General features: G+C 31.3%; 8 protein-coding genes across 10 annotated transcripts in view; 3 read left to right on the top strand and 5 right to left on the bottom strand.

Annotated features, from left to right (window-relative positions):
- Window positions 1-5934: 5934 nt before the first annotated feature.
- On the bottom strand, window positions 5935-9268 carry LOC105798999 (proteasome subunit alpha type-5). 2 transcript variants are annotated; one of them, XM_012629301.2, is made up of 10 exons: window positions 9155-9268; window positions 9012-9058; window positions 8838-8919; window positions 8578-8658; window positions 7478-7591; window positions 7303-7404; window positions 7033-7091; window positions 6498-6600; window positions 6303-6368; window positions 5935-6217 (listed from the first exon to the last, which is right to left on the bottom strand). In XM_012629301.2, the coding sequence occupies exons 2-10, from the start codon at window positions 9023-9025 to the stop codon at window positions 6125-6127; spliced, it is 714 nt and encodes a 237-aa protein (XP_012484755.1). In that variant the 5' UTR covers window positions 9026-9058; window positions 9155-9268; the 3' UTR covers window positions 5935-6124. The 2 variants fall into 2 exon arrangements, with proteins under 2 accessions (XP_012484755.1, XP_012484757.1); XM_012629303.2 differs by having other exon boundaries at window positions 9012-9221.
- A 9503-nt stretch (window positions 9269-18771) lies between these two features.
- On the top strand, window positions 18772-20219 carry LOC105798998 (uncharacterized). 2 transcript variants are annotated; one of them, XM_052621365.1, is made up of 3 exons: window positions 18772-19015; window positions 19121-19188; window positions 19927-20219. In XM_052621365.1, exons 1-3 carry the CDS (start codon window positions 18866-18868, stop codon window positions 20048-20050), a joined length of 342 nt encoding a protein of 113 aa, XP_052477325.1. In that variant the 5' UTR covers window positions 18772-18865; the 3' UTR covers window positions 20051-20219. The 2 variants fall into 2 exon arrangements, with proteins under 2 accessions (XP_052477325.1, XP_012484754.1); XM_012629300.2 differs by having other exon boundaries at window positions 18780-19015; window positions 19121-19236.
- Window positions 20220-21028: 809 nt separating this feature from the next.
- Window positions 21029-28755, bottom strand: LOC105798997 (1-phosphatidylinositol-3-phosphate 5-kinase FAB1B). The gene is made up of 12 exons (XM_012629299.2): window positions 28608-28755; window positions 27455-28495; window positions 26446-27183; window positions 26106-26259; window positions 25649-25993; window positions 24691-25530; window positions 24270-24601; window positions 23945-24068; window positions 23677-23847; window positions 21965-23485; window positions 21587-21853; window positions 21029-21465 (listed from the first exon to the last, which is right to left on the bottom strand). The coding sequence occupies exons 2-12, from the start codon at window positions 28039-28041 to the stop codon at window positions 21142-21144; spliced, it is 5403 nt and encodes a 1800-aa protein (XP_012484753.1). The 5' UTR covers window positions 28042-28495; window positions 28608-28755; the 3' UTR covers window positions 21029-21141.
- A 5916-nt stretch (window positions 28756-34671) lies between these two features.
- Window positions 34672-35501, top strand: LOC105798996 (dormancy-associated protein homolog 4-like). Its single transcript, XM_052621221.1, has 2 exons — window positions 34672-34960; window positions 35440-35501. Exons 1-2 carry the CDS (start codon window positions 34672-34674, stop codon window positions 35499-35501), a joined length of 351 nt encoding a protein of 116 aa, XP_052477181.1.
- A 2058-nt stretch (window positions 35502-37559) lies between these two features.
- LOC105797901 (3-oxoacyl-[acyl-carrier-protein] synthase II, chloroplastic) lies at window positions 37560-48268 on the bottom strand. The gene is made up of 12 exons (XM_052621408.1): window positions 48066-48268; window positions 47106-47309; window positions 45990-46100; window positions 45245-45340; window positions 43487-43532; window positions 42552-42631; window positions 42035-42103; window positions 41030-41114; window positions 40125-40273; window positions 39743-39823; window positions 38585-38644; window positions 37560-37813 (listed from the first exon to the last, which is right to left on the bottom strand). Exons 1-12 carry the CDS (start codon window positions 48264-48266, stop codon window positions 37691-37693), a joined length of 1305 nt encoding a protein of 434 aa, XP_052477368.1. The 5' UTR covers window positions 48267-48268; the 3' UTR covers window positions 37560-37690.
- Window positions 48269-56124: 7856 nt separating this feature from the next.
- Window positions 56125-58323, top strand: LOC105798995 (pentatricopeptide repeat-containing protein At4g18840). The gene has a single exon (XM_012629298.2). It carries the CDS (start codon window positions 56193-56195, stop codon window positions 57795-57797), a length of 1605 nt encoding a protein of 534 aa, XP_012484752.1. The 5' UTR covers window positions 56125-56192; the 3' UTR covers window positions 57798-58323.
- Window positions 58324-58597: 274 nt separating this feature from the next.
- LOC105798994 (U-box domain-containing protein 17) lies at window positions 58598-61172 on the bottom strand. Its single transcript, XM_012629297.2, has one exon. It carries the CDS (start codon window positions 60863-60865, stop codon window positions 58730-58732), a length of 2136 nt encoding a protein of 711 aa, XP_012484751.1. The 5' UTR covers window positions 60866-61172; the 3' UTR covers window positions 58598-58729.
- Window positions 61173-70318: 9146 nt separating this feature from the next.
- The window catches only part of LOC105798993 (protein STICHEL-like 3), a 6298-nt gene continuing 4527 nt past the window's right edge, over window positions 70319-72089 (bottom strand). Inside the window, exons 5-7 of the mRNA XM_012629296.2 lie at window positions 71780-71843; window positions 71479-71567; window positions 70319-71260 (exon numbers count right to left, since the gene is read on the bottom strand). Of these exons, the coding sequence (XP_012484750.1) occupies window positions 71254-71260; window positions 71479-71567; window positions 71780-71843 (160 nt within the window). The 3' untranslated portion in view covers window positions 70319-71253. The remainder of the gene's footprint in view (window positions 71261-71478; window positions 71568-71779; window positions 71844-72089) is intronic.

Raw genomic sequence — 72089 nt, 5'->3', positions numbered from 1 at the left:
CTACAGAATTCTGAATTAAGATTCGTTTGATGTCTTTGAAACTAGACTCAAATACCTTTCTACCATAAAATTTTCAGAATTTTTGGTTCAGCCAATAAGTACATTAAAATCTTGAAACTTACCCCTGTTCTGCTGTCTGGCAGCTTCATCCATTTTTAGATATTCTTTTTAGATATTCTATTTTAGATATTCTCACTTGATCCCTATTTTAGATATTCTTTTTTGGATATCATCATCATTCTTGATGTAAAAATTATGAGATTAAATTAATTATTTTTAATTCTTTTTTCTGTTTTAATTAAATATATCATTGTTGATATAAAAATTTCCGAATTAAAACAAAGCACGTAATTTCAATTAGTACAGATGGATGAGCAGAAGAGGATCGTAATAAAGTTTGTCCAAGTCGCGAATTCGACTTAGGGCTTTAGACATTCGAAAATAAATTTAGATTTTGATATAACCTAAAACGCAATCGAATCCGAATCAGATAAAATAGTTAACTAAGATAAATAAAATAGAATAATAAATCAAAAATTAGAACAATAAAGAAGCAAATAAGGAAAATAGATGGAAAAAAAATAGAACATGGTATGTAGAAGTCCTAAAAAGCCTTGGAAACAAGAAAAATCTATAACTCCCTTCAAGCGGCTCTAATTTCCCCTCCAAGAAAGAAAACTTGGCAAGAAAAAGTATAAAGATGATCCCCACAATCTGAAAGATTGTTAAAACTCTTCTAAAAGAAAACTCGAGAAAAATTCTTGAAAAAGAAAAACTCAAAAATAATTTATTAACTCAAAAGATTGTTAGATTGTAAAGCATTATATGAGTAATTTGTAAATTAGATATAGGTCATGTTAGTTTCAAAGTGGAGTGAATTTAGGTTGGGTTAATTCGAATTTTAAAATTTTCATATGGTTTCGTGTTTTAAGGTTGAGTTTGGATCATTTGAAGTTTTGGTAGTCTCGATTTTGGACTATTTAGGGTTCAAATCATTTTAGATTTTGTCATTCGAGGTAATGTTATTTCTAATTCAAGTTGTTTTCATATTTAAATTGAACTGAATTTAGATGATTAATCTATTATGATAAATTTGAATATAATTGATTCGGATTATAATTAACAGGTAGAATTTTGAAATTCGGAGCCTCACCCTTTGTCACCACCGTCGCCGTTGTTTCAAGTTCTCAGAGTTTCGAAATCCGGCAAGTTGAATCACAAAAAACAGGCAGATTCGAGTTTCCAAAGAATGCCGCCAAGCACTTTGAATCCTATACAAAATAAGTAAAAATTTCTTGCTGTTTTAAAAGTATGAAATTCTATAGAAGGTCCCTGTACTATGTGTTTTTTTTATTTAGCCCCTCTATTATTATTTGATTTTTTTACTCCTTTTACTTTTCAAAATGTATATTTTCAGTTCTAAGGGGTTTTTTTATTTTCATTAATTTGATGGAGACTTATATTTTCAAAATATGATAGATGTGATATATATATATATATATATATATATATATATATATATATATCTTGACTTTCTTTTTATAGTTGGATAATTTTGCATTTAAAAAAAGGAAAATTATAGGTAAAAGTGTTATAGAGATTCCTATACTAAGGTTTAAATTATGCATGTTAAATCAAAAAGCAAACCGGCTATTTATGTTAAAAAATTCATTCATTTGTATTGTTAGAAACTAATGTGGCTGACGAAATAATCAAACAATAACATGTGGCATGGTACTTCATGCTGATGTATAGAGACCACTTTTTAATAAAGAAATAGATGAGATTTGTAACAGAATGATCAATTTGCTCTTTGATCTAACGTATATAACCTAATTAGTCAACTTTTTTTAAGTAGGAGAGGCAAAATACACTCTAGCTCTTAATAAAGGGGCTTCCGTAATACTTTTGTCAAATTTGTATAATATTTATCTTAATTATATAAAAATATCTATATATATCACATCACAATTCAAAATGTGTTTGAAAAAAATTTAGTCAAATGATCTTATTGAATTAATGGAAAAAATTCACTTAAAAGGACTGAACACCTGTTTCAAAAAGTAAAATCAAAAATCAAAAATCAAAAAATCAAATTATAAAAGAAAAATACAAAGTAGAGGGACCTTCTATACAAATTTACCTTTCAAAATAAAATGAATTGTTTTTATTACTATAATAATATATTTGAAAGTGAGCAAGTCTAATCCTCCATTACAAGGAGAAATGAGTAGAAGACAATAATTACCAAGATCTCTAAAACACTAGTTTTGTCTTTTTGGTTATTATATTTTGTGTAGAGTTATATAGTTTTAATAGCAACACGTATTGTATCAGATTACAGTTTAATTATTTTTTGAAGAAATTAAGCTTGGTTTTTTAATAATCTCACTATAGGTTCTGATCATATCTGCTCTTTTTGACACAATGCCTAGAACTACCCATAGTCCCTCCCTAGCTCATAAATAGGAGGATAATGCGTTTCAGCGCACTCAAATTCACATCCTACTACATTGACAACAATACTCATTCCAGTCGAGCTATAATTCAATCGAAAAAATCGATTCAATTTTGATTCAGGTAATATTTTGATATACATTTGAAGCGTACCACATAATATCTTTCTCTTTGAATGATATCTCAATTCCAGCGATGATTTCATTAGATATTGTTAGAATTACGTAGCCCAAATCCTTATTTAAATAAAATACAGTGGTAAAATAAAATAAAAGTAAAATCCCTATAGAACAACACTTCTTTTATTTTATTTTAGAATAAGGTTTTTTAAACCTTATTAAACTCCATCTTTTTTATATTGATTAGAATAAGGTGTTTCAATCTTACTACACTTCTATTAGAATATGATTTTACAAGCCTATAAATAGACATAGTTTACTCCTCTTCTAATCATTTGAATTCGATATAGTGAATTATCTTCTCGTCTGCCCGTGGTTTTTTCCCGAAAGGGTTTCCAAATAAAATCTGTATGTTCTTTATTTTTCTCTCTTTTTTTCCTTTGCGATAAATTCTCATTACTGATGTTCTAATTTTACAAATTAGTTTCAGAGCTTCCGAGTTGTTCATCTCAATCACCGTAATGGCGTCTTTGAAGTATGAAATTTTGCTATTGGATCGCAACACCAAATTCGCGTTGTGGCAGATAAAGATGCAGGCAGTTCTTGCACAGATGGACTTAGAGGAAGCCCTGCTAGGGGTAGATAAGATGCCTTCAATGTTGATGGATGAAGAGAAGAAGCGCAAGGATCGAAAGGCGTTAACACAGTTAAATCTGCATTTGTCTAACGAAATTTTGCAGGATGTGATGAAGGGGAAGACCGTCGCTGGTATGGAAGAGGTTGGAACAAATATGTATGTGAAAAACTCTAACTAGCAAGCTGCATATGAAGCAGCATCTTTATGCTCATCATTTGGATGAAGGTGCATCTGTGCACGAACACTTAACAGTGTTTAAAGAAATTTTCTCAAACTTGAAGGCCATGGAGGTTCAGTATGATAAGGAAGATCTAGGGTTGATTCTACTTTGTTCGATACCCCGTCTTATTCAACCTTTAAAGATACGATTTTATTAGATATCAATTCCAACGACGGTTCCATTAGATATCTTACAACTAGAATCCCTCTTTTTTCCGATCTAGTTCCTCCACCACCACGAACCCCGATTAGATTCAGGCATGATACACTTTTTAGTTATTGGGAGAACCAAGTACTCTCTTTCGGATCCGAAACACTCTCGAGATCTTTTTCCTTTTGGAAGATACAATAGCGAAACAATCAACCTATTGATATTGGAATACCCAAAAGATTCTTCCAATGTATCATTTCTAGGTCCAATGGAATTGATAGGTATAGGAAGAAGCCCTGTCAAATAGAGAATTTTTCTTTCGACCATATTTTGATTGTTAATACGATATATAAGGACCGACTTCGCTAGCTTATTGAGGCTTGCTTAAAATTGGTAAATTGTTGTGCCACACAAGCCTTCCTAGGGATTTTTTTCTTATAATTTATTATACATATATTTAAAAATAATATGTATTTATATATATATTTTGAACTATTTATAATTATGTCTAAATTGAGACAATATGTAAATGTTGAGAGTTAATTTTAAAAAAATTATGATTAAATTGACATAATGTATAAAAGTTGAGAGTTAAATTTGTTATTTTATCAATTTGTAATCTGATCTCACTCTTCCATTAAACACTTAACGGTACTTAACGGAAATTAACCAAAATAAAATCAACTTTTCAAAATGTATATTTCCAATTTTAATTTGATTCAATTTTCGTGCACAATTAAATTCATTATCTATATAACACCATTTAACATTTGTATATTACATACACAAATAATTATACTTACATAATATACAAACAAACTACATATTGGATCAAACTTTATCTAAAAAACTAGACATGTGGTTATGGGTTGGTTTGAGGTTAAACCTTTGGACTATAAATCCATCATTTGGGGTTTAACAAATAATGTCAATGTCACTTGCAAAGTCAAGTCAATTAATGCTCTATTAAAATAAAATATATTTTTTTATTTTAAAAATTAACAACAATTTAAAATTATTTTTTATAAATTATAAGAAGAGGACAAAGCCCAAATAATAATATAAGTAGTGCGATTCAAATCTAGATCACATTTGAGACATTGAACACTCTAACCATCAGGCCAACACACAAAAGGTTTATAAAACAATACATTAAAAATTACATAATGGTAATTTAAAAACTTACTCTTGTACGTTAAAAATTAGAATGAGGTACATATAAAACAATACATTTATAGAAGACATGATACATAGAACATGCAGCAAGCAAAAGATGAAATTGTTTTTTTTTTATATAATTGGAGAAGAAGAATGAAATTCTTTGGAATTGAAGCCAAAGCATTGACCCAATTTTCTTTTAACCCAAAAAAAAAAAACACAGACCACAGCAAATCCACAAATATAAAATAAGACCCACAGCCTATATTTGACCATCCTTTTTATTTTTCCAATTTCATTTCACTTTTTATCTGCCTTTTTCTAAGTGCTCCCACCAGGGTAGATGCAATTATTATAACCTGCAATCAATGTCTCATTAGATTTTTTTGGTAAAGGTTTTAATAAGGTAATTTGTAATAAAAGGTTGTATACTATTTTTCTCTTTATTATGTTTTTATCTACAGAATTTTTCTTAATAAGGTTTTAATGATGTACATTATCTACTAATAGACATTTAAAGGAGAGTGTTATGAATATCTTATTAAGTGTCGTTTATCATGATCAAAATAAAATTTTGATGTACTTTAAATTTTAATAGTTATTAGAATTAAATCTCAACTTCTTTTATACTTCTTATTCCTATAAATAGAAACTCGATAAAACATTGTAATCTCCTATTTGATCAATAAAGTACATTCTCTATTGTTTTTATATTTTCTTTATCTCTCTTTAATTTATAATTTTGTTTTATTTATTAAATGCATTTTGAATTTCAAAAAACATGAAAAATGAAATTTATTTTTAAAATTGAAAAATAAAAATGTTATCAAAAACCAATGAAAACGGAAATGTAGCTTTATCTCTATTATCAAAGAAATTAAAACACTATAAAAATTTACATAAATCCTTAAGAATTTTTTTCAAACGAACCGAACCGGTTCAAATAAGTTCGATTCCGTTCGCCATTCGGTTCATTTTTATAAAAAACCAAAATGGCGCACATCAATTGCAATTTATCCACTACATTTATCAGTCTTTGTTATCAAACCGATTAAACAGTGATTCGGTTGAACTAATTAAAAAATCAGTTGAACCGAGTTTTTTTTTTTAAATAAATTTTTAATGTTTTTACTCAGACTACTGGTAAAATTCTAAAAACATGGAAGTAAAGGCAAACCAAGACTTGCTAGAAATTGAGAAAGGCAAATACTAAATCCAATTAAAGGTTCTATTTTTGTAATCAAACAATCCAAATGATGAGATGGATGAGTTTGTAGTGCCAAACCAAACATAAGGTTTCACAGCTTGAATCCCCAAAAACAAATACGAGCCTTGATCCCGACTTGAGCATCGTTACAGCAGAAAACATGGTACAATGTGTTCTCATAGACGAGTAATGACAGCTTCGACCTCTGACGGGGTGTATAGATGGTATGTCGGTGCTACTCGAGCGATATCGACATTGTTGGGAGTCACCTGTAATGATAACATTAGTCGATAACAGAGAATTTTGCAGAAAAGAATGTATACATACGGTAAAATCTTGATGGAAAAAGTTCACCTTTTCTTCCATTACTTGCTTTAAAATCGACAGGGCAATTGTTTCAGCTTCTTGAAGAGTTAAGTCCTGCAGGGGGAAAGAATTTATACGAGTGAGTCAAAACAATACAATGGAATTTTATTGTGACATGGCATGCCGACTTCGGTTAAAGACTCACTTCCAAGGATGAAAAACTACAAATGGAAGCGAAGATACCTTGTTGTATTGCTCTTGCAAAGAGCTATCAGCACCTTCGGAACCCGAACCTATAGCTTTTGCATTGCATTGCCAAAATGTGCCAGAGGGATCGGTATAGTATCTGCAAAACCCAAGTTTTGAACAAGTAAACAGAACAGCATATATGCATGCCTATCAGAAACTGGCAGCCCAAATTTTGATCTGCAGTTGCTCAGAGCCGTATTTTAACCTATATTACTTGGACTTGGTAACGATTTGGACATGTTGGGTATGCAGGTCGGACACCGTTCTTCAGATAATGGCAGTTCAATAACTATGCTTCAACCAATTACAGTTGTGATAATCTACGTTTATCCGACTCGTAATTTTTCCGATACCATGGGATTATGATTCACTAAAAATATGCAAAAATTTATAAAAATATTGAGCATATCCGTTCAGCACATCATCTCTAAGTCCGAGTAACATAGGAGATAACATTAGAATTTAGTGATTTGACGAAGAGATTTTCTCCTACAAAAGGCAAGGCAAAGTAAAATCATCGCATACTTACAAGCTAGTCCCATTCTCATCATGACCAGCAATGAGAAGAGATACCCCAAATGGTCGGGACTGCAAAGGAAAATGTTATACATGTGAGTACGCAATTCAAAAGAGATACAGAATCCTACATTAGATGGCAAATGAAATTGAATACACAATGTATATGAATCATATTGGCTATGGCCCTCTCGTTTTTGCTTGCTAAGATGAATGTAAAGCGTCATAGACCAAGAATCTAAAATAACTACAACTATATACAGAAAAAGATATGCAGCAGTACCATGGATTCTTCATCTCCTTCACCGAATCGAAGGGCCAGATCACAAAGAGCTTGAGTTGTAGACTCCACGGTCATTGGCTCACCATATGAGAATCTATGGTTCTGTGTGAACGAAAAAAAATTCCGCATAAGAGATCCACATATCAAAGAGAAACGGCACTCACAACTATGGTACCTGAGTTTCAACTCGTGCATGTTCAACAAGGGTCCGTGCATCAGCAATCAACCCACTCATAGCACATCCTATATGCTCATCAATTTCCATAATCTTCTCAACACTACTGGGTTCCTGGAAGAAAATTCGAAAGCCATGATGCCAGGAAGGAACTGCAAACCTAATATATGCGACTGACGGGATGTTTCGGGATTTATGGTTGCTTTTTTAACAAGTAAGCTGGCCAAATATAGTGAAAGGTAACAAACTCTTCCGCAAGTATGGCGTAGCATATTGCGGAAAATAAGATCATGCCTATCACACATTATGGGAACCAAGCCGACAATAAATTGGGGGATATAGGAGGAAGAAGAAGCAATCGTGAATTCTATTGCTCAAACCCTGATTTTCGTATCTAAAGCTTTGAACATCGATCAACATTCAAATGATTGTAACCTATGTTATACAAACTCTTAGTTTTCCCTAAAATATTTATCACCAGGACCCTGATTTTCGTTTTTTGAATCTTGACCATCGATCAATGTTCAAATGTTTGTAACCTATATTACACACTCTTTGTTTTCCCTAAAACATTTGTCTCTAGGATCCTGAATTTTCGTATCTAGGGCAAAGATTTGAAAGTTGTAACCTATATCACACGAACTCTTCATTTCCCCTAAAATACTTATCACGCCTAGGACCCTGATATCCTTATCTGGAGTCTCAACCATCGATCAACATTCAAATGTTTATAACCTATACCACGCGGACTCTCCATTTTCCCAAAAAATACCCACATTTTCGGACATGAATACAAGAGTATGATCCTCCAAATAAAAGAAAATTGAGTATTACCATGTTGAACAGATACGCGTATCCAACACTCAACTACCGAGTCCGAGTAACATAGCTTTGTAACTAAAAAGTTGGTAATTGATCAAAAGAAGGCATCATGGGACTCCATTTCTTAACAAAAATATCCTTTTTTTATACTACATTTTAGCAAATAAGCCGAAATGAAGCAAATTAAAGCACAAAAAATAAACCCTTTTTTTTTCTTCTCTTACAATCAAGCAAAAGGGCTAATTACACAAGTAATCAAGTACAAAATGAGTTCATACCAACAATGGTGAAGTAATACGCTTCTCCACAGCCAAAACGACACCGTCTTTCGTCTTTAGCCCAATTGCAGTTGAACCCAGCTACATTTCAATCAAAAAAAAAGAAAAAACCCATTGATATTAGAACACGCCCAAAAAAAAATTAGGCAAAAAAAATGACAACTATTTCAGGAGTTTTTCCCAGGAAACAAACAGAAAAAAAAAAGGAAAAAAATGAAAAGAAAAAAAAGAAAGAACGAAAGAAAGAAAAGGTAATTTACCTTGATGGCCTCAATTGCATATTCCACTTGGAACAATCTTCCTTCCGGTGAAAATGTGTTGACCCCACGATCATACTCAGTCCTTGACAAAATAAACAAAAAAAAATCAAAATTTATTTATTTTTAAATGGAAATAGAGCTGTAAATTGCAATTAACATGCTTTGATTTGGTACCTTGTGAGAAACATGTTTGGATCGATTATATTTAAATCTAACAAAACCTAAAGAAATTTTTTTTAAAACCCAGAAAAATTAATATGTTTTTAATACGAAAATCAACCAGGAAAAAACGAAAAAATAATTAAGAGAGATTTTACTGAATAATGAGAGCCGTCGAGCAAAGAAAAATAAATAAGTAAATGAAATGAAGCAAGGTTCGGTGTTTTTGTAAATGGCTTCTTGTAAAACAAGTCAGGCTATGGAAACCGCGTCGTTTTTGTTACTATTGTAATGAAAGTAGGGTTGAGCGTATCCTCGAATCAAATCGAAAAATTTGAGTTAATAAATTTTATTTTATTATTTTAACTCGTTAAATTTTTTTTAAATTAAGTTGGGTGAAATAAAATTTGAATCGAATTAAATATATTTGTTCGAGTTAAATTAAAAAAAATAACTTTAGATTCTTATAATCACTATTATCCATAGTAATTAAATTTATTATTAACTTTCATCCCATTTATAATTTATTTATTAATATTTTATACGAGGGTTAGTTTCTTTACTTAGTTGTTTCAATTATTTTATGATTCTTGTCATCATGTATTTTGAAATTAAAAATATATTAAAGGTAAAAATGTGATTTTTAATAAAATTTATTTTAAAATAAAATGTGAAATTGATACTAACAGGAAATTTTAATACGAATATTTTATGGCATCAATAATTCAGTTTTAATAAAAATTGATAAAGATTCAACGTGATTAAACAAATTAATAATATAAATAGTACAAAATATGAAAATTAATAATATAAATAGTACAAAATATGAAATTTAATTCAATAATATAAATAGTAGATATAAATTTAAAAAAAATATTGGGTTTAGGAGAAAGTAACAGTTTTAAGGGAAAACAAAAGGAAAAAAGTTTTGGAAGTTTGTGAGGAAGTAAAATTTTAGAGGGAGGAATAAAAGGAAATCTTTTTGGGGGATTTGAGAGAGGAGTTAAGAGGAAGGGAAATAAAAGAGTATGATATTTAGTTTATTCGAATTATTCGAGTTATTTGAATTCGAAAATTTAATTTGATTTGAACTCAAAATTCGAAAAAAATTTTGAATAAATTCAATTAGCTCAACTAATTTGATTCAAATAATTCAATATTTAAAAAAAAATTAAAATTTTTGAGTCGAATTGAATTTTGCTCACTCTCAAATGAAATATTAACTATTGGGCTGAGTTTGAGTTTATTAAAAAATGTTAATGGGCCCTAGTGTTTTTTTAAAGGTTTCTTAATATAGTAAATCCTTATTTATTATTTGGGCTGCAATTTTGAAAATTTGACTAGTCATAGATGTTGGAATTGGAATCATGGATCCACCCAATATCACTTAACAGTTGGAACTTCGGGTTCGTAGGCAACCATCTTTTTTTGGGAATAGAGGAACTGCTGGCACCGGACCGTTCGGACTGGTAATCAACCAGTATAGCAGTCCAAACAAAGGTTGAGCAAACTATTCGAAATCAATAAAAATTTTCAAAAAATAAAAAAGTTAATTATTGTAATATTTTTTATAGTTTTAAATTGTTTACTTAATTATTTTTATATTAACAATCAAATCAGGAAATAATAATCTAACAGGGTACGATCATCTAACTAGTTCGACCACCAATTCAATTTTTGAAAATTGGCTTATAGACTAAAAATAGAGAAAATAGGTGTGCTTATTTGTCTTCCATACACAGCCTCAAAAGAGGGAATTCCATTTTTTGTTCTCAAATGGCAGAAACAAGGTCCATTGGATCAAAGCTAAAATAATTTAGGTTCAAATGATTTAAATTGAATAATAATTTGTTTTAGAGAGACCAAAAATGGAAATTTTCCATTTGGCCAAAGCTAAAAAGAAAGATTATATTGAACTCTTCTTCCACATAGATACCAATTTAGATTTGCATATTTTCAAATCTTGTATCAATTAAATCTAATACATTAATTGTGAGCTTCGTTTTCAACTTTCATTGTCTCAATTCCGTTAGGTATCGAATTGAATTTGCCATCACCAATTTGCCACAATAACCCAAATTGCAATAAGTGTTGGGAGAGAACTCAAGTTCAAATTTTTGAGATGATGTCACTGGAAAGGAGCAACCACAAACTCGAGAAGATTAATCTCTATGGATTAGACCCGTTCAAGGGTTGGGCTACGCACCCAAGGCTTGCTTGAAATTTGGGTGGGTCTGGACAAAAAATTGGTTTAGGCAAAAAAAAATTAGGCCCATTCAAAGTATGAGCCGAACTCGAGCTTGAACATTCAAGGCTCGTGTAACGCCCCTAAAATCATCATGTTAAATTTGTAAAGTGTTATACTCGGAATGTGTATAGTTGATTTCTTGAGTAAATGAGATAAGGTACATTAATGTTAGTAGAGGAAGGTATTGGATACTGTAGAATGTTGAAACGAGTATTATATTATGAGATATAAATTTGAGGTATTTACTAATTTGTGAAGAAGTGAAAAGTGATGGGGTCAAAGTGTGAATATTCAAAAAACTGAAGGGTTAAAGTGAAAATTTATCAAAGTTGAAGGACTAAAAGTGGAAATAATTCAAGGTGGAAAGGATGTAAATAAAAATATAAAATTTGACCAAGTGCACAATTGTGATTTGGCAAGAAATATGATTTATGGGAAAAATTATCAAAATGTCCTTGGATGTGTGGATGAATTATGGCCATTGGATTTGCTTAGCCTTGAAGTATAAAATATGGGCCATTGGATTGTAATCATATGTTGGTGATATTTTATATTAATTAGTTAATTAATATTTTAATAATTTTTTATATTTTTATGAATATTTTAATTATGTAATGTTAGTATAAAAAGGAAGGAAAAGGTTAAATAACTCCAAAAGAGCTGCTCTTTCAGATTTTTTTATTAAGAAAATATTGTATTTTATTTTCACAAAATTCTTCCATTTTTTATTCATCTCAGTATTGGCCTTACATTTGTTGGAATTTGTATTTCATCAAATTTATTTTCATATGATAATGTTACTTCATGTTTTTTCTATTCCAAAAGGCATTAGGAATGTCATTTTCTTTATCTTTCTAATGTGAACGAGAAAAGGGAGAGGAGAGGAATTTTCATTTCTTTACAAATTAGTCCTTTTCCATCAATTTCATCATTTTCACTCAAAAATCTTGAGAATTTTCATAGCCACCAAAAAGGAAAAGTGAATTAGAGATTCTAGAGAGTTTGATTATCATCTTGGAAACAAGAAATTGGAATTGGAATTGGAAGTGAAGAAAGTTGAGAAGAAAGTGAAGAGATTAAAGAGACAAGGTAAGAATTCAAGTGTTTTCCTATGAAATTTATGTTTAGTTGAAGTAGAGATATGAGAAAGTGATTTCTAGTAAAGAAGTTGATTTTCTATTTGATGTGTTCATGAAGTAGAAAAAGAGAAGAAAAGATGGAAGTGTTGGAAACAAAGTGAAGATGGTGACAAAAGTGAGGAAGGAAGAGAATTAAAAGCAAAATAGTGAAATTCTAATAAAAGAGAGGTAAGTACTTCAAGAATTTTACTATACCTATTAAAATCTAAATATAAAATATGTAAAGATAGGTAAGTACTTCAAGAATTTAACTTAAAAATATTTGTGTTATTATTTAATTTGAAATAGTGAAGATATCCATTTACTTTCAATTTCAAGTAAATTAATTTTGTGTAATGAAAGTATATAATAAGGGATTAAATTGTAAAGTGTACAAAATTTAATGTGTAGAATATAATATTATGAATAAGTGCTTAAATGAAGTATTATATGGTAGTGAGTTAAATTTAAAGTGATATTGAAGTGGATTTATAGTGATTATGAAATTTCATCTTTATAAGGACTAAATTGTAAAATAATCAAAAGTGACTATGTTTACTAAAATATTGTAATGAAATGTTTAAATAAAGAGATATATGGGAGTGAAATGTATTCTAAAGTGAGAATAAAGTGATTGTTGAATTATTTGTTAGCAAGAATTAAATTGGAAATATTGTAAAGTTAAGTGTAATGAAATTTATGTAAAGAGGACTAAAATTAGAAGTGTGAAATAAAAGTACTTGAATTGAGAGTTTGAATGAATTTTTATGATAGTGAATTGAATTCTAAGTGAAATTAAAGTGATAATTTAATGAATATTGATTTTCATGAAAATAAGGACTAAATTATAAAGAATGTAAAGTTTTATATGTTATTAATTAATAAGTGGTAGCGATGAAAATGAAAATATAAGTGCTCAAGTAGATAAGGTATGAACATGTTGGATATAGATGACATGTCATTAGGAAACTTTCAATGCATATAGTGATTGTGGCACTTTGGTGCAAATCAGTGATAGAGGCACTTCGGTGCAACTTAATGATAGTGGCTCTTCGGAGCATTTCATTGATTCTGCGCTTTGGTGCATTCCAGTGTTTTCTTTTCCACATATCCTGCTTGCCCAATTAAGTCTACTATGAGCTAAACGAAAAGTGTTAGGTGAAATCAGTAGTGAATCGTTATGTAACACCCCCATACCTGACCCAATCGCCGAGTTAAGGCATCAGGATGTCACATTCGTTGCTGAAGCAACTACTGAAATTTTAGATCAATTTATCTTATTATTTAATTAATGTAGATCATTAACTAATTTTAGTAATAATTGAATTTACGATAGAACTAATTATGAGTTAAATGAGCTCATTAAAACATGATATTCAATTAAAGATAACAAAGTTTATAAAGTTGACACAAATATTAAAATTTGACAAATAAGACCATTGGAGGACTTGCACTTGCAAAATTAGTTTACCCACTTTATGTATATTTCATATTTATTTCTAAATTGTGCCAATCAATTTAATTCTTCATAAAATTTTAACAAAGAATTCACATCAATTAACAATTATGCACTTATTATGTTATCAATTCGTTTAAACATACTCATATGTATCAATCATTCCATCACCTACAATCATTTCAAACATTTCAAGTTCATCTATTATATATATATATATATATATATATATATATATATATATTCATATATTTTTCCTCCTCCTCCTCCTCCTCCTCCTCCTCTCCATTCCACATCCTTTATGTATATATTTGTTAGAATCTTTAGCTTTTAGTATATAACATGCTTATATGTAACATTATCTATAATTCTACTATTTATTTATATATGTATTCATATAAAAGTTGTCCACTTGAGTCATAGTCACTAAATTATTTATATCTTTAGTTACAGAATTCTAAATTAAGATCCACTTAATGTTTTTGAAACTAGATTCAAATATATTTTTACCATAAAATTTCAGAATTTATAATTTAGCCAATAAGTACAGTAAAATCTTCAAATTTATCATTGTTCTGCTATTTGACAGCTTCGACCTTTCTTTAATAAAATTAATTATCTCTTAGTACGGGGTTTGGATGATGTTTAAATTTGTTTCTCTTGAAAATAGACTCATTAATAATTTAATAATATAAATTTGAACCCATAATTATTTTTTACAATTTTGATGATTTTCCAAAGTCAGAATAGAGGAACCCGAAATCAATCTGACATTGTCTCACAAAAATTCATATATCTCATAATATGAAATTCTTTTTCTTAAACCGTTTATTCTATGTAAAACTAGACTCAATAGGATTTAATTTCACACTTTAATTAACCTCTAATTAAATTTCTACAATTTTTGGTAAATTTTCAAAGTCAGACTACTGCTGCTGTCCAAAACTATTTTAGTGCAAAATGTTGATAACCAAGTTTATAACAACCTCCTTTCCTTTCTCTACAATATTTCTCATCACTTCCTCTTATTTCCCTTCACTAACATATCAAGAACATACAACCTTATATAAGAAAACTCTACTTTAACATCATTTTCATGATTTTTCAATAATATCAAACTTAAAAATATATTGAAATCTTGATGTTCTTACCTTGTCCTATTGATTTCAATCTTTAACTTGATTTTTTCTCTCCTCCAACTTCCATTTTCTTGAATCCAATGTGATTTTCTTGTTCTCCATAGTCTCCTTATCACTTTTCTCTCTTGGTGATTATGAAAATTTCTTGAAATTTTAGGTGAAAATGGTGTGTTTTTGGTGGAAGGACCAAATTGTAAAGATAACAAAATTTTCTTCTTCTCTCCCCCTCACTCACGTTGGAAAGATGGGAGGATTCTCTCTTTTTTTTCAGCTTCTTCTCCTTTATACTAGCTATTTATAATAAAATATTAGTAAAATATCTCATTAAAATATTAATAAAGTAATATTTATCTAATTAAATAGTTATAAAATATCATCAAAATATCTCTAACATCATCATTGCCTTCTAGAGTTCTCTCTCTTTTTCTAATTGATTATTTTGCCCTTCATGATCTTTTAAAATTTCATCCTTGAATCATCACTTAATTTGGTAAAATTATGATTTAGTCCCCGATAATTCTTTACCTATTCAATTTGGTCCCTACATGCCAATTCCATATCATAGTAAATTGAATTATTTTCACTTTTGGTCCTTCAACTTTCTTATTTTTCCACTTTGATCCCTAAATTTTAAATATTTACACTTGAGCCAAAAACTTTTCACATATTTACGATTTAGTCCTTACTTTAAATCTATATACTAAAACCTAATTTTTAATTATTATTTTAATACTCCTCAATATTCTCTTTTATCATCTTCATATCATTTTCTCATTTTATCGAGAAATCAATTATACATCATGTCATGCTTCTTGATTTAACTCTCTTTTGATATCTTGCAACTTTCATTTTCTTTGATCTTATACCTTATTTCACTAAAATTTTATCTAATATTATTTACGACCAATGGGGTTTTGAGGATGTTACACTTTAAGTGAAACATAGTAAGATTGCAAGTGGAAATGAGCATTTAATGAGCATTTAATTAAATTCATTATGTTATATTTAAAGCATTGATATGTTAAATTTAATTAAGGTAATGATAAGTTTAATTCTTGATGTACTTACTAAGCTTTTATAAGTTTAACGCGTTATTTCCCAACGCGTATGTGGTAAAGGCTCAAATTGAAGCTTTAGAGTGAAGATCAATCTCAACTCATCACATCACATCTTAAAGCTTAGAAGAGGGTATGTTGTTGATCTTTTGGTAATAGTTTATGGCATGTACGTAGGTTTCAACCAAGCATGTATGTGAAGATTTCTAGTGGAATCATTTGATGGACTTTGAGCACCTCGTTAACTTTGCAAACATAGTTATATCTGATTGAGTTTTAAGTTGAATTATGTGATGTTTAAGGTTGGAAATAGGTAAATATGAATGATATGTTTGTTGAATTGGTTGAAAAGTGCTAAACAAGTATTGATTTAGGTGTTGTAAATTGAAAAGTATGGTTTTCATGAAAACAGAGCACACATCACGACGAGCCAAAGTCAATGAATGACATTGCGACGTGGAATTCTCAAAGTTGCAACGTCAACTCGATAGATTGAAACTTTATACTTAAGTCCTTGAACAACTAACAATTAGTAAGAGAGTCTGACCCAATGATCAAGTTGGGTATGGGGTGTAATATATTATATAATACGTCAGCTCGAGTTTGACCCAATCCATTTTCTAAATTTTGTAATATATTATATTATTTTACTTTTTATATATTATGTAATTTTATAATACCTAAAAATTAAATTTATAGTAATATATAATACTATAATGTAAATATTGAAAAAATTAAGTTGGGCATATATAAATTTTGATAAATGAAAAAATTAAAGTATTAAATTTTAAATTAAAAAATAACATAAACTTATTTTTTTTTAATTAAAAATATGGGTGGGTCTAAAATGGGTTTAGATTAGCTATTTATAAATATAGTTGGGTTTGTGCAAAATTTTAAACCTATTTTCCGAGCCATCCGGGTTTGGGCAAACATAAAGTATGTTAATATCATGATAAGCATGACTAGAACTAGGAGAGAAAATTTTTCAATTTTAATATAAAAATAGACTCATTCGATTTTTCGGTTTCAGTTTAGTCAGGTGGGGCGGGTTGGTCGATTTTGACCTTTATTTAATTGATTAATTGGACCAATTATCAGTTTTTGAATTTCGAAACTGAACCGATCGAAAAATGACTTATTTTATATTTTTAAATTATTTAAAATATATTTATATTTTATAACATATAATAGATATATAATCATATAAACTCAACCCAATAACCCAAAGTCAGTTAACCAAAAAAATCAACCGAATCAAAGTCGGTTCCGTTTGATCGATCTTCTCAACTAAAGTCGGCCTGATCAGTTTTCTCATGTCAAAGTCGATTCGAAAAAACTGATCGAACTGATCAATTAAATCGGTTGTTACCTAAACCCAACTCGACCTAATTCACGAACACCTCTATTATGGATCATCAAATATCAAAAAAATATCTTTATTCAAAATATAATTTTTTTTAAAATAAAAAATAAAAAATTGAATCATGATTCATGACCCAAATTAAAATAACATAGCTTTATAGTACAAGAATTACAATATCTTATCTTTTGGACGTCCCTTCATTAATCTAATCTAATCTAATCTAATTCTAGTAATATCTTATCAAACTATGTATCAAAGAAAATATCTTATTCAAATTAAATATCTTTTTAATGAAAATCAAATTAATTTTTTTAATTTTAAAAAATATGAAAACTTTAATCTAGTCATATTATAATAATTTGAACAAAGAAAATTTTCTCTAATATATTATCAAATAAAATAAATCTAAAATTTAGCTCAATTGATTCATGTGATTGTTTTCAGAAAATGACATTCAACATACATAAGATTTGGGATTCCGATATTCAAAGTCCCTAACTTGATCTTATATTGCAACCTTATAACTCACTCTAATATAACGCAAAATCAACAAATTGAATCGAAAATTAACTTAATTGATTCATACAATCCCTCTCAATAAAGTTGAGAAATAGACTCTCGTAAAAACCAAAAATCAATTTGAGCCATTGTGCTTAATTTAGCTTTGGTTCAATTCAATTTGATTTTAATTGATTTTTATTTAAATTTATTTAATTAATTTTTGTTTTCAGTTCACAAGATAACAAAATTATTTTTATTAATTTACAGTCAGTAATTTTAATTTTCTAATATTTCTGTAATATCAAAATAAATATATATAAATTAGTGAAATCCTTTTTCCTATCTCAAACAGGAAAATATTATATATATATATATATATATATAACAGAAATATATATAGTAAGACTTAATCAACAGTATAAAGATAAAGCAAAATGGAACCCACTTTACCTAAAACTATGACAAATAATTCAGTACTTTTTCAGACTTTTAGTAAATTATGCCTAATAATATTAAATTATTAATAAATTTACGTTTTAATCATTTAATTTTAAAAATTATTAATTTATTTAAAAAATTATTTAAAAACTAATTTATTAAAATCGCTTCTGAATAAATTTTATTCTAAATGTCGAAAGCTCTCATTTATCATTTTTTTATATTTTAGTTTTTTCATGTAATAACTTTAAACGTTATGAATCTATAAATTAAAATTCAAACAATTTTCATCTCTGATATCCGACATTGACCATTAAATCAACTTGAATCTAAAATATATTATTTACTCGTTGATGAATATTAACCTATAAAACCAATTTTCAAATTGTCGCTTGGTATTTACTAGTCGAAATTAAAAAAGAGAAAAAAAACCTTCCAGATGAGTGTAGTTATCATTTTTTGTCTTTTAAAGAAAAACACAGAGACACGCATAAATTCTCTCACTGTCCTCCATTTTCTTTCTACTTCACTATAATATTTTTTCTTCAATGTCTGTAATTACATGTTCTTTTCCAGTTAATCTTCCTTTTAGAACATCGAAACCACATGTGAACAAGATCGTGATGCTTCAAAACAACCAAGTTCCTTGTAAGAAATCACCGGAAATTCAGATCAGTGGTTTCTCCAACAACAATAAGGTTGAACAAAAAATGATCAGTTTTTTCTTTTTGGGGTATTTTCGGCCATTGTTTTCCGACCAGAAAGTGAGAAACATGATGTGGTTTGTGTGGTTTTTTTGACAGGTTTTTGAGGACAAAGCTTTGGGTGTAATATGTTACAGAGATGATAATGGTGAAATAGTTTGTGAAGGGTATGATGAAGGTCCTCGTTTCATTTCTCCTACTCTTTTTCATCATAGGTAAGTATATAAAACTCGGATTGTGTTCCATCGTTGTCGAGTTGAGCTTGAGTTATTTAGAATAAGCTTGAATTATGGTCATCATTGTAAAGTTGAGCTCAAGTTTGATTGATTACAAATGAGCTTAAGAGCTCGGGTTTTGACTTTAAAAAAAGCTTGAGTTCTAGTAATTATTGTAAAAGTCGAGCTCGACCTAGCTTAGCCTCTTAAGTAGGGATCATGGTAGGGGAGCTTTTTCAAAAATTTTGAAAATTTTTTTTACACCTCAAAATTTGTCAAGAATTTGATTTTTTTTTTGTAAGTTTTTATTAAACCTACCAACATTTTTTAGAAATTCTCATCAAATCCTTTAAAATTTTTAAAAAATTTTAATTAAACACTCCCAAATTTCAATGACCGCCACTGCTATTAAGAGAGTCAGATCTTAAGTTGATACTAAAAAATTTATAATTCAATCTCAACCCCGCTACAAAATTTCTAGTTCCACTCCCAGATATAGCTCATTTTTTACTATACTTAAATGAGATTAATCAACCAAGCTTGAGGAGTTATATTTTGTACTCAGCCAAACTCGAAGTTTGAAACTGATATTCAATGGAACTCAATCTGACTCAATTACACATGTTTTAGTTACTCTGATTTTAATCTATAATAGTTTATCTTTTTTGGCAAATGTTAAAATGAATGCAGAGATGCAGAGATCCTTGATCTTCTTCGAGAACGATGGATTCAAATTGTTAATAGTGGAGGCTTCAAAAACCCTAAAGATGGGGTTTCAAACTTCAAGGGGAATGGTTTTAACAAATTCCTTTAGTAAAAACCCTAGCTCTTATATATATACACATACTTGTATGCATATTATATAGCAAAAAAACAACTCCGTTATATATATATTTGTATGCATATTATATGGGACACGGATATTCCATAAAAAAATTAAAAAGATTGGAGAATTAAAGCTAAGAGCTCCTTTTGAGGTTGAATGTATGATCTTCAACATTGGATTAGGAGAAAAAGAAACTCAAATTTAATTTGTTTGGTAATTATTTGAGTCGAGCTTGAGCAGCTCAAGCTATCAATCAAACCGGATTTGAGTATCGCAATACTCGATTCAATTAATTGAACTTTTCATTTTAATATATTTTTGTGTTATGAAATTACATTTTTGTCCTTGTTATATAGAAAAGGTTGAAGTGTAAACGAGCTCGAGCTTAATGCAAACGAGCATAGTTGAGCTTGAGTTGTGAAAGTTAATAAATGAGCTTAATCGAGCTTGAACCTAAACAATTCAATTAAGTGTCGAGCGGAGATCGAGTTTGAAAATTAATGTTAGATGAGAGCAGAACTATGTGTTACTGTCGATTTTGGTATATGTCGACGGTTAAGAGGGCTGAAACCGTCAAATAACCATTTAAACTCTATAAATCACAGCCATTCAATCCCCATGTTGTTCGGATCCTTTTTTAAGTTTTTTCATGTGATCTTTCAAAGGTTTGATCCTCAGTATATAACGAAAGACAGATATTTTTAGAAAAGTGAAGAACCGGAGCAAGAAAACCCGAACCCGAATCATCCAGAGCGGTTTGTATAACTAGATTGACCTAATAACCAGACCCATCAGCAATGGTATAATTTATATATATGAATCACAAAAGAATCTAATTCACTGATCCATTTACATGGTGGAATGCTAAAATTATAAGATCAAAAAAATTTCATGCAGAGATCATCAAAATTTGGAACTCTGATAGAAATTTCTGTCTTATAAAAAAAAATCCCATGCAACTTTCCTAAAAGAATAATTATAATTTATTGTTTTTTTGTGAGAAAAAATGGAAATCAATCATGTGAACAAGGGGGGGAAAAGAATCAAAGATATGAATATACACTCACAGATTTGAAGAATCACTTAACCGAGGTCCGGATTTGCCCATTCTCTTCACCGGTATCCGACCCAGGTTTTCTTGGCATGGTAGAAGAAGACCATTGATCGGGGATCATCAGGAAATAAGTCGACATTGCTTTCCGGAACCTTTTCTTGTATTGTTTCGGTGAAATTACGGTTGGTGCTGCATTCCTTGGCCCGCCGAGGATGCCGGAAGCCTTCACCCAAGTTTCGAGATGCTTGTCCCAGGTATACTGCCTCATGAAATCAATGATTCCGAGAACTAACTCGTGCTTCTCTTCGTCGATTCCGACCAGTAACGAGTAATCCATCACATCACTTGACTGCAAAATCAAAAAGAAGAGAAAAATAATGGATATAAACATGCACCATGCGAATGGATCTCCTGGAATGTTAAGAACATCTTCGGGGGGACAAGCATACAAGAAAAGATTGAAAACTTACCGCAAGAAAAGCAGTGTCATTCCAGACAGCTCTTTCCAACAACCGCTTTGCTTTATTACCGACAAAAATAGGGGAAGTCGGCATTGATTCGATAAAGTTCTGATCAAGCAAAACTTTGTTGCTTCCACTTGTATCGGGGTTATAACGAGATCTTGAAGATCCTTTGAGATCGTATAGCCTCGTGCAGGTTCTTCGAAACAAAAGATTCTCCATAGCCAAAACATCAATTTTTGTTTCTTTCCCGCCTTTAAGATGCTTTGTAGTAACCTTCAAGAAAAATAAAAGTAGACAAAATAATTATTCCGGCTTCGGTAAGCAATGAACATATATTAACAATTATAATATGTAGCATTAAAACATCTGAAGTTAAACAAACACCTGATAAATACCGAGAATCTTTGCAAGGCATGTCGGACTTCTAGAACTAATTGATTCAGATAAGTACTTAAAATATCCAGGGGCAAATTTTATAAACGATTCCAACTCTGTCTTCGTAACCTGTTTAATGATAAACCGATCATCCAAGGTCTTTGCAAAGAAGACATTGCTCTTGCCACCCTGAGCACCCCATTTCTTACACCGACTCAGGGACCGTATATAATCTAGCTCTGATGGGCAACACATTCTTCTTAATGCTTCAAACCCCTTTGCGTAATAGCAAGTGACGGTATATTTCACTTTATCAGCTGACCCGTCATCTCCGAAGGAAACCTGGACATGCAAAGCCTTTGTACGGGAGAGTGGGTCCATAATCAGGCTACGAGATCCAGAACCGTCGTCTATTGAACTGAAACTTTGATGGGGATCAAAGGTCGATTCATCAACAGAAAGGAAAGACCGAAGAGTTGATGAATCTGCAGATACGGAGGTAGTTAAATCCCCACTGTCTTTATGTCTATCCCCATTGTTGCTTACCTGAAAATGATACTCAGGTGATGCTAGTGCATATGATATCATACTCGTGGGCTCATCATTGTAAACCGGAATAACAGTGTCATTAACACCCAAAGGTAAAAGCAGTCTAGCCCCATCTTGCATTTCCAACTCTCGAAATGATGAAACATAGACTGGATCATACTCGCTGAATGTATCAAGCTTTGAAGCACTTCCTAAGAAGTTTTTGTTCAATGAACGGTAGAAACTTAAGAATGGCATCGTTAACCAGCTTATCGAGTCTTCCAAATTTTCTGAACCTCTAGTGGACAATGAAGGTGAAAAAGAAAAAAGAGCCTTTGGCACGATCTTTCCTTCGGAATGGTTTTCCAAATTCAACCTCTCCGTTGCTGTGCCTGCAGCAGCAGAATCAGAAAGATCACATGAATCTTTCTTACACAATACAACCGTTTGTTGAATTTCCCCGGTCCAAGCAGCGTCAAGGGTATCAGACAAGTTTTCTATGACAGGAAAGTGGCCTTCAGATAGGACTCGACGAACAGTTGCAGTAGGTTTCTCACAGCCCGATTGGTCATACATGCTCTGACTAGCAGAAAGACTACCATACTCTTCAATTCCAAGACTCAAATCTCCACTTACGTCCAGTTCTCGTTGGATCACGTCCGACTTATCAGCATTGCCATTTAATTCTCTTTGGTCAGATCCCCTATCAAGCTTTTCATCCACAGGAGACAAGTCACAGCATTCGGAACCTTTTCCATGCTCCAACATGTCCACATCTTTGAGCTTCTCATCATCAGTTACAGATTTCTCCTTGTGTCCTGAAATCAAATTGCCGTAATTGTCCTGCGGCCCGCAATTTTCTAAATTTGTTGCAAAAACCAGGCGATGGTCCCACATATAAGATTGGAAAAGTAATTGCCGCCGCAACCAATTAAGTTCAAGAATGTCAATAACAGGCTGCCCTTTTCTTACTTCCCTATTCAAAGCCTTTTGCAATGATTCCTAAACCAAATATGAGAGAAATAAAAAACCGGAAAATATAAACAGCAATGAAAATTAGACATTTGTTTTTCAGTTATAGAAGTTTTCCAACAGAAGTAATGGAAATCTAACCATACATGGTCAACATAATCACCGGCAATCCGGCTGTTTTGCTAAAGTAAAAAATATATAATACATAAAGGAAGTCTTACCTGGAATTCGAGTTTCTCCTTTTGTAATATCCCTTCTAGTTCAGCAATTTGATTCCTCGATTCTGGTGATTTCACGGTACTATTAGGTGCCCCTTTGCTGATTTTCTTTTCAGCTATTTGATTTAAGGATTTGAGTACTTCAGAAAACAGATGCTCAGCCCGGTCGACCACCTATTTATAATAACAAAAAAAATAAACAAATGAAGTGAGATCTAAATCAGCTTCTTTAAGAAACCGAAACCGAAACCGAAACTGTTAATCCTTGCACCTTATCTTTCTCCTTTTGTATCCACTCCTGAATCTCGTAGTCAAACTCAAGTTTCGGGGGTGGAAGGTACACCGAATGTACATCAATTGATGCATACCGGAAGCAAGCAACCATTCTCCCAAATCTACAAACAAGTTTGCATGAACAAAATGATTGATTTCAACTTGAGAAAACATGCGATAATGATTAATGACACAATGTGATGCATTATACTTATGGGTCAAGAGCCAGCACGAAAGCTGGTTTTTGTCACATATTTACAAGGGCAACTATTTGTACTCGGATATGGCATTCAACTGATAATGTAAAAGCAAAAGGAAATTACCCATAGAAACGAAGACAATCTCTATGTAAAGAATGGCCGCAACTTGCAACCCGGCTTGCTGCAGCATGGTTTGAAAAACTAAGCTCCAAAAACTTCCCGAAAGATAAACCCCAAGCAGCATCGGACATCACCACCCTCAGCGTAGCCGGAGGAAAACCATTGGTTCTTGGACATCGCAGGCATCTATGCCACATCCAAATCTTTCCAACTCTTTCACCAGGTAGGAAAACGTCGGTGAGTTTTTTAACGGATATGGTGAGGGTTCCTTGCCGATGAGTATAGCAATGAACGTGAGCTTCTGAAGGCATGTCACAACAATGGCATTGGTAACTCTGAAAGATCAGTAATTTCTTTAGTTTCAAGAGAACTGCTGCAGTGCATATGATCAAATATATATAAAAGTGGAAAAGAGAGACTTTACCTGATCGAATAAATGATCCCGCAAAAACCGACCCAAAGGTTTATCGAAACTGCCATAGTACTTGATCCGAAACAGATGGGATCTTTCGCAGACAGTCCCTTTCCATGCACATCGTGATGATAAAGAAACCAAAATGCTCTGATTGTCAGAGGGTGTTGGAGGAAATTCTTCTTTTATTGGTTTTGGCTCCTGGGATTGGTTGTTACAGTTTTGACTATCATGATGCACTGATGATGCCTCCGAAAGACCAGATTGAATTTCAACTGCTGTGCTACAATTCTCTTGGTCAATGTGTACTGTAGAATTGTTTTGTGAAGAATTTGACAGCCCGACACGATTATTACTCATAGTGGCTGACTCACTTTTGTTAACAAAAGATCCCATAGTCGACGATTCTTTGGGACCAGTATCAGTTTTCTTGGAAAAGGAATCTAAATTAACTTTCTCGGTAGTGGATTGTGCAGATGGCAAGCTAGAACCATTAGATAAACAAGTTTGTGCAGCTTCTTTTGGCAAAGCACGATTAACAACCGAGAACGGAAGATTTAAAGTGGGAATACTGTTAGCTCTTTGCAGATCACTACCATGTGGAGGTTCCTGGGATGTTTCATTGGCCGGAACAGTGAAACCAGGAAATGTTGATATGGACCTCGCAATAGTTGGTGGTTTATCAAGAAGTGTCACAGTAATGGGAGAGCTAAAAGAGGAATCAGGAAGAGAGGCTCCTTCATCGGCGAGAAATGATGTCTCCAGAGCCAAGTGATAAGCGGCAAAAATTCCATATTGGATAACATGCTTGACTTTCTTCAATTCATCTCCATTTGCACCCCGAAGTAATATCTGAAGCAAAACATTTACAAATTCGGTTAGACTAAAAAATTAGACCTGCAACAGCTGAAAAACAAATACATTAATGTCTTCCATTTCGGTTTGGTTTCAGTTAGTGTTGATTACTTACAGTGAAACCCAATGGCTTTCGGCAGCCTTCAAAATACATTAAGGTCTTCGCCAATTTCTTCCCTCTTTGTCCGGCAGAGCCAAGATCTTCAAAGAACCTCTCGACATGAAATTTTTCACAGTAACCTAGTTTCTGAGAAGAGAGATGGTCGACCGAAGGGACTATTTGAGCACCAGTGCATCGAGCAATGCGTTCTAACAATGACCTTTTGATATTTAGAACAAGTGATATGTCTTCCTCAAGGAGATATTCCTGGGCATACCGAGAAACTGATTTCTCTACCAGAAGGATATTTGGTTTATGCGCATGTATCTTCGCTACAGCCATCTTCAAATGGTCTTTTTCCTGGTTTAATGACATCAAAAAATATATAACATAAGGACAAAATAATAGTAGCTTACAGAAATAAAAAATTGATATATCGTAAACAGAAAGAAACATATAAACATGAAAATACCTGCTTCAACAAAGTATCGAAACTTGATAATTGGTTGGAGACCCGCTGGTATTCGAGAGCTCCACCAAGGATCAACAACCGAGGCTTCTCTATTTTTGAATTCATTCGTCGATGAGCAACATTTTTCTTGCAAACAACTCCTTTGACAACCATACTATAAGAAACATCACAAAACTCAGAAACAGAAAAACGGAGTGTCGAAAATTATTGCAATAGTATATCTGGAAGCAGTCTTAGAGGTCATCTCAGGGTCTATACTAATTTAGATTCTAATTCATTAGGGAAAAAAAATCAAAAAACAGATTGGATGGAAACAATTGTTATATTGTGTAACATTTACCTCTCACGACGACATCCAGAAGCTATGCATTTCACTTTAACATATCCACCGGGATCCATCCCTCCCCCTTGGCTCTTATCAGGCTTCAAAAGCGTGGCAGCTTCCCACGAAAGAGCAGTGATGATCTCCAACCAACTCTCCCTGTCATTTTCATCACCCACAGGAAGGCACTCGACTTGTAAAAGTTGAGCTACCAAAGCCCGGAAATGTCCATCAACTATACTCTTCACCGCTTTCTTGTGCTCTTCTCTCGATCTATCTTTAATCCGAGACTCCCCACTACCGAAGCTACCCGAGCTGCGCATGTATCCCCAATCTCCTGTAACATCCACATCATCATCATCATCATCGAACAGAAGAGCTTCCCTCTCGTCTTCTTCGTTTTGGGGTTCAGGAGGGAGCCAAAGAAGTCCATTATTCTCAAAATCTACAGGCTCAGTAGCATATAAAGCCGATGACATTTCACCTTCATCACCAACGTCGGGTTCATCTTCCTTCACAATCTGTGATATTCCTTCTAAACATGGTGAAGGGAGACTATGGTCAATTGGAGAACAGCTTAAATTTTTTGAGTCATTGTTTTCACCATCGGGATGAAATGCATGCGACTCATCATTGCTCGTCTCATCAAAGCCGATAGGACTACAATAGCCACTATCTTGAGAGAAATGCTTTGACTCGGAATCAGACAGATATATGCTGTATTCATCGTCGTCGTCGTCGTCATCATAATCACTCCTGATGCCAAACAAAAAGCAAGCAACAATAAGTGATTGGAATAGAACACTAATACCTTGTTTTACTCAACTCTCCAATAAATCCTATTGGCTACTGGTTTCTGGTTTCCTGTATTCTATTCGATAGACAACCCTGATAAAAAATGACAGATTACAGAGTGATGCACAAACACATGCAAACTCAGATGTCTATACAGATTTAAGTTCTGTTTGATCGATAGAAAAACCTGAAAATTTTTAAGAAATGCAATTAAGAAGGTAAGATTCCATACCTGTCTGACAAAAGTTCATAGTTTGAAGATGGATCTTCTACATCCATCATAAGATCATCACTTGTCATTGTTATTCTCTTGCTGGATCTATCCATGCTTCGATTCATAGACAGTTGACGAGGGCTGGGAATAGACCTCGAATGAGACAGATATGGAACCGAGCCAAGACTATAGCTACTGCTATAATTAGATTTAGTGCTCATAAAGCTAGCAGTTGACGGTGAAGAGCTAATATCCTCATCGAGCTCTTGCACTTCATCATCGATAGCATTTATGCCCTGCTCCCATTGCTTGAAACAATAATTACATACCCGAAGTTGCTCCCTCTCTTCTTGGAGAATACTGAAGTCATCCAATGGCGCAGGAACCGAGTTTGTTGTACACTTGGCACAGAAAACTCGGCCACAGAGTCGGCAATGGTGTCTACGGTTAAATAATGTGAACTGAGAATCACATTCATAGCACACCCTGCAGATATGATCAGGCATCCAAAAATCCCTCGACACATTATCAGGCTCGGATCGCCAAGGGAGCCATGACTTAACTAAACTAACTAGCTCAGAAATCGTCTTGCTAGTGGCATCCATCTTTAAACTATCCTAATGCCCCTGCTCATTAAGGTAGCTCCATTTGAAAGTCAAAACAGGCCATAAACAATACAGCATGCAGTTCAATCCGAAACGAAGCCACAATCCCACCAAGTGCAACCATCGAAAATCAGAAATTCTAACAATCAAGAACCGACTATTATGCCTACCGATCAACCTATCAAAGTAATTCATACTTCTCCATCTCAACTACGTAAGAACAATCGAAACCCCGATTCTACTATTTGAACTTTGATCAAATGCTGATCCAAATCAATGCCTGGCAACACAATCTACTCTAGAATTCAACTAAAATGGCATTGAAAAATTTGACATAAATCACAATTAATTGAACCTCAAAAAGGGTAAAATACTGATCCTATCACTAAAATATACGATCAAAACACGCCTTTTCTCATGAATCAACTCGATGCCCGTCATTCAGAAAACAATCCTAAAAATTAAAACAAAATCCCATCAAAATAACACTAATAAAAATACATTTCTAATAACCAAATAAACAAATCTATGCACAATTCAGGTTTAGATATATGAAACAGCATTACCTCAAATCCCAATCAATCAACGATCAATGAAGCATCCAGCCTCCAGATTCTAGCCACGTACGCAAACAGACCGTTACAAAGCATTCTTAAAAAGCCGAAAAAAAAAAACCCAGAACCCAGAATGCGATTCGTTATGAAGAAATCAATATAAATGATGAAATTATTGATATTTGATTATGAAAATCTCGTTTTCAATATTAAAAAAAAAAACCCAATAATTTTGTTTAAAAAAATTCTATCCTATCTGTATATACATGCAAGAAAATCTTTTGATAATTATTTTATCTAATCTAAATATCTAAATCTACAAAATTCAGTAAAATTTTCCTTTTCTTCCTATAAAATTAATTATTAAAAAATCCAGTAATTCTATTTAACAAAATTGTATCAAAACAACCGGAAAAAAATCTTATGCACTGTATTTCTGTATATATGTGCAAGAATTTTTTTTGGTAATATATTTTATCTAATCCTAATATCTAAACCTACAAAATTGAGTTCATAAAATAATCCTTTTTGTTCTTTTTTAAAAAATTGTTTGAAACTGATGATTCTATTATTTTGTCCCTTTTAATTTAGTCCTAACATAATAATTAATTTTCAAAAGACAAAACTGGCCTTTAAAGAATTTTTAAGAAAGAGACAAAGATTTTATAATGATGTTGACAGCTCATGGCATTTTAAAAGAGGTTAAAATGTGCTATAAGTCCTTTTACTTTATTTAATTTAGAATTTAGTCCCTATAATTTATTTTTAAGAATTTAGCCTTTTTACCTTTTTAAATTTCAAAATTCAGGTTCAATTGTTTGATAATATTTATTTACTTTTGTTAAATTTGTTGTTGTACCATTTTGAAATAAAAATTCATTTAGTAACTATGTAACTAAGTAGTGGTAGATCTTAGTGTTAAGTTCGGATAGCTAACTAAATTTTTAAAATTTTGAGGGTTTTAATGAGAATTTTAAATAATTTTGGCAGTTCTAATTAAAACTTTCAAAATTTTAGAGGTTTAATTAAAATTTACAAAAAATTTGAGAAGTCTAATTGAAATTTTAAAAAAAATTAAAGATTTAATGAGAATTTAACAAAAGAATTTTAATCGAGTTAACAATTAGACTGGCATTTTAAATCTAAAAATAAAGGACTAAATTTTTAAAATAAAAATATAAAACTAAAATTTAAAGTTATACAGACTTATAGGATTTTTTTTTTTACCTATGAGAGATTATGAGATAAAACTTGAAAGAAATTCACGACGTTGAATTTTAAATAACATTTTAATAAATCTGAAAATAATTAAACGAAAATGGATATTTGTTTTATATTTAATATTTTAATAAGAAATTAAAATCCCGTGTATTACACTGGATAAAAATTAGTATTATATATTATATTACAGGTTAAATAAAGAAATTATAAAGTTCATTTCTATATTGCAATTTTTTTACACGTGTTACTCTCTATTGACCGAAAATCGGACACGCAAGATCAATTACTGATCGAAACGTCAATCATCAAATATTACTCTACAACTTAGCCAATTAATAAATAAAAATAAACAATGCAAATCAAATCGAATAAATAATCAATATTAAAACTATAGGATTAGAATTTTATCTAATGTGCTAGTTAATTGATCTATTTTCACCAAGTTTATTCTAACAGAGTTGATTATTAACTAGGGGAACTAAAATTCCCTTAATTCAATTCCGGGTAATTTAAGAACTATTTTAATCTGACTATTGAGCTATATTCTTATGCCAATAATGCAGACCAATTTGATTAAGAACTACCCCAATTATGGCTACCCAAGGTAATCAAGTATATTCTTATCTTAATTACGAATCACAGGTTGGCTGATCTTATTAAAATCAATAGTTATTCATTCTAGACCTAAAATGAAAAGTCTTCTTCCAATTTTTTTAAGTTTTGTCAAACTACTATCTGACCAAACTATATTATCAAAGATAGACAAGAACGAATAAATAATCTGAACTCTATATATTAACAATAAAAAGAGATGGAAATAGATAACATTCAATTAATTAAGCATGAAATCTATTGCAACATTAGAAGAGAGATTTAGTTCATGGAGAATTTGGATAACATCTTAAAATCAAAACAATAACTAGACATAATAAAAGGAAACAAGAAGGAAAAACGATGGAGAAACTCTGTCTTCTCGTTGGAATCCATCCGTCAATTCTTGATGCATGAAAGCTTGGGTTCTTCCTCCTCTTTTTTCTCTTCTCTCATCCTTTTTGGTTTCTTTCTTCTTCTTTTATAACCCCTAAAAATCATTAACTTTTAAAAACTATCAAGTATATGCATCGCTCCAACGAGAAATCTTTCCATTGGAGCGAAAAGTTGTCTATTTGCTGTTGTCGGAGCGGAGACATTTTCTGTTGGAATGGAAATCTACTTATGTCAAGCTATTATTTCTCATGCTTTGTTGGACATATACTGAATAAAAACACATCGAAAACTAGTCAGATTTAACACTACAAATATATAATTAACTTAAAACATCAATGAAATAAAATTTTTAAAATCTAACAAAATTAAATTATAAAATAAATTAAAAATCCTAAAATCCTACTAAAATAAGGAACAAATAACTCTAAGGCCCCCTTTGGATGCAACTAATCCCTTAATGCGTTCAGATTCCAAGCCAAATTTTACTCCAACATATGTTTGGATAACACTCTAGTTAAATTTTAATTGCACAGGAGCCTCAACTGCAGTGAGGAAACTAAAACCTAGTGAAAGTGGAAAAAGTCTACTTTACCCATTTCATTTGTATTTGTTTTTAATTAATAATTTCTTAACATTTTTAATATTTATTTTAATACAAAAATTATGTTAATAACTTTTAATGATTATTATTTAAAATAAATATGATTTTTTTCTAATTATGAATATTGTTTAATAAGTTTTAATGACTATTATTTAAGATAAATATAATTTTGATATATATACTTAATATATATTTAATATATTTTAATTATTATTTAACATATATTTTTAAAATATTTTTTATTAATCAATGTAAATATAATTTTAATAAAATTTAATTATCTATTATATTTAAATACATATTTTCATCTAATGTCCGTAATAGTTATTTTCTATTCTCACATCACTGTTATAGCTGCGTTTGAATCCAAACACAGACCCTATGCTATTTCTAATCTTTTTGCTACAGTAACTAATCTCAACGCCACCTTTGTTTTTAACTTCACCGAAAGTAAACGCACCGCCCATCCAAACTAAGCCTAAGATATCAGAGCTTTTAGTCTCCATTTTAAGTTTTGGGACTAACTAGAATTTTAAAAGTTTTGAAAGTTTTAATGAGAATATTAAAATTTCTTTGGTAGGTTTAATTAAAACTTTTAAAAATTTTGAAGGTTTAATGAAAATCTAAAAATAATTGAAAGGTCTAATTAATTTTTTTAAAAACTTCAAAGATTTAATGAGAATTTTGAAATTTTTAGGAACTTAATTAAAATCTTAAAAAGCTAAAGATATAATTAAAATATTCTAAAACTTTGGGGCCTAAACGTCCGTTCGCCTCGTTGACTACGTTATAATTAATTTAAATTTAACCAATAAATTTATATTTTCACATTTAAAAAGTAGGAGAATAATATGAAATGAAACTTGAAAAGACTGACGAATTTGGAATTTAACGACCAAAGTATATAAATGTAATATTCTAATCAATATGAAAATAATTAAACGAAAAATGAAATTAAAATTTTAAAAGAAGAAAATATTTTATGTGAATGGTCTAAAATTTCAATTTAAAATTTGAATAAACTATAAAAATAGTCACTTTTGTTTACCTCAGATTATATTTTAGCCACTTATATTTGAAATGTTACATTTTAGTCACTTATGTTATCGTTTTGTTACAAAATGATGACTCTACCATTAAGCTCCATTACCTCCCTAATGGTAGTCCTATGTGGCAGTCCAAATGGGTTTTAAATGCCAACTTGGATGTCTTGCGTGGCATTCCAAATTAAATTTATTTAATTAAAAACATATTTTCATCCCAATAACTAGACATTCAAGTTGGCATTTAAAACTCATTTGGACTGCCATGTAGAACTGCTGTTAGGGAAGTAACGGAGTTTAATAGTAGAGTGATCACTTCGTAACGAAATGATAATGTAAGTGGCTAATGTAACATTTCAAACATAAGTGACTAAAATGTAATATAAGGCAAACAAAAGTTACTATTTTTGTATTTTACCCTTAAAATTTTATAATATGTCGTCTCCATTAGATAGTCACTGTTCTCTCAGTGGCTTTGCTCTGTGCAAAATGTTCAATAACCGTAGTGATGGAGAACGAAGTACCTGCCGTCCTAAGCCTTGAGTCGACGCTTGATGAGCTAGAAAATCCGCCGCCTGGTTAACCTCCCGAAATATGTGTTCCACCTTTACCAGCCACTCTCGATTCAGTAAAGAAACTGCTGCTCTACCACCACCTCTATCTTGCTTATCCCGCAGCAACTTCACAGCAGCCAAGCTATCAGATTCCTACACAACCTGGCCTAAAACCCATCTCCCAAGCAAGCGTCAGTCCATCATATATCCCCCATAGCTACGCCTCCTCAGCTGTGATGCGTCCATTCGAGTAACACCAGCCACCCATTTGCCACAATGATCACGCAGCAGTCCACCTGAAGAAGCACATCGAACCACCTCCATCCATGATATTTTTCCTCCAATGCCGACTAGGATCCGAAAATCAACTTGGATTAGGACTCGCTTCATTATTACATTATTACTTTCAACCCTTATATATATATATATACATATGATAATTATTTCCTTTCAATTTTCTTTTTTATTATAGTTAATCGCATTGCAACCATTGTGTTGAATTCAAAAGCATATTTCACCGTTGATTTTAATTTCACCACATTAATATTTGTTACTAGTGTTACAACAACTATTTTAATCTCCTGTTACAATATTTATTTTTACCGCTAAAATATCTAAACTTATCCCACGACTATTTATAATCTCATCAGATCCAACTTCACCTCTAGGGCATTAGAAAAGTCTTAACCTTGATGTATATATATAACTAATTACCTAGATTAGAAAGGTAAATTACCAAATCCGAAAAAATGTGAAATTTAAACACATTCATTATTGACACTAAACAGCTTTAGTTTCACACCATAACTTAATTGGTATAATGTTGGATTTAATTTTCAACATTTACATTTTTTAATTTAGCCCTTATTCTTTTGTTTAAGTTAAATTTGACTTTATTTTACCTTCAACATTTTAAAAGAGTCAAATTTGACCATCAATTTTTCAAAAGAACATAATTGTCTAACTAAAATGTTAAAATTTTAAACATGACAATTTTCATGGCAATCCACATGTGCTTCATGCTATTTATTTTAAATTTTTCTTAAATTTTTTTATTTTTAAATAAATTATTGATTGATATGACATACATGACAAATAATGTCATGTCAATAGCATGAAGTATACATGGATTGTCACATGATTTGTCATGCCAACATTATTAAAAATTAATGTTTTACTCAGATTTGCTTTAAAAAACAATTTGACTCATTTCAAAAGGTTGATGGTTAAACATAATTAAGAAAAAAGGGCCAAATTGATAAAATATGTAAATATTCGAGGATAAAATTTAACCTAATATGTGGTTTTATTTATTTATTTATTTATTTAGTGGCTACAAATTTTCCCCAATTTATAGCCAATCAATGAAAAGAAAAAAGAAATTACATTTCCCTCTATAAGAACCCTAATCTGCCATTGTTGTCCAATAATTTAAAAAATAAATAAAAACTCTTTCAACATATCCCCACCTCTTCGATCGCCGAAATTCCCCTCTTCCGTTTCGTTCCTTCCCCAATCTCTTAGTAACAGTCGTTTTCAAGATCCCAAAAAGAATAAAAAAATTCAGGCTTAATTCATATGCTGTATAAATTTGCGGCCTTTTCGACGGCGTGTTACGTTAAATATAGAGAGATTTAAAAAGATCGGTTTTTTCAACGGAATATTCGATCATGGGGTTCCTGCAAAAACTATGGGACGAAACGCTAGCCGGACCGATGCCGGAAAGCGGCCTCGGAAAATTACGAAAGTACGATTCGTTTTCAGTGAAACGATCATCGCCTTCGCCGGATCATTATCATGATGATTATGATTATGAGAATAATAATAATAATAATGGTAAGATGATGATAACTAGGAGCATTACGATTCTTAGGAGCAACTCTGGTTTTAGAACTATGGAGTCGGGTTCGGCTCCCGGTTCTCCTCTTGGGTCTAGTACTCCTGCGACACCATTGTCACGTAAGTTCCATTTTCTTAACCTCCAATTGTTTAAATTTGGTTAAAATATACCATAAGTCCTCATAATATCTTAAATTTAGAATTTAATCATACTTTTATTTTTAAGAATTTGATTCTTCTACTTTTCAAATTTCAAAATTCAGCTCTAATTTTTGACAATGTTAACAATTAAAATGTGAATTTTGAAAATTTGAGGAAGGGCTATAAATGAAATTATCCCACTGAATTGTCCCCTATCTATCCTCTTTGTTTATGCCCACTTTTTCTCGTTTTAAGGTTAAAGTGTAATTTTATCGTATAATAATTTATAAGTCTTTTCTACCGATTGGATTTGTCTCTAACATTAAAAATCTATTTAAACTTTTGTTAGAATCTAGAGATAAACAATACATACTCCGTTTGAGGTTACACCTCAATAGCCCTTGCTGTTAATCCCCTAATATGTACCTAAGACGTGTTATATATGTATATGGGTGCAGCAGGGACACCAGGTGGGGATTTAAAGAGGTTCATGAGAAGAAAATCGTCAGCTGAAGGCTGAAGCACTTGATTCCGTTGGCCCCTTAAGTCACTGTTTACCATGGGTGCGTTCTCTCTCTTTATCTTACCTTTTGTGCTTTAAAATCTTTTTAAAATTTATAAATTATACTCATCTTCCAAAAATAGAAATACATAAAACATTAAATATTAACTGTATAGGCGAGCTAGATGAATTTAGGCTAATCATTTTTAAATATGGATAAGATTTAATAAAATTTTAACACATATTTTAGAGCGCTCAAATTTAAACTATTATGTATGGTATTGATGTTACATGAATCCAAACCGAGTTATCTCTTTAAGGGTATTCATTGATTTTCGTGTAGTCTGCCATAAGACTAGTTGAGAAAGGCAAAGGAGAATAAGAGTTAATTGCACAAAGCATCCTTAAATTATGACCCTCAATTTAAATTGGTTCTCAAACTTCAAAATGTTGAAAAAAAGAAGATGAAAAAAAAGGTAAAATGTTGTCTTATTAACTTTTAAAATTAAAACTAAAACTAAAGTAAAAATGGTTAAATTAATTAATTATGGTTTTTTAATTATAATTTTGTGTTTTATTTTTATAATAACTTTTGTTAATTTGTGTTTGATATTTTAGGATTGTGATTAAGTGCTTTGGAACGTTGAGAGAGAAGAATATGACGAATTTTCTTTTGAAGAATCAATACATATATATATGTGTGTATATATATAATAATAGATGGGTTTTAACGGTGAGATAGTTTAGGTGATTGGATCATTAGCAATCCCAACCGTTAAATCACTTCTTCTTTTTTTCCTTTTTGGAGTTCTTGAGAGAGGAAAAAAAACAATTCTTTTTTTCTTTTTAAGGTCTTTTGCACATAATATTTTTATATGATTTTCTAATCTGTGTATATTTTAATCCTCTTTCAATGAAACTTTTGTTAATTTGAAGTTTTTTAAATTATGTATTTCCATCCTTATCAGCAAAATTCTTTGTATTGATTAGGTGAACAAAATTGATTTAATTTAAAAATTAATTTTTTACTGAATTTTGAATTAATTGAATTAACTTATTTAATTGTTCTTTGAATCAATTCAATAAGTGGTTTGATTTTCGAATTCTAGTCGAGTTGTAATTTACAACTCAAATAACATATTGACTTAAATACCTTTTAAGTTGTCTGGCAGCTTTTAAAATAAACAAATTGTTCCCCTAAAATATACATAATTTATATTTTTCCCAAAATTTAATAAAAATATAAATAACTTAAAATTTATATAAAATGTTAAATTATATTTTTTAAAAGAGTTTTCAAATATATATGGTATTAAATTTATGCTTTTTAACTTACATTTTAGTCATTGTTAACAAGATTTTAATATCGTCATTTTAATTATTTTAGTTTAACTTTAATAAATTTATTTGACTCGACTTGAATTTCATTTTATTCAACTCGATTCAAAAATTTTCAAATCAAATTAAGATGACAAAATAAGACCTGTTAATTCGACTAACTCAAAATTTTTCACAATCAACTCGATCAAATGCTCACCTCTAAATTGATACACATTCATAAGTTAAAAAATTGGACATCATGTAAATAAGATATGACCTTGATTTAATTTATTACATTAAAATTATTTAATTAAAAATAAAAGAGAGGGATCCTCTTAGTGTAAAATTGACTTTTTCTTTTGCATATTTACATATTAATAATGATTGTTTATTGGATTGACATGATAGAGATATCATATTAATCAAAAAATTTACATGTATAATAAGTACATTTTATTGATAAATACAATGGTCAAATAAAACCGTTAAACTTTACATTGTACTCAAATAAGCCCTTAGTATCCAAATAAATCCATAACCTTTAAGTTACACCTAAATAAAACTCTTATAAACCAATATTTCATTTGAAATAAGGACTAATTTAAATAAAAATCAAACTTTCGGGCTTAATTAAGTATAGTAAAAAGTATAAGGGCTTATTTAACATAAGTAAACTAGTTGTATTTGTTAAACTTGCTTAATTTTATAAGTTTCATTCGAATATGAGATTCAATCCCGAAATTGTAATATCCTATTCTTTCTAATTACAGAAGGTTTCGATACATTTCGAAGTGAAGAAATATATATATCAGAATAAGTATTTTTGAGAAGAATTAATTGATCTAAATTTGCAAATTCTTATGGATTATTGTGAGGAAAGCTTACTTTTATTCACTGTGTAAAGGTGCAAATAAGATGGATGAATTTTGCCCACCCAATGTGAAGGAGTTTGACAATGCTACCTTAATGTTTAACCTTTCCTTCTTTGAGCCAACAAGTAGATTCATGTCCTGAAAAATATATTTTTAAATTAAATAAATTAACTAAATTGATCGGTTCATTTGATTAAATCGAAAATTTGATCGGGCTAATCATCATAATTGAAAAAAAAAAGGGGTAAACTATGCTAGTAGTTACCCAAATATTAGTAAATTTATTTTTTGGTAATCCTACTATGAAAAGTAACAACAATGGCACCCATTTATTCAATTTTGCCTTATTTGGTCACTTACTAACAACTTTAACCCACAATATTTATATATTATGTTAGTTTAGTCTTGATTCTAAAAAATCCGACCTTCAACATTTAGGCATTGAGTAATTTGGTCTTTTTTATAGTTTTACTTTTCTTTATAACCCTTTCACCTAAAAAGCTAAAAAAAAACAATTTTATTAGCGAAACTTGATTGAAAATATAAAAAAATTCCTAGATCATAATTTTCATCCTTTCTCATTCTTTTAAAATTAACCCTCAATCATAAAGAAAAGCAAAGCGTAAAAAACAATGCACCAAATTACGTAATGTGTAAATGTTAAGGGTTATATTTTTAGAATCAAGACTAAATTGACATAATTCATAAATGTTGAAAGCTAAAGTTGTTATTATGCCAATTTTAAAAGCTATCACCGTTAGCTACCTGGTGATAAAAAAAATGCAAAATTAAATAGTTGGATGACGATTTTATAACTTTTCATTGTTGTGTAAACAAAATTTTTTTTACTAATAATTAGATGACTACTAGTATAGTTTACTCAAAAGAAATATTCCCAACAATTCATACCACAGCCTTGTCAGGATTATCAAGATTGATATTTGGATGTACCCACCCAGTTTGTATTGCCTGCATTTAACGAGAGAAAAACCCAAGTTTAAAACTATAATCCAAGCTTTTCATAATTGGATCAGTGGTTAAATCAATCAAGTCACTAATAGTTAGTTCAATCAGTTCAATTAAATAAATCGTTAAAAATAAAAAATAAAATTCGATCAACTGTCAGTTCAACCGGTTTTTTAGCTTGATTGAACTGACTCAACCGATCTAAAGCCTTTCTTTGGACCAATACTCCGGCTGATTCCTAGTCTAACCTAATTTAAATATCATTGCTATGAACTAACTTGTTCATGGATTGAGTGACCACCTGACCTAGTAGCCCGGCTTGGCTCAAATCGAACTTCGGTGAGGATTTATTTTTTGTTTTACTTCAGGCAAATGGTCAAATTCAATTATAAAATTACATTTTTCAATATTTTATTATTTTTAAATGGTAAAATGGGCTATGTGAATGGGTTGAGTTGAGTAAACTCAAGACTAAGCTTAGATTTTTTTTTTCAAGAATCGGGTCGCAGCCTTGTTCCATTCGATCCATGCGCACCTCTAATTGTAAAATAAAATTGTTTAAGGGTTGGGTCTTCTGTTTGTTTGAGGTGAACTTAAAATAATTTACATTTCCAACTAGTCCAAATAACAATAATGTTTTTTTATTTAAATTTAATTAGGGTTATCTGAACAGATATCCCGAGTCAAACTCTAAATTATTTTTAATGTTTAAAGAGTTCTAATTAAATCCTTAAATTAAATTGTTGTTACAATTAAATCCTTTTCATCAGTTCAACTATCAACTTTGACATTAAATATCAGTTCGAACCTAACGTAGTTCTTTCTATAAACACGTTTAGCTTGATAAATATTTTAAACAAATCAAATCCTAGTTGGCAATTAACGTAAAATCTTACAACAAGACTAGTGGGAGAACCCAATTGAAAACGATAATTTGATTTGAGAATTTAATTAAAATGTTTTAGAGATTACGAATCTCGAGGATGTCTAATGCAATTTTAAATTTTAAAAATTTATTTTTTTCATGTTTCCGAATCAAACTTAAATGAGCAACCCGACTCAGTTCATAGACAAAAACCCTAAACCCCCTAATTTGATTACCTTAATTGTAGCAATTGCATCCACAGCACCTGTTGCCCCTGCTAGGTGACCAGTCATGGACTTTGTTGAGTTAATTCTCAACTGAAACAAAAAAAAAAACAAATTAAAGTTTAGTTATTAAATTTCAAATATAATTAAAAATAAATCGGGCAAAACTCTCTTCTCGAATGTCGAAATGAAAAAATCGATATTTTTTAAAACAAACTCTTTTTATTCAAATGCTCTCAAATATCATATAAAACTTGATCATAGATAAACATCTCAACCCCTAAACGCTTCTAAGCTCAAACCTAAATATGCAATTATCATTGAATCTCGAATTTGAATTCGATTTTGATTTTTTTTTTTAAATTCAAGCTGCGATATTTAATGATTTGCTTACCTCCATATTGTTGCCGAAACAACGGACCAAGGCTGCAAATTCAATCAAATCCCCAACTTGTGTAGAAGGAGCATGTGCATTTATGTAGTTTACATCTTCTCTAGCAACTCCTGCTTTTGCCAATGCTTTCTCTATACAACCAACTATACCTGTAAATTCGGTTCGGTTATTGTTAAGTTTGAGCAGTTGGAGTAATCAAAATAGTTGAATTAAAATATCTTAACGTACGCTTCTGTCGAGTAGTTTAGACTTTAGAGCTTAATCGAGTATTTTTTTTTTATAATTAATCTGGTTCAAACTGAACTAATTTGAAATTGAGCATGTTAATCGAGTCTTCTTACTAAGCAAATGAGTTTAATCAAACCTAATCGAGTGACTTGAACAGAATAACTATTAATTGAGATATCGTAACGAGGTAGGGTAGGACGGGTTTTTTGCTAGCCCTGCCTTTTATGATTTCCATCCCTTCCTCCAACTTTATTTTATTTAAAATTTTTAATTTAAATTTTGTTACTAGTTCCTATACTTTATGAAAGTGGTGGATTTAGTCCCTTTACTTTAATTTTATTTGAGAAAAGCTCCGCCCCTATATATTACATAATTCTATATCTTATGTTAATTTTTACAACATTAAATAAAATACATGTAATCATATCTTACAAAAAGCCTTAGGAGTTTCTAATTAAAATAGATAAGAATAGTTATAAAATTAACAGATGGATACTTTGGTAAATATTTTCGGATGGGACATGATAGTTTCGATCTAAACTCGTAACAGATCCAAAGCTAAAAATTTTATATTGAATCGATTTTAAAAAAACCTAATGAGTGAAGTTAAGTTAGGATTTGATAAATTCGGATTATCTTGTCATTCCTACTACTAAGGCAAGAGAAGATTTATTTACCGTCGGGATGCGGCCGAGTCAAGTGATACGCATCGGCACTAGAGCTTCCACCCAAAAACTCAGCATAAATTCTTGCACCTCTTCGCTGCCATTATTAACACACAAGACGATAATGAAAAGGGAGGAAGTTGTGTGGGATATGAATATGCTTTTTTTTTTTCCTTCATATATTTAGAGAATTATATCTCGTATTCATGTCTAAATATGTATTAAATTATAGTGTTAGATTCGAATATTTTAAGGAAAAAAATGGAAAAGCTTGTGTAACATAGTTCAACTTTTTTTCTCTTTAGATACCAAATCATCATAATCGAATACAAATTTATTTTATTAAGGGAGGATTGACTCTTTTAAGAAAAGTTTTCAAAGTGTCGTCTATTAGGAGTCGGCGGACTCATCAGTGGGTCAATATTGCCATCAATCAAGGTTTTGCTTCTCAACTAAGAGAAAGCCTAAGTGTGCGAGACTACTTGAAGAGATGGTGAATTCAACAGAGTGGGATCGCCTTGTCGGGACAGAGCGTATGTGACGCACAACTACCTAACAAGGATATGTGAGCATTTGTACTTAGTAGGACCCAAGACCTTGCATAATTGCCCTATATGTTGTAGGGCATAGGCTTGAGGCTGTGCGTATTGCCCTTAAATGCTCACATTTCCTTGTTAGGTAGCCGTGCGCCACGTACGGCCCGTCTCGACGAGGAGATCCCACTCTGTTGAATCCATCACCTCTTCAGGCAGCCTCATGTATTTGGGCTTTCACAAAGTTGAGAGACAAGATCGAGGACAATACCGACCCGTTGATGGATCTATTGATTCCAAGCAAGCAACTCTTCAAAGAGTTCTCTCGAAAAAATCGAAAATCCCTCCACATATTTAGATAACCAAACCACTATAGCCATATCTGACTGTGCATTTCATATAAAATAAATCTATAATCAAAATTAAGAAAAAAAAGTATACCAAATCCTTAAAAATATTTACAACTATAATAAGAGAAATGTACCTTGGCATGTTCTAATTCTTCCAAGAGCAAAACCCCAGCTCCATCTCCAAGGACAATTCCATCACGATTCTAATTTTTTTTTTAAAAAGAAGGGAAAATGGTGATTTGGTTTAATTCCAAATTTCATCTCTCTACCTTACAAATATTGAGATATTAATCCCCATACTTTGATTAATCAAAATTTGGTCCTCGTACTTTATGAAATTGAGAAATTAATCTAATTTGATAACACGGTTAAACCTTCTTGTTAAATAGTTGACCTAAAAATCAGCAATTCAATAATTTATATGCAAAAAATTAACTAAAAAAATCAACAGCTTTATGTTTACTTTATTATTATTATTAAAATTGGATTAATTTCTCAGTTTTGGTAAAGAACGAGGATAAAATTGCGACAAATTAAAAGTAGAGGAAATAATCTCTATTTTCTTAAATTAGAATGATTGAAAATCATAATTAAACCAAAAATTATGTAAGAAGCCGTCATTGAAAAGAGCTTGAAGTTGTAGGGTATTACAGTGTCCCAAGGACATGAAGCTTTGGTCGGGTCACAGTCCCTCTTAGACAGAGCTTTGCATGACGCGAAACCTGCCAAACCTTCATTTATAAAAAAAAAAAATGAAGGTAAGTTCATGATCTAAAAGAAATAATGTGTAAATATGCGATGGTAAAAGTATTATGGAGATTCCTGTATTAAGAGTCGAATTGCATTTTATCTCTTTTACTCAAAAAATAGACAAATTAATCATTGTACATTAGATTCAAGAGTAAACTTAGTCTTTCTGTTAAAAATTTTATTCAATTCTACTATTAAAAATTGGTCTTTATACGTCAGCATGAGGTATGCGTGACATGCCACATGTCACTGTCTAGTTATTCCATTACTCATGCTGGTTTTTAATAGCATAAATTGATGAAATTTTTAACAGAAAGAATCAATTTGCTTTGATATTTTGATCTAACATACAAAGACTAATTTGTCTAATTTTTTGAGTAAATCGGGCAAAATACAATTTGACTTCTAGTATAAGGACTTCCATTGTACTTTTACCTTAATCTGATTCTTCACTTTTATTTCAAGTATTTGTATATGATATTTATGTTCGACATAGATTTAAGTATTAGGACATGGATGAAACCAGAAATTTTAGATTAAAATTAAATTTTAAGGGTAAAACATAATTTTATTGTTATATTAGTTTATAATTTGAAAGTTTTAGAGAGAATAAACTGCAAATTTACCATTCACGCTCAAGTAGAACTGGCGGTAGACATTGGCTCTCTAAAACAATAAAATTATTTCAAGTCTTAAAATTTTAAAAATAAAATTATAAATTAATATAATAATAAAATTATATTTTATCCCTTCAAAAATTCATAATTTAAAATTTACCCCAAAAATGAATTTTTGGCTTCCCCAGTCTAAATAAAATAAGGTATATATAAGTATACCTATTGGATGAACTCCGGCATCGGAACCACCACAAAGCATCATGTCCTGCAAAATCATCTTATAGTATTGGATACAGATACTTGATCTAACATAAATATGTTCAACTTTAAATGATTTTCATATATTTAAATATTATATTTTTGTACTTATGTTTAAATGTATTGGATCAGGGATGTAGCTAGCGACGCTGATAGTGCGGCCGCCCTAAAATGATAGTTTTTTCATTTAAGTTCTTTAAAAAATTTTAAATTTTAAACTATTAAGGTAAAATTACATTTTGTCCTCTCTAAAAATGATAAAAATTTGATTTAATCTTTTAAAAATTATAAAGATAGACTATTAAAATGATGAAATTATATTTTTTACTGTAAAATTACAATTTAATTTCGACCTCCCTAAAAGAAATTTTCTGACTTTGCCCTATGCCAAAATATAATATTGAATATGAACATATAAAACAAAAAGAGAAGTTTAGAAAATTGGATCCGTCTAAATTTCCATTTAATAATTAATAAATATTTATTTAAAATTTAATTATAAATATTAATTTAAATAGGTTTAAGAGTTAAAAAAAGTTTTTGTGTTTTTTTGAAAAATCAATCAATTGAGCTCTTTAATTAATGTTTTTGTTGTTGACCGTTATTGTGCTGACATGACTATTAATGACCGTTGAGTCTACCGTTGTAATGTTAGCGTTATTTCATGTTAGCAAAAAAAAAAAATTAAAATTTTAAGTTTAAAATGAATTTGGATAAATATAAATCCAAATACATTTGAATCTAAACATTTTTTTTCGATATTTATTTTGAATATAGTTTTATATTTGATATACTTTTAAGTCATTTTCTCAACGACCTGTTAGTGGCAAAGGGAGGGGTTGACCCCTAAAATGAAAAATTTTCTGTCTCTAAAAAATATAAAATTTTAAGTTAATATATGGTAGAATTATAATTTAGTCTCTTAAAAATACTAGAATTATAATTGAGTCCTTTTGAAAACCATAAAAATATAAGGCAAGGCAAAATTAAATTTTAGTTCTTATAAAAATATAACTTAAACTCAGCTCTCTAAATTTGTTAAAATATTTTTTTATGTTTTTCTAATTTTACTGGCACAGGCCATCACATTATCATCACAACGGTTAACTCAACAATTGTTAATGGTCGCATCAACATTGTAATAATAAACAACGAAAATTATTGGCAAAAAAACTTAATCAATGTATTTTTAATGTTTGAAAGCTTAATCAAAAGTGTTTTTCTTCATTGATTTTTTCTAAGTACTAAAACTTTGTTAACCCTTAAAGCTATATTAATATAATATTTTTAAGTCAATTTAAAAGATAGATCGAGATAGGGTTCTAATATTCAAGGCTTGGATCTAACTTATCCTAATTTTTAATTCTATAGTATTTCTTTTTACACATTATATAATTTATATCATCTAAAAATTAAATACTTATTAATATAATATAAATATTTAAAATGTGTTAATTTGTATATATTTAAATGAAACATGTTGGACTTTTTAAAAGATTAATCCTGAACAATTTTGGATTAATAATTAACAAATATTAATAAGTTTATATCATATTTAAAACCCATAATTGAGATCAAGTCCAGTCTAGTGAATAATATTGTGTTAAGACCATATATAAATTAAACTTAACACTTTTTAAAACTCGATAATCATATCATATATAGATTCATAAACCCCTTTAACATCCATAAATTGAGATATAGAAATGAGTGACTCACAGTTATTCCATCAGTAATGTGACCAGCTGCACTGAGTATACAATGATTGCTTGTTGCACAAGCTGCGTTAATTATATAGTTTGGACCCATCCAACCCTGTGATTTAATTTTTTTTTAAATATATAAAAAATAAAATTTGATCTGATGTGAAATAATTATATATTAATTATATTTAATTCAATAAAAATTAAAATAAATTTGTTGAGAGAAGGCCGACTCCATTAGAAAAAGTCTGTGAAATGTTGTCCGTCAAAAACTGTGAGATCCATCAATGGGTTGGTATTATTTTCGGTGAGAGTTTTGTCTCTGAACTCAACGGAGAGCCCGAGTGCCGAAAGAGGTTACATGAAGAAACTAACGAGTTTATAAAACGCGAGCACCTTATCTAAGTGCCTATGAAGGAGAACTACTCATCAAGGAAATCTCATATTTTTGCTTGTAGGGATTTGAACCAATGCCCTATAACATATAGGGCATTGTTGGATAACTATACTAATAAATTAACCTTCTTGGGCACCTCGACAAGGCCCTTAAACTCTTTGAACTTTGTCATCTGTTCAAGCACTTAAACCCTAAGCAAAGTCGAAAGACAAAATCTTTGCTAGAGATAATACCAACCCATTGAAAAATTCAGACTCTCAATGATTCATTCAAATACTTCTCCCAATAAAGTCAACTTTTTTCCTCAAACCTTTAATCGATTTTCAATTACTATTATTATGATTTGAATGAGTGGTGTAGGTACCAATTCAATTGCTAGTGCTGCGCAACCCATGTTGTTTCCTGCCATAGGCACACTAAATGGATTTGGCCTCCTTGAAAGAATTAACATATTTTCAAACCATTCATAGAAAATCTGTTTCAAAAATATCCACAAAATTCATAATTAGAGAGAAATAGAAAACATTCTTTACTTTGAGTGTGAGTGTCGGATATAAATTTTATAATATATATATATATATATATGAATATATTCAACAATTTTGAAGTTTTTTTTTTATACTCATATGTTTGAATATATATCAAACACAAGTATTTGACTGATAACATATACTCTCACCATTTGAGACCAACTATGTTCTAGCATCATCTCAACATCATCCAAGCTTGGTGCTCGAGCACCATCGACACCAGTTAGGACACTTTTGATTTTTGGTTTTCGAGTACTATCGACACCAACTGATCTTGGTAAAGTAGACTAATCTAAGGGTCGAGCTATCTGTGAATCAAGTTTGGGATTAAGTTTTTTTTCTTACTTTGGGTAAGTTCGATTCTACCTAGATTACCATCTAATAATAAAATCATCTTATTTTATTTTATTAATTTAATTATAAATAAAGGTATCTATGATCAAGCTAAATGTAGCTTAGGTCAAGCTTATATATATCATATCATCACTATTCATATTTGTTCAAGTCTAACTTGACTCAACCAGATATATGAGTTCTCAAAATTTTTAAATTTTAAAAAAGTATTTGTAAATTAATGATTATAACCTAATCCATTTAGGCCATACACATTTTTAAAAATATTAACTTTATTTAATATCTTATAATTTTATTTCTTACTTTATTAAAATTTTAAATCTAATATATAAATTAGTCATATTTATAAATAATATATTATAACATTATTTATCTCGCTCAAACCTTGAATATTCAAGTCGGACTCTCTTATTTAAATAGACATAAAAATTTTAATGTAACCCATTTTCAAGCTTAATATTTTTTTCCAAACATTTTCAAATATTATACGATTTTTCAATTTTAAAATATCGCTCAACCCTTTGACAATTCTAATTATGAAAAAATATATATATATATATATATATATATATATAAAAGAATTGAATCGTGTTTACCCTTAAACCTCCCATTGCAGAGCCAACAATAATCCCACATCGAGTTTTATCAAGCTGTCCATTAACTTCATCGGAAATCCCGCCGTCGGCCAAGGCCTTTTTGCCGGCGGTTATAAGGTAAAGCATAAAGTTATCAGCTCTCATTGCAAGCTTTGATGAAACAAAACCTTCCGGTGAGAATGACTTAAGCTCAGCACCAATTTTCTGTTTTTTTTAATAAATAAAATGATCAAAATATGTCATTAGTCCCTATACTTTTAGAAAATTTGAGTCTTAGTCATTGTATTTAAAAAGTTAAAAATTAAATCTTTACATTTTCGGTTTAAAAATCCTAATCGAATCGCTGACTCCAATTTGATATGTTTATTAACAGATCATATATATGTGACATGGCGAGGGGGAAAGCCAAAACTGTTCTTAGAAAATAAAATTGAAATATAAACTTTTGGGAAGGTCCAATGCAATTTTATTATTATTTTAACTTATAATTTTATCATTTTTAAAAGGATTAAACTATAATTTCACCATTTCTTAGACCAATGTTCCTATTTGCCTTTGGCGCATGGGCGGCACTAGAGGGGTATGCAGGGTCTTTACCCCTCTAAAATGGAAAATTTTTGTTTTAACCCCTTAAAATTCAAAATGTTATAAATTAATACATGGTAAAATTATAATTTTGACCCCTAAAATGATAAAATTGTGATGTAGTCTTTCTAAAAGACTATACAGTTTTAAGCTTATAATGAAAAATTTTAATTTAATTTTGACCCCTACCAAAAATTTTTCTACCTTCGTCCTTACTCTGCTGCTACCCTTGGCATATGTTACTAGGGAATAAATCTCAAATTTTTTCAATTAGCCAAAAAAATCAACTAAGAGTTTAATGTTGGATCAAAACTTTTCAGACATTTAAAGAAAATTGATAAGTTGTGATTCAATTTCTGATCGCTAAGAACTTACAGATGGAAGCTGAGAAGTGTCGAATTTTTCAATCTCTGTTATGCCACTAATGCCTTGAAGAACATTGTTGTAGAACACGTCCGGATCCTCACCGAGCGCCGTTACAAGGCCGATCCCCGTCACAACGACACGCCGCCGCTTGTTTGCCGGCTTTTCGTGGTGTATCACTGGTTTGTTTGTAGTCTGTAAGGAAACCGCCATTGTTGTACCTAAAAGGAAAAAAAAGCTGTTAGGAATTGAAACTTCTGAAATTACATGCAGATCGGGTTGGATTAAATCGTTTAAGTTTGATTATATTTGTTATCTTTGACACGATGTCTAGAACTAGATAAAGCCTCTCCCCATCCTATAAATAGGAGGATAATACCCTTCAGCGCACTCGAACTCACCTCTTCCTGCATTGACAATAATATCCATGCCAGTCGAGCTAACATTCACTCGGCTAAACTTAATTATTTAATTAAGTTCAATTAAGTTTGCTTATTTAATAAAAGATTAATTAGTTCAATTCTCGTAAGATCAAATTCAATTACCAAATAAAATTTTTTCGATACTAATTAAAAATAAAAGATCTAATTCTAATTTTAATAGTTTTAAATTAATAAAACTGATAATTGTTGGTGTTAAAGTGTAACAGTTTAATTGATAATAGTGTTAATATTATTAAATCATTAAAGTATATAGATCAAATTATCCCAATTAAATTTTGGCATAGTAGAGAGACTAAAATCATAATTAAACCGAAATAAATTAGTTTGGGAAACAAAACTTTACCATTTTATTTACCTATATTTTTATAATTCTTTGGGTAAACTACACCCGAGATCACTAAAATACTAGTAAGTTTACATTTTGATCACTCAACTTAAAAAAGTTACAACCATTCGAAATTTTTTATTCAAATCACTAGATTGTTAAGTTATCAAAACTAAGGTACTAAAGCTACTCGAATCAAACATTAAGATATTCAAATTCAACCTTTCGATAGCTTGGTTTGTTTGAGCTCAATTCTATCGAAACCAAGCTAAATTAAAGGATTTAAAAGAAAAAAAATTCGAGTAATTTATGAAAACAAATAATATCAATACCTCTCTTGCAAGTGGTGTTATTAAGGCAATTAGATTGAAAGATGGGAGAGGTGAGTGCCATGGAAGAAACCAGTAGAGAGCTCAGAGATGAAGCGGCGGCCATTGCAGAAACCGATCGATGAAAAATTATTCTTTTTTTTTTTAATAAAAGAAAGATTAAAGGAAGCTCAAGTAGAGTAGTTGATAACCCTGAAAAAAAGGTGGAAATAATGGATTTAAGACTTGAATTTAGGGTTTATAGTAAACGAAAATAAAAATGCGAAATGCATGCAACGTTACGTATAGGGCAGAAAACTGTTCACATTATATATATAAAAATATATATAGGTGAATGTACCTAAGAGGTCCCTCTATTATTGGGATCTAATCAAATTAGCCCTTCTAACATTTATTATTTAAAAATAGTATTTATTGTTTAGCAAAGCTAATATTTTTAAAGTTTTATGGTTCTGTAAATGAAAATTTTGGTTTGGAATTGAACTGCAATTGAAAAAATAATTTTCAAGACATTTTTATACGGCAAATGTTAACTCATACAATTTGGACTTATTTGATTCTTTTAGTAGTATAAGGACTAAATTTATCCATTTAATACTAAAGGGACTAATTTGATTCAATCCTTATAATACAATGACCTCCCAATAACTTTAACCTACATTTATATATACACAATAGTTAATCTATCACAGTGTGTGTGGAAAATGTATTTTTATAAACACGTGTATTTGAGAAAATTACAATATACTAATAATATAACGTATAGTTTGAAACTAAAATGAAATAACTTGTATAAAATTACATCAACTTTCAAGTTAAAGAAAAAGAAAAGCTTGTGTAATAATAGTAAAGCTTATGAAAATATTAAAATAAAGCTTTAGTTGGAGTGGCAAAGGTAGAGTTTTGTAAATATTGGTGGCATGGATTTTAATATTACTTTATAAGAATTTTATTGGTTTTATTAAAATATAAAAAATATCATCTTAATGATAGAATTTATTTTAAATATTAAAGATTATTTTAATAATTTCTCAAATTAAGTTGGTGTTTAATTAACTCGTGATACAAACTCAATCATGGGTTTAAATAATAGTGTGTGTGAGAGAGAGAGAGTGTCTGTGAGGCGGGGGACGCAAAGGGGAGGCAAAAAATCATTTCAGGGTCAAATTTGAATTATAATTTTTTAGGGTCAAAATATAATTTTATCATTATTAACTTTTTTTTTAAAATTTTTTAGAAGGATTTCAAAGCAATTTTATCATCACCCATGAAGGGATGTATTTATAACACTGCAAATTTAAAGTAATTTTATATACTTTTATACTTTTTTGTATGATTATATTTTAATAATTCAATTATCGTGTTTAATGTTTCATTTACATAAATTATACATGTCAAATTTGGAGTAAATTATCTTTTTTTTAAATTGTTTTGTGTTAAAAGCTTTCAACAATTTTTATATATATAGAAAGTATTTTAGATTAATATGATAAAATTATCGAACCGATTCAAAATTTACGTGCATGATAAATACAGTTGTACAAGCCCAATTTAGGGCGGGCCCAGTAACAAACCAAATAAAAAGTCCAATTTACAAATCAGAATAGCCCAACTGCCCAAACCCAATTCAGCCCAAAATAAACCTAGCCCAACAGAAGTCAAACTAGGGTTTCAGAAAAGCTGAAACCCTACCGCCGCTGCCGTCACATCATCAGCGCAAGTGGCGCACCTAGCCCCTACCACCGTCACTGCTACTGCCCCAACCACCTACTCCATCAACACCTACAAAACACGATAAACACGCAAACAACAGAAACACGCAAGGAAAATAATAGAAATAACATGTAACATTGGCTATAAAAGCCGAATATCATCTCTGTAGAGGGGTTTTTTTTTAAATGAAATGTAAAAAAAAAAGAGTTATTCGAAAATCATAAGAACCAAAATAAAGTTTTGAGGTGATTTTTTTCCCTTTTTTATATATTATTTTATCATTTTTTATTTATTTCGAAATAACAAAAAAAAGAAAACCTTTTTACCTCTTTCGCCGTCATCGGAGTGCTCAAGGAAGCCAAAGGAGTGCGTCGGAAGAAAAAGGAAAATTTTTGGCTTCCCGTCATTGTACGGCGATGCCAAGATCGGCATTATGGCAAACAAGCGATGGTCGATGGCTGGATTTTGGGCCAGTGCCTGGAGAGGGAGAGAGGGGTTGAGAGGTTTTTTGGTTTTTTTTTTGGGAAGGGAAGTGAAAATGAAGGTTTTAAAAAAAAATTTGATTTATATAGCAGGCCAAACGGCGTCGTTTTGGCCTGTGCGCATAGGTCCCAAAACGATGCCGTTTTGCATAAGACTCGAGAACCGACCCGACCCAAGCAGGATCCGCGTGTTTTTTAGCGGAAGGGCTAATTGCTTTTTCAGCCCTTCCGCTTTTTAATGGTTTTACAATCAAGTACTTTTAGTTGTTTTTAATTTTTACCCCGTAATTTTTCTGCGATTTCAATTTAGTCCTACCTGGAACGACGGCGTTTTGGAAGGGAAGAGAAAATTTCTCTTTTAGTCCCTCCTTGTTATTCGCGCGTTCAAAATGGTCCATCCCTTTATTTTATTCCTGATTTTGCCCAAGTCTTTGTTTTAAAATTCGAATTAGCCCTTTTTTGTTATTTTTGTTATCTTGTTAATTAATCTAGTTCGACACTAAGACATTAATTAATCAACTAGGCACCAATTTTGGGCGTTACGAGGGTGCTAATCCTTTCTCATACGTAACCGAATCTCGAACCCGTTTTTCTGAATTTCGTGGACCAAAATCGTTGTTTTAATAAAATCAAATTGTTTATTAAAAACAACCACTTTTCAAGGTGATCCGATCACACCTCATCAAAAAATAATTGGTGGCGACTCCCGTATTCGTTTTCATTTTCAAAATCCAAGTCGACCTTTTTATCAAAAAAAAATGGTTTTGACAACAGTTATATAGATAAATGGGGTGTGTGGGGAGAGAGAGAGAGAGAGAGAGAGAGAGAGAGAGACTAAGGACCATGGAATTGGAGAGGAATCCACTTCCACCGATGTAAAATTAAAAAAGTTTTACGTACTTCTATGATTTTTTATACGATTGATATTTTAACAATTCAATCGTCATATTTCATATTTCATTCATGTAAATTATGCATGCCAAGTTTGACACAAATTAAAATATTCTAATTATTTGTTTTATATTTAAAAAATTTCAACCATTCAATATATATTAATATAGATAGAGTTTTAGATCAATATGATAAAAATATCAAATTGATTTGAAAATTTTCATAACAGTATAATTATATTAACAAATACAAGATTTGATTGTTACAATATTAATAGCACAATAAGTTAGGGAAAGTGTAAAACTACTTTGTTTTACATTGGCGTAACTAAATCCCTCCATCTATGTATTATATAGAGTTTTTTTTTCTGAAAAAACTATATCATAAAATATTATTATTTGATATACGGGAGGTTAAGGTCGTAGCTAGGGACTTTGGCCCATTGGGTTAATTGGGAAATGACTTTCTAGCCCCTCCCAAACCTTAAAAAAATTCAATTTTACCTTTCTTAGACTTTGGTCAAATGAATTTTTTTTTAATTGTGGCCCCTCTAAAAAGTAGTAATTTAATTTAAGCATTTTAACTTTGGCCCCAAAACTTAAAAAAATTCAATTTAACCTTTTTTAGACTTCGGTCAAATTAATTTTTTTTAATTTGGCCCCTCAAAAAAGTACTAATTTAATTTAAGCATTTTAATTTTGACCCAAAAATTTTATATTTTCATCTCAACCCTTCGTAAAACGGGGTAAGAAACTGTCAAGTATCACACACACTTGTCACATGTATACTTGTCTATGGGCCAGTTAACTTGACCATCTCAACTCTCGTTGAGCTTGAGTAAGGGTTTTTTGTCCTTGTATCGTCCTGACCTAGTCCAAAATTACAATAAATAATTCTTAAAATATATTTAAATTTAATATAAATATATGAATATGAATATAAAATATATTTTTAATATTTTATTGTTTTTCAATAATGATATGGACTATTTGAATAGGCCAAGCTTAGACTCGAGTCTAAAAACCTTTTAAAATAAAGTTGTCTAGTCACATTTAAACTTGTTCATGGTCGAGACAACCAAGGTTATTATTAGGTTTAAAAAAAAAGATTCATTTTTGGTTTGCTCTATGACATTTATATTTTCATAATTTTTTAAAATAAATTTATACATTATTATAATTAAATTCAAATAATAATATTTTGTAAATTATTAAATAGTAATTAAAGTGCACTATGTCCAAGACTTAATCCAAGTAAGCCATTTAACATGGGATTTCATAAATTTTTTTGGTACAATGTAAAAGAAAAGCTCCTAAGTAGGCTAGACGAATCCAAGCCATTCTAGAATAATCATCATTCAGTAATTGTAGAATTTCATCTGACTATTGCATATATATTAGCTTGCCTAACAGTCTTGAGGATGCCATTCGTGCCAATCCATCTGCTACCTTGTTACCCTCCCTAAACATATGTTTAATCTAGATCATCCAATCAAGTTGTAAGAGACCCTTTATAGCTCATAGCACTGCAGATTGATGTTGTGCAGTTCAATTTGTTTGAATAAACTAAATTACTTCAGTACCATCCATCTCAAGCACCAGAAATTTAATCCTTAAATTCCATGCTAATTGAAGGCCATCAAGAGCACCCTACAGCTCCACAGTTGTAATAAATCAGCAACCAATATTTTTTGAAAACCCAACATTCCAAACTCCATACTGGTTACAAATAAATCCCTCTGTAGAAGCAATTCCTGACACATTATTAACATCACTATCAGCCATTCATCTTCAAGTGGAATCCATCTAAATGATTTGTAAGTTTTGGAACGTTTCTATCTCAATTGATTTACTTGATACAGTTGGATTGAAGATAGTTGTCCATCATCTGGTAGCTCTTCTCCAAAACACTCTCACCTTTAATGAATTCATCATTAAGAACAAAGTTATTCCTCTTAATCCAAAGCTACCAACAAATAACACCAAAGAGGGTCTGCTAATCATTCGTATCGCTAGCAAAACAATCTGGATCTGTTAGGTTAATCTCAATCCACTCCTCTAATCTGATAGTGAAGAATTTCTATCTCTTATCCTGCTTGATTACCGCCAACCATGTACCCACAGCTGGTGTGCATAATCGCAGGACGTGGCTAATGCTCTTTGTCAAGTGTCCACAAACTTTACATCTTGCATCAATAGTGAGATGCCTTCTTGCTCTGCTCTCATTAGTAAGGACCCTATTTTAAAAAGCCAGCCAAAGAAAACCTCGTACCTTTTGAGGTCTTGGCAAATGCCAAATTCGATGCCAGATTTTTCCACCCCTAGCCGTCTCCACTCCACAAATGGAAGAATAAGTAGATTGAATTGAAAACCTGTGATATCCTTGCCCCATCCAACAAAATTATCTACATCACTAACAAAATGAGGCTTATAAGATGCAATGCACGAAACCACAGGTGGCAAAAACATATCTTTTATCAGCTCCCAGTTTCAATCTCCACTCGGCAAAACCGTTTCCACAACAGGAACATGTTCAATGGGTATAATTTCGGGTTGTGTACAGACATTCATTAGAGGACACCATTCATTCACCCAAGTATCTCTCCAAAAATCAACGTCTAAACCCTTCCTAGCATTCCATACAACATTTTCACTTTGCTCTAGATCCTACAAATACCCTTCCAAAGCCGAGAAACATTACCCATCTATAAGATAATAGGTGCATTGCCCTTCCACTTATATTTCAAACGAAGAACCTGAATCCATAATTGCTCGGGCTTTCTGATAAGATTATAACCAATCTTCACAAGGAACATATCATTCTGACAATCAATTTTCTTGAACCCAAGACCACCATTTTTTGTGTCTTTGCAGAGATCCTCCCACTTGACAAGGTTTATCCCTTTCTTCTCATCAGTGTGCCCCTAAACAAATTCCGAATATTTTTTTTCCATTTCAGAGCATACTTCTTTTGGAATGACTATCAATTGCATGACATACATGGGTATAGCCGCTAAAACTGATTTCACTAAAGTAATTCTTCCTACTAGCAAAAGCAACTTAGCTTTCCACCCAGCTAGTATTTTCCTCATATTATCCACCATATAATAATAAGTATCTTTAGTCCCTCTCTAATGTAGAAGTGGGACACCTAGATACTTACCCAAGTTATCTACATGTGAATAACCTAGGCCACAACTAATGTTCCCTTTCAAGTCATTAGGAACATTTTTAGAGAAAAAAAATCTGTGTTTTTTGTGCATTGACTCGGTCCCTAGAGTTGCTGCAAAAACTTTCAACCACCTTTTTCATAATCAACATGTGATATTTTAATAGAGGATATTTTAATAATTTCATAATTAAATTAGTGTTTGATTGACCTGTGACAGTATCCTAACAAAATACTTGCATATGATAGGATTCTAACACAAAACATATTTAATTGTTATATCAAACTTTTTAAAAATATTTTGTTACATAAACAATTATTTATAGGGTAAACTATACCCAATGTCACTGAGATGTTAAAATTATTGACTTATTATCTTTTTCATTCGCACCGTCTACACCAATTGAAAATTCTCTTTTCTTTCTTTTTTACAATTCGATTTTTTTCAAACAACATCATTCTTTAATCTTCGACACTAATCGTCAAATCGACTTAGATTTATGGAATATTATACTTATGGATGAATATTGATTCATGGTATTAATCGACTTTTGTAAGTGGTTAATTAAACCTTTTTCTAAAAACTCAAATAAATTTTTTTTAAATAATTTAACAATCATTTTCCAACTTTTTTTTAATCGAAAATCATTTGAATAATTTAACAATCCTTTTGTAATTTTTTAAAATTGATGGTTTAGTGTTATTTATATTTTTTCGGAGCAGCCATTCGTCTTCAATGTCTGTTCTTTATCTTCAGTACACTTTATTACAGAGAAATACAAGAGACAATGAGTGGAACCTTATCTCAGCTACCAATACTTCCCTTCACAGAAATGGCGTCTTCCATTTCCCAAATCCACCAAGCTCATGCTCATCTTCTCAAAACTGGTGTTTTCCCCAATAATACCTTCGTTTCAAACAAGCTCATCTCTTTTGCCGTCTCAAATCCCGACCCCATCACCCTCTCTTACGCTCACTCCGTTTTCACTCACATTACTGACCCAAACTCTTTCTCCTACAATTCCCTCATCAGAGCTTATGCTAATAGTCGTACCCCTGAAAATGCTCTCTTCCTCTTCCGTCAAATGCTTAAAGGAGGCCCTGTTTTGCCCGATAAGTACAGTTTCACTTTTGCTTTGAAGGCATGTGCTGGGTTTTGTGGGGTTGAAGAAGGGATGCAGATTCATGGTCTGGCGTTGAAACTGGGGATTGGGTTTGATATTTTCGTGGCTAATACTTTGATTCATGTTTATGGAAAAAGTGGGCATTTTGGGTTTGCACGGAGCCTTCTCGATAGAATGGCTGACAGAGATGTGGTTTCTTGGAATGCTTTGTTGAGCGCTTATATTGAAACGGGATTCATAAGATTGGCTCGTGGTTTATTCGATGAAATGGATGAAAGGAATGTGGAGTCATGGAATTTCATGATTTCGGGGTATTTAAGTTCAGGGTTACTCGAAGAAGCTAAAAGTGTCTTTGATTCAATGCCTTTAAAAGATGTGGTGTCTTGGAATGCTATAATTACAGGTTATGCTCATGCAAGTCGTTTTGATGAAGTTTTGGAGCTTTTTGAAGATATGCAGCGTGAGGAAGTGAGGCCAGATACTTGCACATTGGTCAATGTGTTGTCTGCATGTGCTCATCTTGGTGCTTTGGGCCAAGGTGAATGGATTCATGGTTATATCGATAAGAATGGGATAGACACCAATGGTTTTATAGCTACAGCTCTTGTTGACATGCATTCAAAATGTGGGAACATTGATAAGGCTGTAAATGTGTTTAGAAATGCTTCAAAGAAGGATATTAGTACATGGAATTCCATAATTGTTGGTTTAGGGATGCATGGCTACGGAGAAACTGCATTAGAGACTTTCTCAGAGATGCTTATGGAAGGTTTTGAACCTAACGAGGTGACCTTCATTGCTGTTTTGACTGCTTGCAGTCGTTCCAGGTTCTTAAACGAGGGATGCAAGATGTTCAAACTCATGGTTGATGATTATGGAATTGAACCAGCTATTGAGCACTATGGTTGCATGGTGGATCTCCTTGGTCAGGTCGGGTTATTAGAGGAGGCTTTGGAGCTTGTAGAAACAAGGCAACTGAAAGAAGCTCATGTGCTTTGGGAGTCCTTATTGAGTGCCTGTAAAAACCATGGTAATGTGAAAATGGCAGAGTATGTTGCTAGGAAGCTCTTAGAGTTGAATCCGCAAGATAGTTCTGGTTATGTTCAGTTATCTAATACATATGCAGCACTGAAAAGATGGGATGATGTTTTAAATGTGAGGAAAAAAATGAAGGCCCTGAAAGTAAATAAGGAGCCTGGATGTAGCATGATCGAAGTAAATGGCGTTGTTCATGAGTTCTTAGCTGGTGAAGGAATGATTCTTGAATAAATCTGACATTAAAAAATCAATCCATTCTGCTGGAAAGTAGGAATGAAGTTCTGTAGATAAATGATAAAAGTAGTGTACAACAAATTGATGGTGCATAATGAAGTTGCAGTAGAAAAGGAGTCATGAATCTCACATTCATGGTATGCTAGAGTTCGACGGGGATGTGTCTTTTGTGGATAAAACCGTGATGCCTCAATTGACAAAAAGCATGAGACAGACAGGAAATTATGTCCAAGGAATCAGATTTTGATGGAGTTATGGACATAGGCCTTTAAGTAAAGGTAGATATTCTTCTTGCATATGTATGCTTGCATTGCATGTCAAGTAGCTTCTAGCCAAAAATTAAATTGAAAACCAACTTATGGACCCTTTAAAGTTTGAATTTAAAGCTAAAGTTGTAGCCTGATGCAAATTAGAAGCATATGTTTGTTAGTGTAAATGTAGAAACTTAAAAGCGTTTTACGATTTTGGTCAATTCTATGTTGCTTTGACTCTACACTTTCCTTTTAAATATCCGCATTTGAAACTTGTCTGTCGCTTAGCTATAAAACTATGATTTCATGCCTGTATCAAATACATACTCGAATCCAGATATATGGTATTCACGCTCAAGTCTAAATAACATGCCTGAATCATACATGCTGAAATCCTATGATGATATGTATCAGAATTTGCCCTCTATGTTGTGTTTGTATTATTAATCATATGCTTCACCATCAAAATGCAAAGCTATATGTTATCATTGACATCTAATTCAATGGACATTACATCCCAGTTTATTGCTAAAACAACACATCAGGTATCTCAATTCTGTAATTGTTATTCTCATTATTTGAAATTTAAATGAAAGAATTTATATGTGTATATATGGTACCAACAAAAATGGGAACTCATATGGTTAAGGAGGGCAACACCAGAGGATGATGCTACCATTACAACACTGATAAGGACATAGGCACTGAGACATCACCACCGAAAGTTGAAATGTTTGTAGTTGAGTTACCATTTCTGAATCCACTGGGATGTAAGGACGTATTCTCACACCTATGAAAGACTCGAGCAAGTGATGCAGCCTTCCGTCTAGCTCGTTTTGTACCCGTAAACAACAGAGTTTGAAGTAAACCGGCCAATGCAGGTGTCTTAAGCACTCTCTCAGTCGCAGCGGCACCACCACTGCGGCACAACTCGAGCAATGCTGCAACTGCATTCTCTTTCCCTCTCGGTGTTCCGCATCTCATCATTGTTATCAACCTGGACACTGCCATTTCTTCCTTTCCCACTGCTTCGGCCCCAATTGGCTGTCGGACTATTAAGGCCAATGCACCTGCTGCTTCCTCCGCAACACCTTCATTTTGCAAAGCTCCTACAAGTTCTGCAACAGCTCTGGCCTTAATCATTCTTGCACAATTATCTGTGTGAGTCGACAAATTAAATAAAGCCATTACAGCATCCTTCTTTCCTCTTGAGGTTCCCACTCTCAGCAACCCTGCTAAGGCTTCAATTGCTCCTTCTTGATCTGCTATTCTCTTCTTAAAGTCATGAACTGCTGAGAGGCTGAACAATGTTGCTGCAGCGTTTTCCCTAGCTTCTGTTGTGAGTCCGAGCTTCAAGACTTCAACAATTGATGTTAAACAACCATCCTCATCGATAATTAGACGTTTATTTTTATCGTGAATGGATAGATTCAGCATTGCAGTAACAGAATTCTCTTGAGCAATGGGGCTTGAAGATGACAGCAACTTCCGTAAGTGCGGTATTGCCCCAGCCCCTGCAATAAAAGCACGGTTTTCCTTTCCCGTTTTAGTCAATAACCGAATCTCTCTAGAAGCAATAGTCTGAGCTCCCTGAGATCCATCTGCTAGTTGTTTGATAAGAAGCGTTGCTGTTGCTCTATTGGCTTCCACTGCTGCTTTGATTGGGCAAGCAGCGGCAAAAGACTCTGCCGATGCATCCCTAGTCTCTGGTGGATCATATGGGACACCATGAGCAGTACACCATTGCACGATCAAGTTCCTCAAAGCTCGATTCGGAACAAGCCGGGTATGGTCAAGCATTTGCCCTGTCTTTGGACAAGTACAATGCCCTTCCTCGATCCACCTAGTTATCGAACTCCGGTCATAAGTCTGTCCTGTTGAAACTATCACCGGATCTCTCATCAACTCCAATGATATCGGACAACAGAAGTCCTTTGGAACAGTTAAAAACGTATCGGCAATCTCTCGAGCAATCAACCCTTTTCTTGGTTTCTTCTGACCCCGAGACAAGAACAGAACCTCATCTTCCTCAAAACCGAACAGCAAAAACCGACAATACCGGACAATTGCAACAAATCCATTAAGCACACAAGCAGTAGGTTCAATATCCCCTTCATGATTCACAATTTGTTCCTCCAAAAACTCAATTTCACGCCTAAAACTTATGGAATCCCTAATCCACAACCTCTCCACAAAGAACAACCTTAAATCCCCATGATTTGGTATCCTCCCATTACCAAAATCATCAAGAAATGAAAACAACTTAACCCTTAAGCCCTCATCACTTTCATCAACATAAAGTTTAGGGTTCCTAGCCTGCTTTTGCAACAGCTCAACTTGTTCCCTAACATCATCACTCAACTCAAGATCATTTAATGGGAAAACATCCAAAAGGGTAGAAATCTCTTGGTTCAAATCATGGAAATGGCTTGAAATTGAAGGGTTTTGAAGTAAAAGCCATAACTTACTTGATTGAGCACAATAATCAAGCAATATCTTTGACCTGTAAAGCAACAAATAAAGCTCCTTGAAGCACAAAATGGCTGTTGATGGCAACGTTGACATGGACCCAGATTCTGAATCCTTCACATACTCCAACAAAACAACCAAAACCTCGATTTTCCGAATCAAACACCGAGAATTCCTTCGTTGAAAGAAGAAAACCTTGTCGGAAACGCAAGAAACAAGCTCCGATGAGATGGCTACTAAGGTTTGAACGAGAGCTACTTCAGATAAGTCCACCGGAGCCAAAAACGCCTCCACAGACGGCGATCTCCGCCGCCTCATGGATGAGAATATAGCCGCCGTCGCCATTATCGGTAAGCTCCAAAAACGAAGGTCTGGGTAAATCTAAAACAAGCAAATGACATGAAAATCCAAAAGGAATTGAAAAAAACAAAACAAAACAAAGAACACCCAAGATTTTTCAGGCTTATTCTAGTTCTGGATTATTGTTAGAATGTTCAAAGGATGTTTGTATATATGATAGCAAAAACGGGTCGTTAAACCATTCAAAAAAGCTTCTAATTTATACACACAAGTGGAAACGGAAGAGAGATCATCATTTGTATGAAAAGAGATTACGCGTTTAGGAAGATGTAGGAAAATGAAATGAATTTTCCATAAAACTAAGTTTTTAATATACACACTTTGACGGATAAGCATCCATATATAAATGCATATATATTATTGTCCATTCATTTCCTTTTCATTTTCCTACTCTACTGTTTAAAGAAATGAATGACTGTTAAAACTTTTTCCAGGATTTTGACTTTTTGGGCCTTTTTTGCTGTCTTTTTAGTTTGGTTTTACTAAAGAAAAACGGCACTCTCATCCACCATTCTATTTTGGGATTGAAAATTTTTCCCAACTGACGGCTTCCACCCGACTCCATAGTTTCAGATTTTTTCAAATTTTGAATCCGACGGATGGGACACGTCGAAAACTATTTTTTTGAAAAAAAAATTAGTTGTCGACTTAAGAATGAAAATTGAAGTCGCCACCAATATTTTATGGAGATGTGATTGAATCACTTAAAAAATGATTTTGGACTACGAGTTTTAGAAAAATGGATTCGGGAGTCAGTTACGTATGAGGAAGAGTTAGCACCCTCGAAATGCCCAAAATTAGTACCTAATTGATTTATTAATGTCTTAAAGTCGAACGTCAAAAATTTGTAAAAATTGAAAACGATCCCCCTTTTTATTAATGTCATATTTTTTAAAACAATACTTGGATAAACTTGGATGTAAAAAGGCCTTCTCATCCCGAGGCACAAAATGTCATATCACGTAAGGTAGGATGCAACACCTGAATTCCCGAGTATAAGCTAACCTTTTAAAAATCTTTATTGAAACTTGGTATATTTGAAAACTAAAAATGTTTAACCATCTTAGTTCGACGAGAATATCGAAAACTGTAAGTTAGGGCACGAATCCTCGAAGTTCCAAATACGACATATAGTATTATTTTGAAAGATTTTGAATAAAATAGTTTTGATACTTGAACGATATTAGGCGTAACCTTTTAAACGAATAAAATGTAATGGAGTGATAATGTACAATGCAAAAGGATAATTTGAAGATAAAATGTATACTAATGAATAATGAATGATCAATAAATAAAATATAAACAAGCATAACAACAATAATCTCAATTATACATTATGCAAATATCAATATCAACATTCAAAATCAAATGAATTAATAATCAATTTTAAAAGATACACTAAAATAATATTAAGCTTAAATATTAAAACCCTAAAGAGTAATAAATAATAAATAAATTAAATTAAATTAAATATTGGACTATATTGAAGATAGAACAGGATTTGAAGGCAAAATTGTAATGAATTCTAAGATAACAAAACAAATTGGGACCAGATTGGATGCGCGCTAAAGAGGGGAGGACCGAATGGCGAAATAAACCCTGTCCTCTGAAACGCACCGTTTCACCAGGACCAAATCGAAAATTGAATAAAATTTAGTGTATCAATTGTAGAGAATAAAAGAAAATGAATTAAATTAATTAAAAATGCGAGGGGCTAAATGCACAAATTGGCCAAATGACAAAAATGCACGGATCCTTCCCTGGGTCGGGTCACTGCGCGGGTCAAGAGCCGCTCAATGGCGTCGTTTTGGCACTATGGACTTTAGCCCAAAACGGCGCCGTATTATACCATTATTTAAACAAACTTTTTTAATAAAAAAAATTTTGCAGCCTGCTTTTTTTTTAAATATGCTGCTCTGCTAGGGTTTCTTCAAACCCTGCCTCAACCGCCACCTCTTAATACACCTCCGCCGCAATTCTTCCACGAACGATGGCCGGAGACGAGCCCCGTTGGACTTTTGGCCCCATTTGAGTGGATCCGAAGGCAAAGGTAACCTTCCTCTCCCCTTTCTCAATATTTCTCTATTCTATTTTTAAAATAAAATAAATTAAAAACAAAGAAAGAAAAATGAAAAAAAGATTCGGTCACTACCTTCAATGACTGTTTTTGTGTATTTTTTTTTTGAATATAGAATACTTCTCCTCTTTTTTCCCCCTTTTCAATGAATCAATCGACTCTTTTTATAGCCGAAAATACAAAATAAAAGAAAATAAATCTCCCAAAAATCTCGTCTGTTATCCCATTTTTTTTTGCTATCCTAGTTGCGTGCTGCTTGCTACTTGTGTTCGTTGCAGGTACAGCTGGCGTGGAGGTATACGTGGAGGTGCAACTCACGTGGAGGGGAACTCTAGCTGCTGCGGCGCGCTCTGGGGCTGAATGCTTCTAGGGTTTACCGATCCTTCCTCTGCTATTGGTTTCGGGCTAATGTTTGGTGTTTTGGGTTCATTTGGGTTATTGGGTTTTGATTTTGGGTAATTCGGGTTTGGGCTTGTAATTAATTGGGTTTCTAATTAGGCTTAATGTAATCTAGGCCTGGACTGAATTTGGTTTTACTTTTTATTGGGTCAATGTTTGTAAAAGACTGAACTACTAATATGGACCTTTAATTTTTATTTATTTTTGGAATTTATTCGGCCGGGCAAAAATGGGTTATTACAACTATAGTTCTATAATTGACATGTTTTATTTCGCCATCCATTTCGTTTTATTATTGAGTATAATCTTGAAATTCCTTATTACTTTTATGGATATTGGATCTATTCATTCCTATTTCATTCCATTTTATTTTATTTAATTTTTGTTACGTATTTTTAATATTTTTAAAACCAAGTAAATATTTCAACACAGTTCTTCAAAGAAAAAAATGAACATAAAACATATGGATTTTTTTCTATAATATATTATTAAATTTTTACTCGTTTAATAGTTATATAGACAATGATAAAATAATAATTTTATATAATGTAGCGGGCGGGGCATACTATATACTTATTGTTGAAAAGAAAAAAATCATATGCCTCGTTCATCATCCACTTTTAAAAAAAATCCCTCCATTTGAAATGGATTGGATCAGAACCTATCGGGTAGTTTGAATTTTTCCGTCTCTATTGTGATCGGGTCAATTTGCCTTGAGATAATTATAAAATTGGCCTTATATATAATATATTAATATTAGATCTTCATTTCCATTATTTGTACCACTTTCGCCCAAGCCTTTTTCCTTATATGCTTTTTGGGATTAAATTTGGTAACTATTCTCATAGTGGGATTCAAATTTTTTTTATTGATCCAAGTTAGGCTTTGAATTTGGCAATTGTTCATACACAACAATAAAAATGTAAACTACACCTAAGGTTATTAAACTATTAGTAAGTTTATGTTTTGGTCACACACTTTCAAAAAATTACAAAATAGTCATTAAACTATTTGAAAGTTTTTATTTAAGTCACTGGGCTATTAAGTAATTTTTTTAAAGTTCGGCTAGCGAGCTCCAAGTGACAATTCAACAATTGGTATGGTGGATCAGTACCCATTGATGAGTTGAATAACATACCTTAGATCCAAGTAGATCTGAAGGTTAGTGTCGATGATCGGAGAAGAAAGTTATTTAGATTTTAGTTCGCAGATTTGAAACGTTCAAAGCTATTTTATGAAAAAAATTTGAATTGTAGAAGAGAAGGGGGGAGAAAGCTTTCAATTGGTGCGGTGGTGAGAATAGGGAAGGCCATATAGTATCGATTTTAACAGCCCAATGACTTTAATGAAAACTTTTGAATAATTTAGTGATATTTTATAACTTCTTGAAGTTGAGTAACCTAAATGTAAATTTGCTAATAGTTCAGTGCCCTTGGGTGTAGTTTACCCCTTTTTTTTAACATAGTCATTATCATTAATAACTAGTGGGATTGACCAATCAAACTAGAAACCAGTCGGTATTTTGTCTGGATATGAGGATTGAAACCGTCATTGAGCAAATTGTTCAAAACCGACAGTTGAATCAATTTTATAAGTTTTTATAAATTTCTTTTTGGGTCCTAAATTTGACAACTATTCTCACATTAGGGTTTGAACTTTTTTTGTCCAAGTAAATCCCTAAACTTGACAATTATTCCATATTGCCTTAGTACCCCTTTTAAAATTGTAAGAATATAAATTAGTATAGAGGTAAAATTTCATATTGACCCCACAAACATTTATAATTTACTTCTCACCCTTCCAACCAAAATTACCCCCCGAAAAATAGTAAAAGACATGGCATTATCATAAAATTTCAAATAAGAGTATAACATGTGGACAGCTTTTATAGGTAGGTATAGATGAAGTCCAAGGAAATGATAGCTTTATCTTTGTAAGGTGCTGCCCGAGTTCCATCTGGCAAAATATTCTTTAAAAAATATTTCTTTGACTAAAATGTTTCACACTAATTACAACAGGTTGACCTTTGAAGCGCAAATCCAACTCAAAACAAGCCGACAACAATAAGTGGCGAAAGAAATTATTACGACGTGTTGTACATGTTATGGATGGAGTGTTTTATCATCTGTTTATTTTAATTAATTTAATTATCGATCCGATTTTTTTAAAAAAATATTGATTTATATATTGCATTGTATTATAAAATTATTCATCCCTATGATGCCATTTATGTGTATATATATTATGGTACGATGATTTATGAAATGCATCATTTGTTTATATATTTAAATATATATATATATACTAATTTTAGTTAAATGTGTAATTTAATACATTAATTTTGATTTGGTATAAGTATACATAAGAAATTTGAATTATGATTTATTAATTTTGAGTCAATCTGTATACATTTAAAGAAATAAATACATAAATTTATTTTCATACAGGATTAATATAATTATTTGTGTATGTAATATACCAATACAAAATGGGGCTAAAATGGTAATATTATAATCAAATTTTATGTATAAAATTAAAATTCTAAGTATAATGTTGATATTATTTAGAGTTGTATATAAGATAATGTTTTACCCATAAAAATATAAGAAAGTTTGTTAGCATAAATTTACAACATGTAAGAATTTTGATTTGTTACATCATTTATTTATTTGAAGTATCAAATGATATATCTTTACATACTCTATATAATAATATTTATATTTATATTTATATAAAAGATATTTGTTTAGATTCTTAATATATATCTAACTTTTTATAATGTTGAATCTTATAAAGCTTAAATTCATTATTCTCGATATTTTTGAATACTCATAAGTTCTTTAAAAATGTTTCTAAGTTAAATTATGCAGTTTCCCAACTATATCTCGAGACATGCAAGCAAAATTTTGCTTCATGAGAATCAAGTCTTGAGACTTACTTTGAAAGTATTGAGACATTCAGCCATGTCTCAAGACATAGGCTTGAAAGTTTCGAGACATGCAAATCAGTAACCAAATTTTTGGTCCAATGATGCAAGCTTTCGAGACATCTCTTCAAAGTCTTGAGGTTTGTTTTTTGTGTCTCGAGACATCCCTTCAAGGCCTCAAGACATTGTGTTTTCTAACGGTTATTTTTTAGCAATGTGACATGATATTACGAATTTTATTAAATGTGTGAAATTAATGTTTCAAGCGGATAGAAACTCTCCAATGGCTCCAAATGTTTCCAAATCTATAAGAGAGTATAAATATAATTGAAGGACACTCAAACGAAGACAAGAAACAAGTTTACAAAGTTAAAAGAGCAAAAATCCAAACATTTATTGTATAAAAATTTGTGGGATTTTGTTGTTATTCATTCTTTCTTCCAAATGTTTTTATTGCATTTGTGAAAGCAAACCAATGAATATTCACATTTGAGAGGTTTGATATTCCTTATTTCATTTCTTATTTTTTTGATGGATTACTTTAGGTTTTTTAAACTCAAGTCCGGCTCTGGGGTCATCTGGAGGTGCAGCCTCCCAGGGCCCAAGGCTAAAAGGGGTTTGAAATATTGTTTTTCAATTTTTAAGGGCCTCAAATTTTTTTTAAAACTTTTAAGGAACCTAAAACCCTATTTTATTATTTTGCCTAGGGCCCAAAAATATTAAGAATAGACCTGTCTAAACCTTAAGGGATAGTGGTTTTGTTTTACCAAATTAAATAATAGAGATTGTGTAAAGGTCATACATTGTCCTAAAAATATATCAATTAGTGGATTGGAAAAAATTAGGTAGTGAAAATAAACATTTGAGACGGATCACTATAAATTTTATATTCATTTTCTTAACCTTATTTTTCAAATTTTCTAAACATTAATTCACCTTTTAATATATGTTGAAGATAACATAATATGGACTTTTTACTAAAAATTTTAGCCTCACATGCATGGTTTATATATATATATATAATATAAAAATTAATTAATTATAAAAATAGGTTGAGAGAATTATTTACAAAATTAGATTATTTGTTATAGTGTGAATTGGTGTCACTGGCCCAACTTTTCAATAAATCATTATGGTTCTTTTTAGAAAAAAGAATTTTTATTGGTATTGCCACTATGCCAGACGACACTAATATGTATTTTTTTTTAAAAAACTAGTATTTTCCCGAGTATACACGATGAGAGGAAAAAATAATTTTTTTTTTTTTTAAAATGGGTGCCGCCAATGTATTTTTTTTGTAAAAAAGCACACATGCATGCATTTGAGTATGCGTTTTCAGGTATCAAAATTACCCTAAAAAATAGTAAAAGACATTAAATTCATAGCAAATGGAAGGCTGTTATAGGTAGGTATAAAGCTTGAATTCGTTCTTTCCATAATTTTGGAATAATTTATTTTTGCTTCAAATTCATCGACAATTGCGTAAATTTACACGATTAATTGCCACACCAAAACATGTAGATTCTTGTAAAGGCTGGATATATTAGAGTCTAACATTTAGCCTATCTATTTTATTTAAAATTGGCTCTCCATAAGCAAATTACCGACGACAATATGTTTAAAAAACCATCTTCTTATACAAACATTATAAGTAAACATTTTTCATAAAATTATACCTATAATTAGAAAACATTATAATGTAAAAGTAAAATTAATAATAGCATTTTTATAAGAAAAAATATTTAAATTTTGTCACAACATCGTTAAATATCATAGCTTAAATTTCAATGGTAAAATTTAAATTAGATTCACAGAGCAACAACAAAGACTGCATGCCACGCCATAAGTGATAATTAATCTAAAATATATAAATACAGAGTGTCATTCAATATTGATGTGATTTTGTTATCATAAAATATCTTTTCCAATGCGGGGTTAAGATTGGCATATTAAATATTATTATCATTTGTTTAATATGAGAATAAAAAAAATAATTATCATATTAATCATTAATTAAAATAATAAATTTTATAATATAATGAATAATAAAAGGTATTTATGTTGACTTAAATGTTTCTTTAAATTTACACACATATATATATATAGATAGATAGATTACATATTATAATTAAATAGATTATAGGTTATCAAGGTGGTTTGAACGGCATTCAGTAAATTGGGTCGAGAATCAATGAAGATATCAATCCGAAGAATGGCAATGAACCACTTGATCCGAGAATGGGCATAGATTAATTGAAATGGACGGTTAAACCAGCTGAGCCAAATTTTTATTTTTTAAAATTTTTTAAAAATTTATTTAATCAAACCGAAGGAATTAATTAAACCCGAATTTTAATTTGATGAATGTGATGATGGAAATGCAATGTAAAATGGAGAATCATAAAACGGTGTCAAAACGCGTTTCAAATTCAAAGAATAATTGAAATTTGGCATTTCACACTCTAACCTTGATTTTCTTCATAATTCATCCTTTTTATATTAATATTAGGAAGCATGAATAACGTCAAGCTTAGACTTACATCTTTCATTATCCACAAAATTATATTTATTATTGACTAGTAATTTAAGACTTTAATTTTATTATATTTTATTCATTCACACAGTGTGAAATTTAAGAAAGTAATAAAAATTCCAACTTCTGTTTAGAGTTGTAAATTAAATGGTAAATCTGATTATTTTAGGTTTTAAAATTTTCAGCTCAAAGTTTGAAGTTTTCGACACCAATCCTTTCAAATTTGAATGCTTCTATATTTGGGTTTTTATTTTAGCTTTGAGGGTTAAGTTTTCATTTCGAATTCTAATCGCATTGGATACAGAGCATTTCAAGTACTGGCGAATCTAGGGCTGGTAGGGGCCTCAGTCTCCCTAAAATAATTTTTTTCATTTAGGTCTCTTTATAGTTTATAAAATTTTAATTTAATAATGATAAAATTGTACTTTGACCCTAAAAATGATAAAAATTTGATTTAACCCTTTAAAAATTATAAATATATAAGCTATTAAAATGATAAAATTATATTTTTATTATCGTAAAAATATACAATTTAATTTCGATCTTTTCAACAATTTTTTGACTTCGTCTCTGATTTCAAGTTATCTATTTGATTAATTTTGAGTTTGAATAATTTCATGTTTAGATTTTTTTTATGGGTACGAATCAATTTTAGATTAAATTAATTTGAGTTCAAGTCGGATGAATTCTAGTTGTTAAAATTTTAAGATCAAATAGGTTTGAACTAAATAAATTAAATAAAAATTTAAAGGAAAATGTAAATTCGAATTTTAACACATAACCCAAAAAAAATTGGATTTTGTCTTTTTAAAGAAAAAATATTGGCAATGGGACACGAGAGTCTTAAGGTGAGGTGCTACGTGTCAAGCGGTGATACAACTGGGTCAACCGTCATCGTTGACTTACATTCATCCACGTGTACTCTCATATCGTTGCCTCCAATGACAATCACTAATTGTCGGTTACGATAATGCCACGTATGAATAGGGCGGTGGTCAATCCATTAAAAAGGAAAGTCAAAAAACTTTTCTTTTTAAACTTTGGATCATCACAAAACACACCGGTCTATGCGTTGTTACCTAATAAATAAAATTTAAGGTTAAAATACGCCATAAGCCCCTGTATTTTCAAAAATTTATAATTAGTCCCTATGATTTTATTTTTAAAAATATAATCTTTCTGTTTTTGGATTTTAAAATTTATTTTAAAATTCAAGTCCAATCGTTAACACTTTATTAAGATTATTTTGTAAAATTTAAGTTCATTACAATGTCAATTTTTAGTCAAGTATAATTTTCTTTTATTTTAAAATGTCATGCCAACAAATTTAACCTATATATATATATATATATATATATATAGATTCAAATTTAACTTGAATTTTGAAATCAGAAATACGATTCCTAAAAATAAAAATACAAAAGCTAAATTTCAAATTCGTAAAATTTACAGGATTTAATAAATAAACATCCCTTTTTTAATTTATTTTTAGTAAGTCCGATATACTAAACGACGTTAATAGTTGCATAAAAATGATAAAAATTCACAAAAAAATATGTGCCGAGACTGAGCTGAATACATGTATCATGAATTGATGGATATGTGTCATCGGACTCGGAAATCAAATTCGGAACTGACCATCATAGGGTGTAAGTCATCTTCTGCCGGCACGACGACATTAATGGTTGCATAAAGATGATAAAAAGTTCAGTACAAAAACATTCTGGGGCCAAGTTGAATGCATGTATCATGAACAGATGAATGTGCCATTGATCACGGAAATCAAATCCGCAATCAACCATCATACTGTTGAAGTCAATATTTGGCCGGGTGAAAGTCGGAGATGGCCTGACGACATTAATAGTTGCATAAAGATGATAAAGTTCATTACAAGTATGTGTTGAGGCTGAGTTCAATGCATGTATAGTGAACTTACGGATATGGGCCATTGAATACAGAAATCAAATCCGCAATCAACCATGGTTGGATGGAAGCGGAAGAAGGCTCGATGGCATTAATGTCTGCATAAAGATGATAAAATTTCATTGCAAATACGTGTTGGGGCTGAGCCGAATGCATATTTGCCATCGAGTGTGGAAATCAAATCCGCAATCAACCATGGTCGGACGGAACCAGAAGGTTAGACAAGGTTATGGACAACAAATATGTGCTGAGGCTTTGCTGAATGCATGTATCATGAAATGATGGATATGTGCTCACGGAAATCAAATCCGCAATCAACCATGGTCAGACTGGAAGTGGGAGTAGGATCGACATCATTAATGGTTGCATAAAGATGAAAAAATTTCACAACAAATATGTGCTGAGGCTGAGCTGAATGCATGTCTCATGAACTGATGGATATGTGCCATTGAGTGCGGAAATCAAATCCGTGATCAACCATGGTCGGATGGAAGATGGAAGAAGGCTTGACAACATCAACGTCTGCATAAAGATGATAAACTTTCATTATAAATACGTGTTGAGGCTGAGTTGAATACATGTATCAAGAACTGATCGAATTTCATTTATCTGACAAAAAAGATTTGACAGTGAATCAAGCTCATAAACAGATTGAAAATAGCTAATTACAAAATTAATATGAATTCGAATACATGCATAAACCATTCCAAGCCATCCAAATTTCTTTTTCTTGTTCTTACCTTGAAGATTTTGAAGAGAGACATTTTCCACACAATACAAGCTTCAATATTGGATGTGGTCTTCGTGTCCGAGTCTTCAATCGAGAGAGCTGTGGGACATAAAGAAACATCTTAAAAAGCAAGATCAAGCATTGGTAAATCGCAGTGTCTCATTTTCTCTTGAAGTACCATTGCCTGACACCCATTTTCGACGTGTATTTGAATACGGGTATTGAGATATAACCCTCAAGAACCCTATCGAATACACCTATGTAAGGCACATATACATATCCACCACTCGTACCAGTCTAAATAACATTACCTTCCGACGAGTTACTCTAGATGCTTTCCAGCAAAGCAAGCTTCTTGACCTAGGTTCCAATCTCCTGAAATTTACAAATACACGTTAATTCTTCGTTTAAGACAGCAGAAAATTATCAATATTCTAATTTATTCTAAATTTTTGTCATAGTATGATCCTTCGATGACTAACGGTTAATTAAAGTTATTGGGATTCCATGTTACTTGGACTTTTCATGTTGCTTGAACTACCAATGTCTGCCCTATTTTTTATTATGGGTATGAAGTTATTGCTCTCAAGGATCCTCCAAATACACGAAAAAGCATGGAAC

Source organism: Gossypium raimondii, chromosome 9 (assembly GCF_025698545.1).
Source record: "Gossypium raimondii isolate GPD5lz chromosome 9, ASM2569854v1, whole genome shotgun sequence".
NCBI classification, from domain to species: domain Eukaryota; kingdom Viridiplantae; phylum Streptophyta; class Magnoliopsida; order Malvales; family Malvaceae; genus Gossypium; species Gossypium raimondii.
Note: the sequence above shows the minus strand (reverse complement) of the source record. Positions and strands in the feature narration are given on the sequence as shown.

Bases quoted from the DNA above. Each gene is read 5' to 3' on its own strand.
- LOC105798995 (XM_012629298.2), top strand. From the start codon at position 56,193: ATGAGTGGAACCTTATCTCAGCTACCAATACTTCCCTTCACAGAAATG.
- LOC105797901 (XM_052621408.1), bottom strand. From the start codon at position 48,266: ATGGCGGTTTCCTTACAGACTACAAACAAACCAGTGATACACCACGAA. The intron at 45,341-45,989 runs GTACCTACACCA...ATTAAATCACAG, and splicing joins CAGCACTAGCAATTGAATTG to GGTTGGATGGGTCCAAACTA. The intron at 41,115-42,034 runs GTACATTTCTCT...TAATAATGGCAG, and splicing joins AAGAATTAGAACATGCCAAG to CGAAGAGGTGCAAGAATTTA.
- LOC105798996 (XM_052621221.1), top strand. From the start codon at position 34,672: ATGGGGTTCCTGCAAAAACTATGGGACGAAACGCTAGCCGGACCGATG. The intron at 34,961-35,439 runs GTAAGTTCCATT...ATATGGGTGCAG, and splicing joins TCCTGCGACACCATTGTCAC to CAGGGACACCAGGTGGGGAT.
- LOC105798998 (XM_012629300.2), top strand. From the start codon at position 18,866: ATGTCTGTAATTACATGTTCTTTTCCAGTTAATCTTCCTTTTAGAACA. The intron at 19,016-19,120 runs GTTGAACAAAAA...TTTTTTTGACAG, and splicing joins GTTTCTCCAACAACAATAAG to GTTTTTGAGGACAAAGCTTT. The intron at 19,237-19,926 runs GTAAGTATATAA...AAATGAATGCAG, and splicing joins CCTACTCTTTTTCATCATAG to AGATGCAGAGATCCTTGATC.
- LOC105798999 (XM_012629301.2), bottom strand. The intron at 8,659-8,837 runs GTAAATTACCTT...ATTGAAATGTAG, and splicing joins ATGCAATTGAGGCCATCAAG to CTGGGTTCAACTGCAATTGG. The intron at 7,092-7,302 runs GTACTGCTGCAT...TTTCCTTTGCAG, and splicing joins AAGGAGATGAAGAATCCATG to TCCCGACCATTTGGGGTATC.
- LOC105798994 (XM_012629297.2), bottom strand. From the start codon at position 60,865: ATGGCGACGGCGGCTATATTCTCATCCATGAGGCGGCGGAGATCGCCG.
- LOC105798997 (XM_012629299.2), bottom strand. From the start codon at position 28,041: ATGGATGCCACTAGCAAGACGATTTCTGAGCTAGTTAGTTTAGTTAAG. The intron at 26,260-26,445 runs GTAAATGTTACA...TGTTTCTTATAG, and splicing joins TCTGGATGTCGTCGTGAGAG to TATGGTTGTCAAAGGAGTTG. The intron at 25,994-26,105 runs GTATTTTCATGT...TCATTAAACCAG, and splicing joins TCGATACTTTGTTGAAGCAG to GAAAAAGACCATTTGAAGAT.